The sequence below is a fragment of the Mauremys mutica genome, chromosome 15 (genome assembly GCF_020497125.1).
Source record: "Mauremys mutica isolate MM-2020 ecotype Southern chromosome 15, ASM2049712v1, whole genome shotgun sequence".
NCBI lineage: Eukaryota > Metazoa > Chordata > Testudines > Geoemydidae > Mauremys > Mauremys mutica.
This window is the reverse complement of record NC_059086.1, coordinates 11513194-11585282: the sequence shown is the minus strand read 5'-3', so window position 1 is coordinate 11585282 and position 72089 is coordinate 11513194. Positions and strand designations below refer to the sequence as shown.

Here is a 72089-nt window from a genome sequence, read left to right as displayed (position 1 = left end):
GGACCTGAGACAGGGTAGGAAGCAATTTCCCAGGATATAGAAGTTTATGCTCAGAACAGCATGTATACGTAAAGCTGAGTGAATAAATGATTCTTCTGTATGGGGGTTAACAATAATTTTATTTTGCTTAGTTTCAAACCAAACCTGAATATTCTCAGTATTTCTCAATTAAACAAAAATCAAAAAGAAGAACAAATCAATGCAGATTGAAAACCGCCCAGAACAAAATGAAACAAAATGAAAACCCTGAAATATTTTTCTTCTTTTTTTTCTCCTTTTTGTTTTGTTTATTTTGCAGGGATGCTTTATTTTTTGAATCTGAAAAAAACTGGTTTTGGCTTTTCATTTTGTCTTTGTTTTTTTTCCCCCAAAAATAAATGTCTAAATTGTGAAAGGTCATTTCAGAATGAAAACTCAGATGTTTTATTTTGAAATGATAGAACCATTTCAATTTTTTGAAAAAAATCCATTTTTATTCAACCCCAAACTAATCACCGTATTTGACTCAAATTCATGAATAGTTTTAGTGTTATGAAAATGTTTGTTGGATTTGAGGGCAAATTTACCATTTGCCAAATTTTTCTCCCAGCTCTACCTGTACCAGTAAAGTTTCCTCTATTCTCTCACTGCAAGAAAAGTCCCAGTCAAACACTGAGGGAGAAAAAACCCTTTCACAGCTGTGAGATCTCTGCTAATAACAATCATTTCCTTGTGATGCATTTGGTATTCTCTGTATGATGCTGGGAATTTATTCTGATGGTCACCATTAAAATCAGGGAGATTAAAGGAACCTCACAGGATTGAAATACGTTTAATGAAAATTGCTTTCCTCCGCTACTGATCACACTGCTTTACAGCCAAAATGCTTCTGAAATAAATGTAGTCAAACTTTACTAATTCTGGGTCACTGAGAACAAAAATGATGCTTACAATTGTTGATTGGCTCTAGTTTTCAAGATATGCTATTGGGTCAGTATATATGACCCTTGACTTGGGAATGGCAGAGGATAAGTGAGTTATAAAGGGAAGGGATCTCAATTTAAACCAGAAATGACTAAAATACACCTTTGACTGGATCTATGAATAAATCTATGACTGGGTTTGGACAGTACTTGCTTTTTAGGCAAAACAATGAATGATGCAATCTGAAGCTGGTATTGCATCAGACATGATATGAATTGCATCATGTTATTCCTAGAAGTCATGGATGATGCAATCATAATGAAGCTAACATCACTCTGCTGAACAAATTGCCCTATATCAGCTCTAGAAATCATACAGTGTCATGCTCTCTTATTTGTCAGTGTTTGATTTTGCAAAGGGACACATTTCTGTTTAGCCAAAGTGAGCAGAGATGCCTCGTACTTGTGTGAACAGTGCAGATAACTTCTGCTATGTTTGTGGTGAAGTGACTTTTGCATCACAAAAGCGCAGTATAACCACTATGGTTAAGAAAGCCTATCATCTTTATTTTGGCTGCAAAATTGGAGATCAGGACAAGAGGTGGGCCCCACACATATGCTGCAACACTTGTGCAACAAATCTTCGCCAGTGGTTGAACAGGAAAAGGAAATCTATGCCTTTTGCAGTGCCAATGATTTGGAGAGAGCCAACAGATCATACCAGCAATTGTTACTTCTGCATGGTGCCTCCAGTTGGGAAAGATGTGTCAAAGAAGAAAAAGTGGACTGTGCATTATCCAAACATTCCATCAGCTATATGCCCAGTACCCCACGGAGAAGGACTACCGGTTCCTGATGCACCAGAATCATTCTCACTTGAGTCAGACGAGGAAGAGGATGAAACTTCTGGTCCTGAACCATCAATGTCAGAGGACCCACATTTTCTCCCATCCTCCTCCTCTGAACCACACCTCATAACACAAGGTGAACTGAATGACCTTGTCAGGGATTTGGAACTACCCAAGAGTAAGGCAGAGCTGTTGGGCTCCAGACTACAGCAGTGGAATCTCCTGGCAGGTGATGTTAGGGTTTCCATGTTCCGTGACCGTCAAAAGGATCTTGTCCCATTCTTCTTCATGGAAGGTGATCTTGTAGCCTGCAACAACATCGATGGTGTGATGGCAGCCCTCAACATTGTTCACGATCCTGATGAGTCGAGACCGTTCATTGATTCATCGAAGACGAGTCTTAAAGCTGCTTTACTGCATAATGGCAATGTTTTGCCATCAATTCCAGTTGGTCATGCAGTCCATATGAAGGAAACCTATGACAACATGAAACAACGTTTGAGGTGCATAAACTATGACCAACATCAGTGGCAGCTTTGCGGCGATTTGAAGGTTGTTGCTCTCTTGCTTGGTCTCCAGACTGGATAAACAAAGTAATGCCATTTTCTCTGCGAATGGGATAGTCGTGCAAGAGATTCCCACTACATCAAGAAAGACTGGCCACTCCACAGCCTGGGAGGAAAAGTGTTCAGCATCCACCACTTGTTGAATCAAGGAAGATTTTGTTACCACCCTTACACATCAAGCTGGGTCTGATGAAGAACTTTGTTAAGGCCATTGACAAAACACAAGCAGCTTTCAAGTACCTCCGTGGAAAATTTCCAAGGTTAAGTGAAGCTAAGATAAAGGAAGGTGTCTTTGGTGGTCCTCAGATTCGTGAACTTCTTTGAGATGATGCATTTGACCATGCACAGCGTGGCAAGGAAAAGACGGCATGAAAAGCCTTCCAGTTAGTGGCAATAAATTTTCTCAGAAACAACAAGGCAGACAACTACAGGTTGTTGGTGGAAAACCTTCTCAAGGTATACAAAAGCCTTGACTGCAACATGTCACTAAAGATACATTTTTTGCACTCTCATCTAGATTTTTTTCCACCGAACTGCGGAGCAGTGAGCGACAAGCACGGCGAGTGATTTCACCAGGACATTGCAACAATGGAGAAACGCTATCAGGGCAAATGGAGCCCATCAATGCTTGCAGACTATTGCTGGACAGTGACAAGAGATGCTCCATTTAATGAATACAAGAGACAAGCCAAGAAGCGCCGAGTAGACACTGAATAGGACTAAACTATGTACATAATAGTTTTTTGCCTTTGTTTCATAATACATTTTAGTTATATAACCCTTGTGCTTATTTTTAAAGTGTTACATAAACAGGACAGGTGAAGTATTATCATGTAAAGCAACCATAAACACATGAAAAGACCTAGGTTTACAATTTATGATTAAAACTCTACTATCTACACAATATACGTAGCCATAAAATGTAAAATCTTAAATATCTTAGAAACAGTAGCCAATCAGTTGTTTTAATTGTCATATTTGTATTCAGCACATCAAAATACATAATAAATAGCACACTTTATCTCTGAAGCAGACGACTTCTCAAAAATTGTAGACCAGTGTTATTTTTCCTCTAAGAAGAATCCAAAGCTGCTTATTTAAATGCAACTGAAACAATTCAAAAATACCTGGTACTTTAAAATCAATTTGAACATCACCTGTCCAACAAATACAATCTGAAATAATCAGTTTGGATAATACAGCATCATGGTAGCTGTATATGGTTACTGTTTAGATTCCTCCACCCTGGCTTTTCAATTATACCAACTTCCTTCTGTTCTTTTGTGTATCCATATAAACTGTCCTGAGTAAATCCATCTTGAAGGATATTTGTTACTCTTGTATTCAAACTGGGTTGGTCAAGGGGCAGAGATATTTTGAGGAGGTAGATTTACAGAGGTGCAGTTGTGTCAGGAACAAATTGCGAATATAAGCATAGTTAGAGGGATAATTCCCTATCAGCATTTTATCGGGTGCAATCTCTCCTAAGGGACAGATTATGGAGTGTAATACATCTGGAGAGTAGATAATGGGGACATTTCAACCAGGAATAAATTATGAAGTGTAATTTCTGCTAGGGGAGAGATTATGGGGTACAAGTCCCCCAGGGTGAAATATTGGGGGAAGTTTCTTTTTAGGGTAGATAATGTTATTAGAACCCTCTTCTCTAGTACATCTTTTGGTGGCTCTGGCCAGGCCTATCGCCCCTGCTGCCAGCTGCTTGCTGGGCTGAGCCACTAGTGGGGTTATATGGGACCTTCATTATTCGGTGGCACACGCTGAGCAGGAGCTGCTCGCCCTCTGAGCCAGGCCCCTTCAGAGCCTGTAGCTGCCCTCAGGTGCAATGCACTGACAGAGCAAAAGCCTTGCCTGAACAGAGTGACATCTGAATGCCCTGGAGGATGCAGAGAGAGCAGGAAGGGGAGTGGGGCACAGTATCATTAAGATGGATTCCTGGGGCCTGCCCTTATTGAGGAGTCATCCTGTAAATTTGAGGGAAAATCACCTCAGAGTCCATATGAGGGGTCACCCCCTCCCACAGCCTCAGACCCATCAGCTGCAAGTGAGGGCTCTCATGAAATCACTAGCACCTCCATAGCTTGGCAGGAAACAGATGTCCCTTGCTGCAAAAATGTTGGCAATTTCAAAACAATGTCTTGTCCCACACTGGGATGAAATTGAGATCTGTCCATTTTTCCCCAAAAGCCAGAGACAAAGAGACATACCAGAGGGAGAAATTCAGCCACCATTAAATAATGCAGTTATCTGGGATGTAACAAAACCCAGGTTCAAGTCCTTTCTTCATCTTATTTGGAGGAGTGATTTGAACCTGCATCATTCACATCATCGAGTAGTTCCCCAGGTATGGGGGTGTGATGCTGGCAGATCAGGTCGCGTCAGAGTGTATTCAAGTCAATATACTTGTGTATTAGTATAGCTCAAAATGAGTGCAAAGGTAAGAGTGTATTCAAATGTTTAAACTTCATGAAAACTAGTGGAATGTTACCTGTATTGTTTTTACTTCTGTTGCTGTTATAATGTAATAGCAAACACTTACATTGTGTATACCCCTCTGACTAAATAAACCATCAAAGAAATCCTGTGAAATGCTAACGAAGGACTTGCATCCAGTTTTGGGCCCCCCACCACAGAGAGGATGTGGACAAACTGGAGAGAGTCCAGCGGAGGGCAACAAAAATGATTAGTGGGCTGGGGCCAATGACTTATGAGGAGAGGCTGAGGGAACTGGGCTTATTTGTCTGCAGAAGAGGAGTGAGGGGAGGATTTGATAGCAGCCCTCAACAACCTGAAGGGGGGTTCCAAAAAGGATACAGCTTGGCTGTTCTCAGTGGTGACAGATGACAGAACAAGGAGCAAGAGTCTGAAGTTGCAGTGAGGGAGGTCTAGGTTGGATATTTTGAAAAAACTATTTCACTAGGAGGTTGGTGAAGCACTGGAATGGGTTACCTACAAGGCCAGCTCCAGGCACCAGCGAAGTAAACAGGTGCCTGGGGTGGCGAATAGAAAGGGGTGGCACTCCATTTGTTATTGGGACAGCATGCTTCCTTTTCGGTGGCAATTCGGCAGCGGGTACTGCTCCGCTTCGGTCTTCGGCGGAAATTCAGCAGTGGGTCCTTCTGTCCTCTTCTATGTTCGGCGGCAGCTCTTTGGCAGGACGACGGGTTTTTTTTTCCTTTTCTTTTTTTTCCCATCGCTTGGGGCAGCAAAACCACTGGTAATTACTGAAAGATGTAGGTTCCACAAAAGAGACCAAAAAGAAGGTGAAACAGTTGTACAATCTGTAGCAACTTTAAAAAAGCTAGCAGAACACTGTGAATTTAAGGAGATGTTAAATGATGCCCTGCGTCACAGGTTAGTGTGTGGCCTCTACAGTGAAGCTATATGGAAGCGCCTATTGACTGAGGCTCAGCTTACTTTACAGAAGGCTGTTGATATTGCTGTCTCCATGGAACTGACTACAAAGGAGGCACAATCCATCAGTGCATCCGCTAGAGTGCATAAAGTGTTGCAAGAACCTACCCACAAAACTGTGGGGAGTCAGAAATGTTACCACTGTGGTAAGCCAGGTCACCAGGCATCAGAATGCTGGTGTAAGGACCTGGTGTGTCGACACTGTGGTAAAAAGGGACACATTGAGTGTGCCTGTAAACAAAAGAAAAAGAAGCCTGTGGTCTGGCCAACCAAAATGGGAACTCTGCATACCCTAGAGCAGACCCAGAATGACCAAGGTGACACCTCATCGCAAGAATAAATGCCACTACATGTATTGTCTTAGGCAGTGGGCTCACATGAATACTGGGTAACCCCGTTGTTGGATGTCAAACCTATATGCACGGAACTGGACACTGGTGCAGCCGTCTCACTGGTCTCCGAGACTGTGTATAAAGAAAAGCTACAGCATCTTCCGCTTAAGGCAACAAAAACTGTTCTGGGCACTATTGATGTTAAGGTAGAGCTCAATGGACAGGCTGCTAAATTGCCATTGTTTATGGTGAGAGGTAATTACCCAGTCTTAATGGGTAGGTCTTGGCTTGGGAATATTCAGCTGAACTGGGCAGAAGTGCACCAAATGACTAAAGAAGAAACTGGTCTGACCACTATACTAAGGATCTGAGAAGTATGAAGGGAATCACTGTGACATTACACATTAAACCTGACAGTCAACCAAAATATCTGAAAGCCTGAACTGTGCCATATGCCATCAGGCCAAAAGTTGAAGCAGACCTGGAGCGCCTGGTCACCAATGGAGACCTAATACCAGTTACCCATAGCCCATGGGCCACTCCTATCATTCCAATAGTGAAGAAAGATGGCTCCCTCTGGATTTGCAGTGATTTTAAAGTCACTGTCAACTCAGTGTTGTATGCAGAGCAATATCCGCTTCCCCGCATCAATGACCTCTTCGCAGGCATGGCTGCGGGACAAAAGTTCAGTAAGATTGATCTGAGTCAAGAGTATTTACAGATGCACATCAATGAAAAGTCCCAAGAGCTGTTGACTATTGTGACTCATAAGAGGCTTTATCGATACTGTCGCCTACCCTTCAGAATAAAGTCTGCTCCCGCCCTGTTCCAGAGGGCTAAGGACAAGATCTTGTGTGGCTTGCCAGGAGTTCAGTGCTATCTGGATGACATCCTGGTCACTGGAAAGAATAAAGAGGATCACTTAAAGAATTTAGAGGCTACCTGACTGAGACTGGAAGAGTCCTCAGACAAGTGTGATTTCTTCCAACCCTCTGTTTATTATTTGGGACACATCATTGATGCTGTAGGTCTTCATAAGGCCCTGCAAAAGTCAAGGCTATTGTGGAGGCTCCCCCACCTCGAAATGTTAGCCAGCTATGCTCATTTCTAGGACTACTAAACTATTATGGAAAGTTCATCTCACAGTTAGCCACACTGCTAAAACCACTTCATGAGCTCCTTGGGCAGAACAAGGCCTGGAAGTGGACTGAAGCCTGTGATGTTGCATTTAAAGTTGCTAAGGATGCATTGCTAAATTCTGAAGTTCTAACGCACTTTGATCCATCCTTATCCCTACAACTGGCCTGCAATGCCTCCCCTTATGGAGTGGGAGCAGTCGTGTCACACATTATGCCTTCGAGAGAAGAGAGACCTATTGCTTTTGCTTCACATACTCTAAGCAAAACAGAAACTAACTATGCCCAAATCGAACATGAGACATTGGGAATCGTTTTTGGAATTCGGAAGTTTCATCAGTACCTGTTTTGGAGGAAGTTTACTCTTCTCACAGACTATCGACCTCTGATGTCAATTTTTGGACCCTACACAGGCATTCCCCCATTAGCTGCTAGTAGTATGCAACATTGGGCATTGTTACTTTCAGCACACTCATATGAAATCAAATATCAGAAATCCACTCTGCACGGAAATGTGGATGGTCTCTCAAGGTTGCCTTTGCCAGTCAAACATCAAGTTACTGCCTAAAAGGAAATCTTCTACTTTGAACAGGTAGAGAATATACCCATCACTGCTACTCAGATAGAGAAGGCAACTCGCGTTGACCCAGTATTGTCCCAAGTTATGGACCTCTCCGGTCTCACCCAACCTTGTTACTTACATGTCCAGGAGGATGGAGTTATCAATCCAATCTGGTTGTTTGTTGTGGGGGAGACATGTCATTATCCCACCACTGAGATCACAGATGTTAGAACAGCTACATTTCAGTCACTGTGGAATAGTGCGCATGAAGGAAATTGCACAAAGCAATTTTTGGTGGCCTGGATTGGACAGTGATATTGAAGAGAAGGCAGGAGCTTGTATGTCATGTCAGGGTGTCAGGAATGCACCCCAGTGGGCGCCCCTACATCCATGGGACTGGCCTGAAAGCCCGCGGCAAGGTATTCACATTGACTTCGCTGGACCCCTTGAAGGAAGCATGTTCTTGGTGATGGTAGATGCCCATTCTAAATGGCCAGAAGTCTCTATAATGCAGTCCACTACCGCAGAGAGTACTATCCAAAAACTATGGGGACTCTTTAGTAATATCGGTGTGTCAGAACAACTTGTGAGCGACAACGGACCACAGTTCGTCTCTCAGGAGTTTCAAAATTTTATGAAGGCAAATGGGATACACCACATTACTTCGGCACCATATCATCCATCCACCAGTGGATTAGCTGAAAGATTTGTGCAGACAATGAAACAAGCTTTGAAATCGGCAAGGGGACAACACTCCATTCAAAAGTGTCTGGACACCTTCTTACTTTCCTATAGAAACACACCTCATGCTACGGCCAAGACATCCCCAGACTTTCTAATGATGGGACGATAGCTGCGCACTTGCTTTGATCTGCTGAAACCTTCTGAACCCTGACAAATTGTGCAATGTCAGCAGTAATATCAAATCATCAGATGGGCACCCAGAGCAAAAGACCGAACCTTTGGCTTGGGACAGCCAGTTTTGGCTTGGAATTATACTTCTGGAGCTAAATGGGTCCCTGCCATGAGCATCGCTCAAACAGGACCTGTTTCCTACACAGTCCAGACTGCAGAGAATCTCACCTGGTGGCGACATGTAGATCAGCTGTTGCCAGGTCGTGCCAGTCCTCAGGACACATCTTCAGTTGAGGTGTCTGACGTCACCTCTTCTGGCGACACACCAAATTAAGAATCACCTGTTCCTGACTGTTCTCTTCCATTACTGCTGGCAGTTGAGATACCCCCTTGCCCGAAACTAGCTGATACCACCTCCTCACCCGTTCATGCTACGAACCTCAAGCCCATTGTCAGGCCTGCGCCCAATGTACTTTCAGGTGCAACGACACCATAAGTTTGCCGTAACCAACCTAGAACACCTCCTCAATGGCTGGATCTTTAGCTAGTGCGAACCCACAGTTATGGGGCAAAATAATCCCTGGGGTTTAGTCGGGAATGGAGGCAGTCTACCTTCCTTCTCTAGTTTAGTGTTGGTTTTTATTTAGGGGATGTTCTTATTAAGGGGGGAGGAATATGTTGTGTATTTGCTAATCCTGATAATAGCAGCTTGATGTTGCTATGGCAACTGAGTTAGATTATTAGAGGATAGACCGGCCAGTTTTGGCTGGTTTAGTTAGTTCAGTGTGTGAAAATAAACAGTTGATTTTTAAGGCTTACAGCTCTCTGGTCTCCAGTGATTTCTTCCTAAACCTGCTGCCCCCAAGGATACAACATCTGGAGAGGCTAAGGAGACTGTGTCTCCATTGTAAGACTGGTATAGTGATCCAGGAATTCAGATTTGTTAATGGCTTGATGAAAACTAATTATAGAACCTACCATCAGTTTGGGGTATGTGCCTTTGTATTCTGACTGTCTGCCCTGAGATAGGCACTCATAATTCTGAGCCGCTCAAGAGAGCATGTGTCATAAACAGATAGTTAAGGGTTAATGCCTCTTTTACCTGTAAAGGGTTAAGAAGTTCACCTAGACTAGCTGACACCTGACCAGAGGAACCAATGGGGGGACAGGATGTTTCAAAAGGAAGGAGGGAAGTTCCCTTTGTTATAGTCAGTTTTCAGTTTCAGCCAGAGTGGAAAAGATCAAGGAATCAGCCTCTTATCAGAGTAGTAAGTTTTAGAAAAGAATAAATAGGTTTATATTTATTTTCTTTTGTGACTTTGTCTTTGTGCAATTAGAGGAATAATCAAATTGGGAATTATTTTGTGTACTAAGTTTTTGCCCAGGGGAACATCCTCTGTGTTTTGAATCTGTTGTCTGTGAGAGTAGCTCGGATGCTAATTTCTCCCAGAGGTTTGTCTTTCACCTTTCTTTTCTTTGATTAAAAGCCTTTTTTTAAAAGAACCTGATTGATTTTTCCTTGTGTTAAGATCCAAGGGGTTGGATTGGAATTCACCAGGAAATTGGTGAAAAAGTCTCTCAAGACTACCCAGGGAAGGGAGTCACTCCTTGGGAGTGGTGGCAGCAAAACCAGATCTAAGATGGTAATTCAGTTTAGGGGTTCACATGCAGGTCCTCATGTCTGTACTCTAAAGTCCAGAGTGGGGGTGAAACCTATGACAGCGTGTCATGGGGCTAATACCTAATTTGTGATGGGTATTTATCATTCATTCATTTTTAACAGAAATTCCATCCTGGACTGCAGCAAGCTACCCAACAAAAGTTTAATCACAATCTAGCTTTTCCTATACACAGTTTCATTGTTGAGAAAATGGCATTTCTTCAACAAGCACAAAAAAATTTTGTTCATAAATTCACAGCCAGCTCAAATCACAAACCCTTTTGCAGAGGGGTTTTTAAGATTCCTATGATGTATGAACAAACAGGAGGTTTTCTCTTTATACTCAGGGGAATGACTTTCTGTGTAGCTGAATTTCAGGAGGGAGGCATGTAGATGGAGGGCTGCTCCCTGAGCTGTGTTATCCTAAGGAAAAGTGAAGAAGCCTGGGGGAAAAGATGTCAGGAGGGGACTTCATAAGTGGAGTTTTACAAATCAGTCAGAGCAGTTGAAAAAGGGACTTATTGCTGCTAATAATGAACAGTCGCTAGCACTGAGAGCCACATTTTCACTTAGAAGTGGATCCCAGTTTCTGTATTTGCTTCTTAAACATCCCAGTGAGTGAGGCCTGAATGCACAAAAGGAGTTAGGTGATGTGATGTTCATCATCACAACACATAACTTCTAGGCACCTTGGAAAATCATTGTAAGACACAGACTTGGAGCTCAGCACCTAATCTCCTGTACACTGAATGAAGAGTGATAGGAGCTTGCACTGAGATTCACAAAAGCCAGCCTGATGAGCAAGGAGACACCTTGTTTAGATCCCTCTTTTTCTGAGAGGTAAAAATCAGGGGCGGCTCTAGGATTTGCGCTGCCCCAAGCACGGCGGCATGTGGCGGGGTGCGCTCTGGCTGTCGCCAATCCCGCGGCTCCGGTGGACCTCCTGCAGACATGCCTGCGGAGGGTCCGCTGGTCCCGCAGCTCCAGTAGACGTCCCGCAGGCATGCCTCTGGATGCTCCACCGGAGCTGCGGGACCAGCGGACCCTCCGCAGGCAAGCCTGTGGGAGGTTCACCGGAGCCGCGGGACCAGCAGACCCTCCGCAGGCACGCCTGCGGGAGGTCCACTGGAGCTGCCTGCCACCCTCCCGCGGGACGCCGCCCCAAGCGAGCATTTGGCACGCTGGGGTCTGGAGCTGGCCCTGGTAGAAATGATTTGAATAGTGCTCTGCTGCCTTTCAGAGAGTGCTCTAATCACTGTGCTACAGGATAGTCAAGCTCTCCCATTGAAGCTGTTCCACTGTAGATAAATAATGAGTCATTGGAGCAGGAGGGCTGGTTCCTGAGTCTCCCACATCCTGCCAGAGTGAGCTAACCAGTGAGCTAACCAGTGAGCTAACCAGCAGACTATGGAGTCATTATCAATCTTCCATGCTTTCTTTTTCTCACTCTCCATCATTCAAAGCTTAAAGAGCCTTTTGGGCCACAGAGAGAGACAAAGCACAAACATAAGAATGACTCTGTAGCTCAGTGATTAAACCACTCATGTGATATGTTGGAGATGCAGGATACAGTCTCCCTGACCACCAGTGGAACTGCTTCAAAAGGAGAGACTTAGGGAATCTCACACCAGATTCTCCGATTACACAATGGGTACAGCTCTTACTTGAAAGATGGCAGATCACAGCTCAAATCTCTTCTGCCCTGCAGGTGAAGGGGGGACCTCAAGCAGTGGTTTCTTATAACCCATGTGGGTACCCTAACCAGTGAGATAAAAGCTATGAGGGTTGTCCTCCTTCTACCCCAGTGGCTATTTTGTGTGAGTGGCCCAATCTATTAGGCAGCCTCTGAGCACACTGACTCAATTGGGCCCCGCACACAACATAGGTGGTCAGCTACCTATCTTCCCCGGGTTTGTGAATTGCTTTCAGGCTTATGCCAGAGATCAGCATCTGGCAGCCTAGAAAAAGCTGCAGTGCACATGCACAGAAGAAGGAACATAGATGCAGAGGGAACTTTTTCTGTAGAAACTTAAGAGCCGAATGAGTTTAGGCACCTGCATGGTTTCGTGATGGGGAGGGAAAGGGGCATAGTGCATCACAGCGGTGCTGAAACCAGGACTTATATGTCTAAAATAGGGACTTAGGCACCTAAATTTTTTTGTGCAGTGAGGGTTAACATACTCTGATCATATTCAAGGTTGGCTGCCTGCTTCTTTTTGAAGGAAAATTGCTTTCGTTTTTACTATTGTAATTGGTTAATAAATAACTACATAAATGTGTAAACTGAAAGTACAAACTTCAACTGCAAGAAAAAATATCCATGAAGACTGAACAATTCCTCAAAGCCACAATCCATGTACAGCACGTAGGACCCTGCTGTGCAGGTAAGAAATCAGTTTAGCAAAATATGATCATAGAGAGATAGTTCATTGCAAGTCTAGCTGCCTAATTTAATTGGAAAATTACCATCAGATTCTTGATCTGAAACAAGAAGGAGGATAATTGACTACCATTTTCAGGTATTTCTGAACATACATTGAATAGTTTTATGTTTACACACCACACAATTTAAGACATTCCTCTCTACTAGAGAGGTTTCAGCAGGGTGGTTAGAAGGAAGTTGTTTCAAGACAAGGGAATTTTTGTCAATCTGTTACACATAATGGAATGGGCTTATTAATTTGTCATTTTGTTGTTCAAAACATGTAAAAAGGTCTCCAGCCTCTCTATCCTTTTGGAGAAATGGATTTGAAGGATGACACAGAGCTATGTTCTACCTTCTTTACAATTTCAGGCCAGATCCTCAGCTGGTGTAAACTGATGGGGCCCCATTGATCCAAGTTAAGGATCTGACCCATGTAACATTGTTACATTTTCTTAACTATTTTTTACTTTGTTCAGCACCTGGGCAGAGATCTGAACCTCTGTAACAAACTTGATTTGGATGTGTTTTTTGAAACAAAAGGTCAATCAATAGGAATACAGCATTAAAATATCAGGGCTGGAAGGGACCTCAGGAGGTCATCTAGTCCAGCCCCCTGCTCAGGGCAGGACCAATGCCCAAACAGATTTTTGCCCCAGATCCCTAAATGACCCCCTCAAGGATTGAGCTCACAATCCTAGGTTTAGGCGGCCAGTGTTCAAACCACTGAGCTATTGCTTGCTAATGAATTGTTTTTTCTTGTACAGCAATAACACTGAAACATATTGTGCTTGCCTTTCAAGGGCCTGGAAGAACTTCATAATACCTGCCCCAGCATGCTGTCTTTTGAGGAGTTTGTTGTCGTATTGGTGTTTTGAATTTCTGCCCAGCAATGGATTCCTTATTTCCGTGGATGACAGCTATTCACATACTGACTTTTCTACAGACACCCTACTTGATACGAGGTAAACAAAGTTATTTGTTGAATTTATTGTAATGAAGTAATTAATCATTGCCAAGGTGAGGGAAAAAATCACAGGCATCAACAATCTAACGTTTCATTATTTTGTAATAGTGTCTAACATTTTCATTTTTCAGTGCAATGCAGCTCACTTCTTTGTTCACCCCAATGTTCATAGAGATGGCTCAACTCTATTGCCATATGCAATTCCAACACAGACTATTCACTGAACAATGTCATTCACGGGATGCTACCAATCCCCAATCACATTATGAAACTCCTAAGTCTATTCAGAGGCAAATAACTTTATTTGCCATCAGCCAAGCAACAGGCTGCCCAATATAAATGTAAGATTCATCTCTATCTATCATACACTGGTCCACATGGATTTTGCAGTGAAACATCTGTTCACTGATCAATGAGAAATCATAGACAGCTGCAGCAGCACAGCAGCCAGCAAACAGAGCTGTAAACAGGGGAGTTTCACTGGGAGTTTACAGGGGTAGTTTGCGGGGGAGACTTAGACCTAGGCAGAAGAACTGACAGGCTAGTGAAGGGAGGGGGTGGTGGTCTGCCAGTGTTCTGGTGCCTGTTGGGGGTTTGTTTTGGTTTTTGTTTCTTTGACTAACAGGTTTTAGGTGGGAAGGCTATGACCGATACAGAGGCAGCAGTGAAAGACACAGTGAAGATGACTGGATGTGGAAGCTGCGGCATGTACATGATCCTGGAGGGGGTACCTGAAAAGAGTTTCATCTGCATGAAGTGCCGCCTGATAGAGCTGATGGAAGAAAAGATCTGAGGACTGGAGATGCAGGTGGAAACTCAGGTTGAGTTTAGAAGGGGGTTCGAGCAGATGATGGAGCAAAGACATGAGGACGCTGAAGGGAAAAGCTCAGACTTGCAGATGGAAGCAGGACCAAAGAATTCTGAGGGGAGACTGCTGGGTGAGGAAAGTGGGTGGTGGAAGCATGTGACTAAGAGAACCAGGCAGAGGAAAAGACGGGCCAGTGAAGGAGAAATAGAGCTCAAGAACAGGTTTGCAGAGTTGGAAAATGAAGAAGAGACACAGCAGGTGGTCGCTGAAGGTGAGAGGGCAAGGAAAAAGAGAAGAGCAGCTAGCCCTACAGGAAGAGGGGAAGATTCAATGGAGACAACACCAAATATGAGCCCCAGGAGAATACAGGATGGATTGCAGAGGATTGCAAGGGTGAATAGGAATCAAGAGGACTTGCAGCCAGTGGGAGCAGGGGATAGACCGGAGAATCATACTGTCACCAGGAAAAGGCAGGTCTACATGATTGGGGACTCCTTACTGAGAAGAATAGACAGGCCTGTAACTAGAGCTGATCCGGAGAACAGAAGGGTGTGCTGTCTGCCAGGTGCTAATATACGGGATGTGGACCTGAGGCTGAAAAGGATCCTAACAGGAGCAGGAAAGAATCTGCTGATTGTCCTTCATGTGAGAACGAATGATATGGCTAGATTCTCACTGGAACGTATCAATGGAGACTATGCCAGGCTGGGGAAGACGCTTAAGGAAATAGAGGCTCAGGAGATCTTCAGTGGGATTCTGCCTATTCCTAGAGAAGGGCAACAAAGGTGTGACAAGATTATGGTGATCAACAGATGGCTCAGGAGTGGTGCTATAAGGAGGGCTTTGGGATGTATGGCCACTGGGAAGCATTCATGGACAGAGGACTGTTCTCTCGGGATGGATTTCCCCTGAGTAAGGAGGGAAATAGACTTCTAGGATGGAGGCTCGCCCAACTGATTAAGAGAGCTTTAAACTAGGAATTTGGGGGAGATGGTTGGGAGATGTCCAGGTAATCTCCATGCCGGAATTTAACACCGAGAGGGAAGAAAACAAAGTAAGAAAGGATACAGCCATGGGCAGAAGAATGGACATAAGGAGGAAGGGTAGTGTAGATACCAGTCTAATAGGTGATACTGAGGACAGAATGTCTGGGCCTAATCAGGTAAAGAATGTGAGTGAAGCGAAACTGCAAGAATAAAGATGTTTGTACACCAATGCGAGGAGCATAGGTAACAAAATAGAGGAACTAGCACTACTGGTGCAGGAAGTGAAACTGGATATTATAGGGATAACAGAAACATGGTGGAATAGTAGTCATGACTGAAGTACAGGTATTGAAGGCTATGTGCTGTTTAGAATGACAGAAATAAAGGCAAAGGTGGTGAAGTAGCATTGTATATCAATGATGAGGTTAACTGTAAAGAAATAAGAAGTGATGGAATAGATAAGACAGAGTCTGTCTGGGCAAAAATCACATTGGGAAAGAAAGCTACTATAGCCTCCCCTGAGATAGTGCTTGGGGTGTGCTACAGACTGCCGGGAACTGATTTGGAGATGGATAGAGACCTTTTTAATGCTTTTAATGAAGTAAACACTAATGGGAATTGTGTGATCATGGGAGACTTTAACTTTCCAGATATAGACTTGAGGACAAGTGCTAGTAATAATAATAGGGCTCAGATTTTTCTGGATGTGATAGCTGATGGATTTCTTCACCAAGTAGTTGAAGAGCCAACAAGGGGGGATGCCATTTTAGATTTGGTTTTGGTGAGTAGTGAGGACCTCATAGAAGAAATGGTTGTAAGGGACAACCTTGGTTCAAGTGATCATGAGTTAATTCAGTTCAAACTAGATGGAAGGAGAAACAAAAAAAACATCTGGGACTAGGGTTTTTGATTTCAAAAGGGATAACTTTAAAGAATTAAGGAAATTAGTTAGGCAAGTGGATTGGATTGAAGAATTTGTGGATCTAAAGGCAGAGGAGGCCTGGAATTACTTCAGGTCAAAGTTGCAGAAACTATCAGAAGCCTGCATCCCAAGAAAGGGGGAAAAATCATAGGCAGGAGTTGTAGACCAAGCTGGATGAGCAAACATCTCAGTGAGGTGATTAAGAAAAAAGCAGAAAGCCTACAAGGAGTGGAAGATGGGCAGGATTAGCAAGGAAAGCTACCTTATTGAGGTCAGAACATTTAGGGATGAAGTGAGAGAGGCTAAAAGCCATGTAGAGTTGGACCTTGCAAAGGGAATTAAAAGCAATTGTAAAAGGTTCTATAGCCATATAAATAAGAAGAAAACAAAGAAAGAAGAATTGGGACCGCTAAACACTGAGGATGGAGTGGAGGTTAAAGATAATCTAGGCATGGCCCAATATCTAAATAAATACTTTGCCTCAGTCTTTAATAAGGCTAATGAGGAGCTCAGGGATAATGGAAGGTTGACAGTTGGGAATGAGGATATGAAGGTAGATATTACCACATCCGAGGTAGAAGCCAAACTCGAACAGCTTAATGGGACTAAATCGGAGGGCCCAGATAATCTTCATCCAAGAATATTAAAGGAACTGGCACATGAAATTGCAAGCCCATTAGCAAGAATTTTTAGTGAATCGGTAAACTCAGGGGTTGTACCGTACGACTGGAGAATTGCTAACATAGTTCCTATTTTTAAGAAAGGGAAAAAAAGTGATCCGAGTAACTATAGGCCTGTTAGTTTGACATCTGTAGTATGTAAGGTCTTGGAAAAAATTTTGAAGGAGAAAGTAATTAAGGACATTGAGGTCAATGGTAATTGGGACAAAATACAACATGGTTTCACAAAAGGTAGATCATGCCAAAGCAACCTGATCTCCTTCTTTGAGAAGGTAACAGACTTTTTAGACAAAGGAAATGCAGTGGATCTAATTTACCTCGATTTCAGTAAGGCATTTGACACGGTTCCACATGGGGAATTATTAGTTAAATTGGAAAAGATGGGGATCGATATGAAAATTGAAAGGTGGATAAGGAACTGGTTAAAGGGGAAACTACAACGGGTCATACTGAAAGGTGAACTGTCAGGCTGGAAGGAGGTTACTAGTGGAGTTCCTCAGGGATCGGTTTTGGGACCAATCTTATTAAACCTTTTTATTACTGACCGTGGCCCAAAAAGCGGGAATGTGCTAATAAAGTTTGCAGATGACACAAAGCTGGGAGGTATTGCTAACACAGAGAAGGACCGGAATATCATACAGGAAGATCTGGATGACCTTGTAAACTGGAGTAATAGTAATAGGATGAAATGTAATAGTGAAAAGTGCAAGGTTATGCATTTAGGGATTAATAACAAGAATTTTAGTTATAAATTGGGGACGCATCAGTTGGAAGTAATAGAGGAGGAGAAGGACCTCGGAGTATTGGTTGATCAGAGGATGACTATGAGCCGCCAATGTGATATGGCCATTAAAAAAGCTAATGCAGTTTTAGGATGCATCAGACTAGTATTTCCAGCAAAGATAAGTACCGTTAGTACCGTTATATAAGGCACTGGTGAGACCTCATCTGGAATACTGTGTGCAGTTCTGGTATCCCATGTTTAAGAAGGATGAATTCAAACTGGAACAGGTTCAGAGACGGGCTACTAGGATGATTTGAGGAATGGAAAACCTATCTTATGAAAGGATACTGAAAGAGCTTGGCTTGTTTAGCCTAATCAAAAGAAGGTTGAGGCGGGATATGATTGCTCTTTATAAATATATCAGAGGGATTAATATTAACATAACATAACATAAGAACATAAGAAATGCCGTACCGGGTCAGACCAAAGGTCCATCTAGCCCAGTATCTGTCTACCGACAGTGGCCAATGCCAGGTGCTCCTGAGGGAGTGAACCTAACAGGCAATGATCAAGTGATCTCTCTCCTGCCATCCATCTCCATCCTCTGACGAACAGAGGCTAGGGACACCATTCTTACCCATCCTGGCTAATAGCCATTCATGGACTTAGCCACCATGAATTTATCCAGTCCCCTTTTAAACATTGTTATAGTCCTAGCCTTCACAACCTCCTCAGGTAAGGAGTTCCACAAGTTGAATGTGCGCTGCGTGAAGAAGAACTTCCTTTTATTTGTTTTAAACCTGCTGCCTATTAATTTCATTTGGTGACCCCTAGTTCTTGTATTATGGGAATAAGTAAATAACTTTTCCTTATCCACTTTCTCAACATCACTCATGATTTTATATACCTCTATCATGTCCCCCCTTAGTCTTCTATTTTCCAAACTGAAGAGTCCTAGCCTCTTTAATCTTTCCTCATATGGGACCCTCTCTAAACCCCTAATCATTTTAGTTGCTCTTTTCTGAACCTTTTCTAGTGCTAGAATATCTTTTTTGAGGTGAGGAGACCACATCTGTACACAGTATTCGAGATGTGGGCGTACCATGGACTTATATAAGGGCAATAATATATTCTCAGTCTTATTCTCTATCCCCTTTTTAATGATTCCTAACATCCTGTTTGCTTTTTTGACCACCTCTGCACACTGCGTGGACATCTTTAGAGAACTATCCACGATAACTCCAAGATCTTTTTCCTGACTCGTTGTAGCTAAATTAGCCCCCATCATGTTGTATGTATAGTTGGGGTTATTTTTTCCAATGTGCATTACTTTACATTTATCCACATTAAATTTCATTTGCCATTTTTTTGCCCAATCACTTAGTTTTGTGAGATCTTTTTGAAGTTCTTCATAATCTGCTTTGGTCTTAACTATCTTGAGTAGTTTAGTATCATCTGCAAACTTTGCCACATCACTGTTTACCCCTTTCTCCAGATCATTTATGAATAAATTGAATAGGATTGGTCCCAGGACTGACCCTTGGGGAACACCACTAGTCACCCCTCTCCATTCTGAGAATTTACCATTAATTCCTACCCTTTGTTCCCTGTCCTTTAACCAGTTCTCAATCCATGAAGGAGGGAGAGGAATTATTTAAGCTTAGTAACAATGTGGACACAAGAACAAATGGATATAAACTGGACACTAGGAAGTTTAGACTTGAAATTAGACGAAGGTTTCTAACCATTAGAGGAGTGAAGTTCTGGAACAGCCTTCCAAGGGGAGTAGTGGGGGCAAAAGACATATCTGGCTTTAAGACTAAGCTTGATAAATTTATGGAGGGGATGGTATGATGGGTTACCCTAATTTTGGCAATTAATTTGGCAATTGATCTTTGATTATCAGCAGGTAAGTGTGCCCAGTGGTCTGTGATGGGATGTTAGATGGGTTGGGATCTGAGTTACTACAGAGAATTCTTTCCTGGGTGCTGGCTGGTGAGTCTTGCCCACGTGCTCAGGGTTTAACCGATCACCATAATTGGGGTCGGGAAGGAATTTTCCTCCAGGGCAGATTGGCAGAGGCCCTGGAGGTTTTTCGCCTTCCTCTGCAGCATGGGGCACGGGTCACTTGCTGGAAGATTCTCTGCAGCTTGAGGTCTTCAAACCACAATTTGAGGACTTCAATAACTCAGACATAGGTTGGGGGTTTGTTATAGAAGTGGATGGGTGAGATTCTGTGGCCTGCATTGTGCAGGAGGTCAGACTAGATGATCATGATGGTCCCTTCTGACCTTAAAGTCTATGAGTCTATTTCAGAGGTTATTTCAGAAGTTGTAAGTCCCATTTCTGTTTAATCTGGTTTATTAGTTAGGGCACAATATTGAGTGTTAGAAGACCTGGGTTCTATTCTTGTATTGCCTACTGACTCCCTTAGTGACTTTGGGCAGTTCACTTCATCTTTCTCTGCCTTGGATTCCTAAACCGTGCCGTAGCCCAAGCCCTGCAAGCACGTGTCAGCTGGTGCGGACCAGCCACGGGTGCCTAACTGCAGCATAGATGTGCCCATTAGAGGGCTTTCCCTTCATCCTCTCCCCTGGTTCTGGTCACGCAGACAGAAAGCAGAAGACCAGAAGTCTGAAGTACAGGCAATGTGATGTTTATTAGTGTTAGTTTCCAACAAGCATGTGTACCATAACTCTGACACCACAAAGCCTTGTTTCCCAGTGTCCCAACTCCCCCTCCTAAGCAGGCATTTTTATACCTGAAATGCACGTCCACAGTCCAACCCCTGACAATGTATGGTCATGTTCTGTTTTGGGGGGTCGTGAGCCTGGGTCTTCGTCCCACCTTTTTGTACCCTATGGAAGTGGTAAGGAGTGGTGTCGTGCTACGGTCAGGGGCAGGCATTTCTCTGGCCTTTTAGTGTTTACCTTCCCCTCAGTCTTCCCTTGCCCCTCCCAACTGGTTGCTTGACCTTGCCTTGAGATAGGAGTTGAGGCAGTCTTCAAGTGTGTGCTCATATATCATACTCCCACCACATCCAGTATCACTTTAACTTCTCTGATCTGTTCCCATTATACTAACAAACCCATCTGGCTAGCAACATACATAGTGTCTTTGTCCTTTGTTCACATATACTAGTAAGAATGTATGTATATCAAAAATTCAAACAGGCAAGCAAAACTCAAATTACTATCTCAAGTGAAAATACAAGCCCGGATCCCACATTGGCAGTAGCACTCCTAAGAGTGCCCTTAGGATGCTCTCAGCCACAGGAGTGCTTTAGAGGCCTTGTCAGCAACTTGTGTGGCTAGAAACGTGCATCACTCCAGGAGTGCCTGAAGAGGCTGTTTCACCTCTGGGGCACTTTGTAAGGATTCCTGGCTCCTGCACAGCAGGAGGGAGGCCCATTCGTGCATATGACAATGTGGGATCATGGGTGCTTGGCAGAACTGTAGCTGATCCAGCTGAACTGGGTAAACTTCAGAACTCGAGTGAACTTCACAGGGATAATAAGAGCCCACATGGTGCCTAAAATCACAGCCTGAAGCACCAATTTCATTATCCCAGTCAACATTTAAAAACTGAAAATACAACTATAAAATTCAGGGCAGGAACCTTATCACCCTCTCATTTCACCTCAGGCTGCTTCTACATCATAAAGTTCATTCATTGATTAATTATCTGAAACAGAGAAAATGTATATCTGTATATCCCTACAGGGGACTATAAAATCATTCACCCTGAATCGCCTGTTATTGGATTACTTGGAGAAGACGTTACCCTCCCTTGCCAAGTGATAGCCACAAGTATCCCTGGGGATATCACTCTCCATTGGCGTCTGGTTCAACCCCAGGAAAATATAGATGTGAGTTCTTATAACAGAGGAAACAAAGAAGAAAAACAGGATGAGAGATACTGGGGGCGAACAGAGTTCTTTCACCATGAAATGAACACAGGAAACATGTCTCTAAAGCTGAAGAATGTCCAGGTCTCTGATGCAGGGAATTACATGTGTCGAGTGGTTTCTGAGAACTGGTATGATGAGGTGGTGATTGAACTGCATGTGACAGGTCAGTGAAGGTAATATTGAATCATTTATTACCAGATATTTTTGTTATTGAGAGAAAGAGAGAAGGAGCTCAATTAAGACTTTCTGTAGCTCTTTTTTAGTCCACAGAATTACACGAGTAAGAGCTGTGAGAACAATTTGTGGTTTCTGTGAACAGACACAAAAATATTGAAGTCCTAGAAAGTCTGCCTCACAGTGAAAGACTAAAAAAGCTCAGTCTATTTAGTTTAACAAAGAGAAGTTTAAGAGGAAGTTTGATCACAGTTCATAATTACCTGCATGGGGAAGGGATTTCAGATATTGGAAGGATTTTTAGTTGCACAGAAAAATGCAAAACAAGAGCCAGTGCCTTAAATTTAAGGTCAGCAAAGTTCAAATTGGAAATATGATTTAAATTTTTAAAAACGAGGCTAATTAACCTTTGGAACAGATTGCCAAGCTATTTGGTCAATTCTTGATCCTTTTTATATCAAGATTGGATATCTTTCCAAAAGATACTACCACAAGCTACTGGTCTTAACCCAGAAACAATCAGGTGAAATCTATGCCTTGCATTGTAAAAGAAGTCTGACATAATGGTCCCTTCTGGCCTTAAAAACTATAGACTTGGCCTTATTATCAAGATTGTCTAGTGAACCAACTCACTTAGCAACTTGGTTCTTTTAGCCTCTTTGCCGCAAGTGAGTAAGAGAGGGTGTGTCCACACAGGATTTCACTCCTCTTATAGATTCTGAAATAATATCAAGGAAAATAAGTTTTCTTGAGGTATTACTGACTGAAGTGCACTTTGAGGCACAACATCTTTGTTTGAACTTGATGATGAAAGCGCCTCAGATGTAGATGAGGGGAGAAACTGTACAAAAGTTCAGTGGGAAAGACAGGCTGGAAATTTCCCTCTAATGAAAAATTCAGTTCCCAAATTTTGATGGACCTCAAAGGCTGTTTTTGTACACAAGGTGCTGTCTTTGGGGCAATTCCCCCAGGCACTGGTCTGTTTGTGAAAAGCATGAAAAGTTTAAATATTGTTTTTACTCCGTTTTTGTAGCTAGGGGTGGTGAGTCTTCCATTTACCTGGACAATTATGCAGGCCAGGGGATTGGCCTCACCTGCAAGTCAGAAGGATGGTTCCCTGAGCCCCAAGTGCTCTGGCTAGACAGTAAAGGACATAACCGAACAGAAAAGCCGATCACCATCAACACAAAGACACCTGCTGGAACCTACATTATTGAAAGTTGCATTAACATAGAACCAGGATCAGACAATGAAGTCTCCTGCAAAATAATCAACAACATGTTAAAGACAGCGAGCGAGTCCAGAGTCCTGATTTCAGGTGAGTGCACATTGGGATCAGTGACTTTAAGGAGCAATAAAGAGGTTGCTTGGTTAATGAGATGGGTCCCGTTTTTCTCTCTCCTTTGTGGTAAAAAATAAATGCCCATTTTGTCTGACCTAGTAGATGGAGCACTGGGCTAGGATTTAGGGTGACTAAGTTCTATTCCTCAATGTGCTTCTCACCCTTTCAGTGACACTGAACATATAAATTACCTGTTCTGTGCCTCAGTTTCCCCATAAAAGGGCACAATGATACTGACCTCCTTTGTACAATGTTTTGAGATCTACCATTGAAATGCCTGATAAACCCTATCTCTTCTATCTCCTTTTAAATACTTGCCTGTCATTTTCCAACAAAAACCCATTTTGATAATGCTGTGCTAAAACTTTAAAAAATCATAATTTGCACAAGTACATTAAGTGTTTTCTTTCTACATAACAATCCAGTGTTCTAATAGCTTTCATTGCACGTGAATATGTAACAAAGTTGCATGACATTTTCAACATTACTTGAAGATCCGGAAAGCTGTTTCATTCAATGTACTGGTGCATCATTGAAAAAGAGGGTAAAGTTAAGGTAGTGTGTATGATCTTCATTTTGGCCTCTCTTCTGTGCTTAATTTTTCAACATTAACATTACTTTAAGTTTTCATTATTATTTAATGGTTATGGGCAGATTCCATTGCCCTTACTCATACTTTGAAGTACTCACCCAGGTGAGTTGTCCCGTTTATATCTGTTGACTACAGGGATTCTGTATGGAGTTCAGGCCTTGCCACTGACTTGCTTTATGGCCTCAGAAGTTGCTTAACTTCTCTCACTTTCCCCACCTCAATAGGGAGTTAATGATATTTATCCCACCTACTTCACATGGCTGTTGACAGGGTTAATTCATTTTAGTGCATACAGAGAAATGGTTTATAACATTTTCCTGAGTAACTCCACCAAGGATACTACTTTTAGGTTCTCTACCTCCCTTCCTCAGTAGAGGATCTTTCTGCCTCTCTTATTATTTTTTACTATTTCTGGTGGGAATGCAATGGCAAAGAGATGCATTGTGCAGTTTCCCCAGTAATCAGCTGGGGCTGTGCCCAGGAGGTAGCTTGGGTATGACTTTCACCATTTCATGGACCGATGGAGAACGAGTTATAATTTAAATATGTGCACATTAAAACCTGTTATTAAATATGCATACAATTTCTTTATGAATACTAGCGCTGAAAAGGTATTTGAGGTAAATCCTGCGAACCTTACTTGTGATAAATGGTTCCATGTCTAGTTGGCAGCCGGTATCAAGTGGAGTACCCCAAGGGTCGGTGCTGGGGCCGGTTTTGTTCAATATCTTCATTAACGACCTGGAGGATGGTGTGGACTGCACCCTCAGCAAGTTTGCAGATGACACTAAACTGGGAGGAGTGGTTACGGTGGACGAAAAGCTGAATATGAGTCAACAGTGTGCCCTTGTTGCCAAGAAGGCTAATGGTATTTTGAGTTGTATAAATAGGGGCATTTCCAGCAGATCGAGGGATTTGATCATTCCCCTCTATTCAGCACTGGTGAGGCCGCATTTGGAGTACTGTGTCCAGTTTTGGGCCCCACACTACAAGAAGGATGTGGATAAATTGGAGAGAGTCCAACGGAGGGCAACAAAAATGATTAGGGGGCTGGAGCACATGATTTATGAGGAGAGGCTGAGGGAACTGGGATTGTTTAGCCTGCAGAAGAGAAGAATGAGGGGGGATTTGATTGCTGCTTTCAACTACCTGAAAGGGGGTTCCAAGGAGGATGGATCTAGACTGTTCTCAGTGGTAGAAGATTACAAGGAGTAATGGTCTCAAGTTGCAGAGGGGGAGGTTTAGGTTGGACATTAGGAAAAACTTTTTCACTAGTAGGGTAGTGAGGAACTGGAATGCGTTACCTAGGGAGGTGGTGGAATCTCCTTCCTTAGAGGTCTTTAAGGTCAGGCTTGACAAAGCCCTGGCTGGGATGATTACGTTGGGTTTGGTCCTGCTTTGAGCAGGAGATTGGACTAGATGACCACTTGAGGTCCCTTCCAACCCTGAGATTCTATGCATCTATGATTCTATGTGTGACATGCCAGTGTCTGAAGTATTTCTATCTGCGTGAGTAAGATGAGCTGGGTGTGGCTGAAGGCTTTAACTATACTGAACACATTGGAGGAGACCACAGCTCTGTTCTCCATGATATCCTTCCTTGAAGATGTGTAGAATCTTTTGATCTAAATTCATCTAGACTGTGTTCTGCCAGAAAAAAACAGCAGTCTTCAAATTCAACTGAAATCTGATTTCACCAGCTCCTCAGACAGACTCCGTTTGGTTGGCCTTATAGTTTTCATGATGTTTCTTAAGAATTATTGTAATGTAACTGACATTTTCACATATTTTTCAGATGTTTTCTTCCCAACCACCTCCCCTTGGATGGCTGCTTTCCTGGTCATTTTATTTCTTAGCATGCCCCTTATTGCTGTTGTAGGGTATAAACTGAAAAGTAAGTATTTCTTTGTATGTTTTTTTTCAATAAATATGTGAACATGTTTAAACAGATGATATGGAATTCTTTAACTATACTTAAACCAAACAAAACCTGAAATGAGTTTTCTAGGAGCAGATTCAGAAAATGAAGACCCTTGTTCTGACAAGAGAATTTTTAAATTCCTCAAATATAATATATTCAAGGCCAGAATAGACACCAATGGATGGTTTGGGATTACAGACTTAGCATTCATGCCAGTAACTGATTCCAGGACGCTATGAAAAGTGTCTCATTTTTAAAAGAGGTTTTAATTTTTTAATTTTTTTCAGAGAATAATGACACAACATCTCACTCAGGTAAGTAACTAGGCAGGTGAATGCAAATTAATATGAACATATTTTATATCTTGATTTTGACACAGTTCGAGGGAGCCTGTGGAATCCCCATCACTGGAGAGTTTTTAGAACAGCTTCGACAAACACTTGCCGGAGATGGTCTAGGTTTACTTGGTCCTGCCTCAGCACAGAGGGTGGGACTGGATGACTTCTCAAGGTCCCTTTCAGCTCCTACATTTCTCTGATTTTAGAACAAAAGTTTAATGTAGCAGTTGCTGTTCTGATCTGAGAAGCTGTTTATAAATTACAGGAGATGGGTGAGTTTGTTCTGCTGTGATCAACAGCTGTGTGCTTTTAATGTTTGTCGTATGCATCCAGTAATTTCATAGGAGTTGGGGTCTATATTGAGCATTGAGCAATAGCAACTATTGCCATTGTTGGTTTATCAGGAAAGTTTGTTTCCTTCAGTTATAAACAAATCTTGTCATTAAAATAGATCACATTCAGGATAGCCTTCTGCCATTCGTTCCTATGTGGGTATCCCTTGACATTGTTCCAGAATCATTAACAGTTGTAGAAAAGGGTTGCTCCTGTACATGTACACTTATATCCTCCAATATAGACAAGGTAAAGGATAAAATGTGAGGTCTTTTATAACATAGGCACTAGAAACAGGAGTGATTGCCTCCTGTTGGTTATCTGCCTGGGAATTATGTTTGGCATTGGTAGATTTCTTCTTGGTCCACAACATTCATTCAGGACTAGGACAAGACCTGGACTTTTTTTAACAAGCTGGGTGAGAATCTAACTTCTCTAATCACTGATTTCCCTTGTGGGTATTTATGGGGTCTCCTAGAAATTTCAGCATCCCATAACATTTTTCGGGTAAAAAAACCTTCTTCCGCAATTAAAGTTTCACTTTAGTCTTCTTCAGCAGATTGTAGGTCTCATGATCATTTCTTCTATTGCACTTCACATACACTTAATTGTTTTGGACTTCTTTTATTTATTTTTCAACTCTCCCTGAACTTCAGTCTTATGCCCCTTTATTCACACCCCAATCATTGTACCAGTTGGTATCGGATCCTGTTCACTGATGGTTTTGTCTGGTTCCCTCAGAAGCTGTCCTATAAAGTCAGAGGATGTGGGTTGGAGGGATGTGCTGAAGCAAGGGGTCTCTATAAGCATCCTGACATTTTCACAGATGACGAGCCAACCACTGCTTTATGTGGTCAGGCTCTATGCATACTCAGTGAACTGGCAGAAACCATCTTCCAATACAGTGAACAAGGAGATAATCTTCAAGTGAACCAATCTGTTCCTGTCTCCTAAAGCAGGTTTTTCCGAAATGGAGAGAATCTGGTCCTGTATTTTAAAGCTGTTTTTTTGGGTTGAAATAAGGCTTTGGGAAACATATAAGAGTAATTAACGTTGCAATGTGATTCCATGTATTTGCAGTAACTGAGAAGAAAACAATGGAAGAAGGTAAATATTGTAGACCGAAGGATTAATCTGCTGGTCTGTATAAATATATCTTTCTTATAAATTTGAGTATTTGATGTAATAGGTTTATAGATTTATATTAAGAATAAGTTTGGCTGTAATGCAACAGACCTACAGGCCAAAACCCTGTATGTGAAGCTAAGGCAAAGTTAGCACATTTTGGGACCCTTTCCAGAAAAGTAAAATTAGACAAAACACCCACGCAGCTGTCTAGAGACCTTTGCCTGAACCAATAACAATGGAGGGTGGAAAAAGGGGATTTCTGCCCACAAATCTAACAAGTACACCACAAATGCGTACATACCTGTCATCCATACGCACATGTATACTAGCCTATGGGGTAAGTGTACCCTAACATTTCCGTGGGGGAAGGATGAAATTTGGGCATAAGAGGAAGGATTTCTGATCAATGCCCTATAAAAAGGCAAGGCAGCTCACCATTAGGCAGGCAACTTACCCACCTATCTACTCCTGTCTACTCTTCATTGCCTCCACCTTCAACAACGTATCGATGCTATCCATCTATGATGGCTATTAACTATGAATAAGTCATACTCTATTTCTTTTCAAACTGTAAGTTTAAGGTAACTAGGCTAAGCTTGCATTTATTTCAGTTCAAGCTTAATAGGTTAAGTTAGAGAGTAAACAGCTGCATTTAGCTTCCGCTGCCAGAGGTGTGAAAATGGAAGCGCCCAAGGCATTGTCGTTTATCTTCCAACACCAGGTTATTAAAACAGAGTGTGAGTATTAACTATGTTTGCAGCTTATAATATTGTATTATCATATGTATCTCTTAAATAACAGTAATACAAGTGTAACTGTAATTCTAACTGTTTTACCATTTGCTTACTATTTCATTGATTTTAATAAAAGGTCTTTATCATAGAATCTCAGGGTTGGAAGGGACCTCAGGAGGTCATCTAGTCCAACCCCCTGCTCAAAGCAGGACCAAACCCAACTAAATCATCCCAGCCAGGGCTTTGTCAAGCCTGACCTTAGAAACCTCTAAGGAAGGAGATTCCACCACCTCCCTAGGTAACCCATTCCAGCTCTTCACCACCCTACTAGTGAAAAAGTTTTTCCTAATATCCAACCTAAACCTCCCCCTCTGCAACTTGAGACCATTACTCCTTGTTCTGTCATCTTCTACCACTGAGAACAGTCTAGATCCATCCTCTTTGGAACCCCCTTTCAGGTAGTTGAAAGCAGCTATCAAATCCCCCCTCATTCTTCTCTTCTGCAGGCTAAACAATCCCAGTTCCCTCAGCCTCTCCTCATAAGTCATGTGTTCCAGCCCCCTAATCATTTTTGTTGCCCTCTGCTGGACTCTCTCCAATTTATCCACATCCTTCCTGTAGTGTGGGGCCCAAAACTGGACACAGTACTCCAGATGAGGCCTCACCAGTGCTGAGTAGAGGGGAATGATCACATCCCTCGATCTGGTGGAAATGCCCCTACTTATACAACCCAAAATGCCATTAGCCTTCTTGGCAACAAGGGCACACTGTTGACTCATATTCAGCTTTTCGTCCACCGTAACCCCTAGGTCCTTTTCTGCAGAACTGCTGCCCAGCCATTTGGTCCCTAGTCTGTAGCAGTGCATGGGATTCTTCCATCCTAAGTGCAGGACTCTGCACTTGTCCTTGTTGAACCTCATCATATTTCTTTTGGCCCAATACTCTAATTTGTCTAGGTCCCTCTGTATCCTATCCCTACCCTCCAGCGTATCAACCACTCCTCCCAGTTTAGTGTCATCTGCAAACTTGCTGAGGGTGCAGTCCACACCATCCTCCAGATCGTTAATGAAAATATTGAATAAAACCGGCCCCAGCACTGACCCTTGGGGCACCCCACTTGATACCGGCTGCCAACTAGACATGGAACCATTGATCACTACCCGTTGAGCCCGACCATCTAGCCAGTTTTCTATCCACCTTACCGTCCATTAATCCAGCCCAGACTTCTTTAACTTGCTGGCAAGAATACTGTGGGAGACTGTATCAAAAGCTTTGCTAAAGTCCAGAAATAGCACATCCAGTGCTTTCCCCTCATCCACAGAGCCGGTTATCTCATCATAGAAGGCAATTAGGTTAGTCAGGCATGACTTGCCCTTGGTGAATCCATGCTGACTGTTCCTGATCACTTTCCCCTCCTTTAAGTGGTTCAGAATGATTCCTTGAGGACCTGTTCCATAATTTTTCCAGGGACTGAGGTGACTATATCTGTCTCAGTGTAAGCTTCCTGTCATACCTCCGAAGTTCCTTTTATAAACTCTGTGAAGCCTGATTCAGGATGAACTTTATCTTCTCATCAAACAAATTGGCGAGACAAAACCCATACTAATTAATATCCATAATAGTAATTATTAAAATTATTAATTAATTTAAAATTAATTAAATAAAATTAAATTAAGTGGTGTGACAAAGTCACTCTTCTACCTTGGTGGGTCCTGCGCTTATTGGCGGATTTGCTCACCTCAGTGATCTTCTTCTCTGGTGGAACCCACAGTCTGGGTCAACTCCTCCTGTGTCTGATCAGGAGTTGGGAGGTTTGGGGGGAACCCGGGCCCACCTTCTACTCCGGGTTCCAGCCCAGGGCCCTGTGGATTGCAGCTGACTATAGTGCCTCTTATAACAGTTGCATGACAGCTACAACTCCCTGGGCTACTTCCCCATGGCCTCCTCCAAACACCTTCTTTATCCTCACCACAGGTTCTTCCTCCTGGTGTCTGATAATGTTTGATGGTATGATAATTCCTCAATTCTCCAGCAGCACACCCTCTCAGTCTCAGCTCCTTGTGCCTCTTGCTCCCAGCTCCTCACACGCACTTCTCTCCTCTGGCTCCTTCCCCCTAGACTGGAGTGAGCTCCCCTTTTTATACCAGGTGCCTTGATTAGCCTGTCCTGATTGGCTGCAGGTGCTCCAATCAATGTAGCTCTCTCCGGTGCCTTCTAGAAAGTTCTTAATTGGCCCCAGGTGCCTTGATTAGCCTGGAGCAACTGCCATTTTGGTTCCCATGGTACTAGGGATTTACTTAGCCTGGAGCTAACATACCTGCTCCTCAGTACTTTCCTGTAGCCATCCGGCCTTGCTCCATCACATATCCCCCTCCTCTGCTCAACACCATAGGGTTGGGCAACTTGGGACGCCAGGCAGTGTGCTCGTGAAAGACCATCAGCGTTGCCGTGGTGGCATCCAGCCCTATGCCGTATACGGAACTGGAATGGTTGGAGGGATAAGAACCACCTGGTGACCCTTGCATTCTTCTCCCTATTTCTCTGCATCCATTGAAGGGGTGCATGGTCCGTCACAAGAGTAAACCGTCGGCCTAAGAGGTAATAACGCAGTGTCTCCATGGCCCATTTGACAGCAAGGCATTCTCTCTCAACTACTGCATACTTCCGTTCTCGTGGGAGCAGCTTTCTGCTTAGGTAGAGAATCGGGTGTTCTTCATCTCCAATCATTTGGGACAGAACTGCCCCCAACCCCACCTCAGAGGCATCTGTCTGTAAAATAAATTCCTTGGTAAAGTCCGGGGCTATGAGTATGGGGTCATTACAGAGGGCTGTCCGAAGGTCTACAAATGCCCCTTCTGCAGCGTCGGTCCACTTCACCATGTCTGGACCTCGAGCCTTCACCAGATCCGTTAGAGGACTTGCCCTACTGGCGAAGTGGGGAATAAACCGTCGGTAGTAGCCTACCACGCCTAGGAACGCACGGACCTGCTTCTTCCGGGTCGGCCGGGGCCAGTTTTGAATCGCTTCTAGTTTATTAGTTTGGGGCTTCACTATACCTCTTCCTACAATATATCCCAGGTACCTAGCCTCTGCTAGTCCTATGGCACACTTAGCAGGATTATCGGTGAGGCCAGCCCGCCTTAAGGTGCATAGCACTGCCTCAACTTTCTCCAAGTGGGTTCCCCAGTCTGGCGTATGGATGATGACATCATCTAGGTATGCAGCTGCATAACAAGTATGGGGGCGCAGCAGCTTATCCATGAGGCGCTGGAATGTGGCTGGGGCCCCATGTAACCCAAAAGGGAGAACAGTGTACTGGAACAGCCCGTCTGGGGTGGAGAACGCTGTATTTTCTTTAGCTTCTTTGGTCAGGGGAATCTGCCAATACCCTTTTGTCAGATCCAGTGTAGTCAAGAATCGGGCACTACCCAGTCGCTCAACCAGTTCGTCGATGCGTGGTATGGGGTATGCATCAAATTGGGATACTTCATTCAGTCGGCGAAAGTCATTACAGAATATCGTGGTACCATCAGGTTTGGGCACTAGAACGATTGGACTGCACCACTGACTGTAGGATTCTTCAATAACGCCTAATTCTAACATTTTCTTTACTTCGGCCTTGATTTCCTCTCTTTTGGCTGCTGGGATTCGGTAGGGTCTCAGTGTTACCTTGGCTCCAGGGATCGTGCGGATATGGTGATAGGTCTCAGTCGTCCGCCCCGGTTTTGTAGAGAACACATCTCGATTGTGATTAATCATGTCGGCTGCCTCGATCTTTTGGATTGGCGTCAAGTCGGGTGATATCTTCACTTGCTCGTGTAAGTTATCCTCCTGGGGAAGGGTCTCCTGGGTGACTAAGCATGCCTCTCGATCATGCCAAGGTTTTAGAAGATTGATGTGGTAAATTTGCTCCGGTTTCCTGCGGCCTGGCTGCCGCACCTTATAGTTTACCTCTCCCATGGCTTCAATCACTTCATAGGGTCCCTGACACTGGGCCAACAGCTTGCTTTCTGCTGTGGGCACCAGGACCATTACTCGATCCCCTGGTTGGAACCGTCGAAGCTTTGCTTGGTGGTTATAATGGGTCTGTTGGGTCTCCTGTGCTTTCTCCAAATGTTCTCGTACAATGGGTGTAACTCGGGCTATCCGATCCCTCATCTGTATTACATGCTCGACTATGTTCCTTCCGGGATTTGGCTCCTCTTCCCAGGCTTCTCTGGCTATATCCAATATGCCTCGGGGGTGGCGCCCATATAGTAGTTCGAATGGAGAGAAGCCTGTGGAGGCTTATGGAACTTCCCGGATGGCGAACATGAGGTAAGGCAATAGGGTATCCCAGTCTTTCCCATCCCGGCTCACCACTTTCCGGATCATGGCCTTGAGGGTCCTATTGAACCTTTCCACAAGGCCGTCTGTTTGCGGGTGGTATACAGAGGTCCGTAGGGCTTGTACATGGAGCAATGAACAGAGATCTTTCATCAACTTAGACACAAAAGGTGTCCCTTGATCAGTCAGTATCTCCTTGGGTAGCCCAACCCGGGAAAAGATCTGTACTAGCTCCTTAGCTATTGTCTTGGAAGCTGTGTTGCGTAGGGGGACGGCTTCCAGGTATCGGGTAGCATAGTCTAGTACAACCAGCACATGTTGGTGGCCCCGAGCTGTCTTCTCTAGGGGCCCAATCAGATCCATGGCTATGCGTTCAAATGGTACCTCTATTATTGGAAGAGGTATCAAAGGGGCCCGTAAGTGTGGGCGAGGGCTATGTAGCTGACACTCTGGACAAGAGGTGCAGTATCGCCTGACATCTTCATGTACTCCTGGCCAGAAGAACCTCCGCAGGATCCTGGCCTGGGTTTTCTCTACCCCTAAGTGTCCTCCAAACAGGTGACTGTGGGCGAGGCTCAATATGGCTTTTTGATGTTTTCGTGGCACCAGAAGTTGATGTATCTCCTGCTCCTGCATTTGCACCACACGGTACAGGAGATCTTTCTTCACTATAAAGTAGGGTCCTGGACCTCGGACCTTCCCCTCCACTGCTATCCCATATATCTCAGCCACCTCTTTCCTGACGTTATCATATCTGGGGTCCTCTGCCTGGTCCCGTCCGAATGTCTCTCTCCCAGGACTACCCTGCCTGAGCTCCCAGGGGCCGGCTTCTGCTTCTTCCAATGGCCTGTTGCCATCATGGCTGGGGCCAGCCTCTGGCTCACCTTCCATGTTGGTAGTTTCTCTGTTGGCTGCTCGTGCCCATCTGCCTACTAGTGCAGTCTTCTGGCCCTGGGTCAGGATCTGGGTTCCCAAAGCCTTCGCGGCCCTCCTTTCTTTTTTTGTCTTCCGGGCCTTTTGGGGGGGCTGAGAAAAGATCCTGAGAAAACTCAGAAAACATGGGGGTTTGACATTCCCCCAATGATGAGTCACTGCCAACAGGGTCTCCACTTCCCTGCAGCCTCTCAGGGGGAAGTAAATTATCAAACCCTGGATAGTCTCTCCCAATAACTACAGGATATGGGAGTTTAGGAACAACGCCCACTGTCACCTCAATGGGGTTCCCCTGAACCTCTATCTCCACTGGGATGGTGGGGTATTGGCTCATGGCCCCATGCACACATGTCATTGCTACACGTTTGGCTTGTAGCAGCTGGCTACTTTTTACTAGCTTACCCGATATAAGGGTGATAGCACTTCCTGAGTCCACCAGTGCTGTAGTCTCTGTTCCATTTATCTTCACTGGCCTGGTGTAGTTATGTGGGGCTAATGCAACGCCCGCAAGGTGGATAAGGGAGCATGGGACCTCCCAATCCCCCAAGTTGCATTGCATAGGTTCTTCGGTGCTGGGACACTGTGCTGCTATGTGTCCCCACTCCCCACATGCATAACATCTATAACTGATTCTAGTCAGTCTCCCATTATGTGGGCTAGGGGGTTTAGTCCCAGGGTTTCCTCCACTAAGGCCGATCCCTTCCTTCTAGAGTTTCTGTGGGTTTTCAGACCCCCTCTTCCTCCACCTAGGACTCCCCAGGGGTTTGGCTGTCCCTCCTTCCCGGGTTGGGGTTGGGTGTTTGCTACGGAAGGGGCTTTCCTTGCGTAGTTGGGTCAATTCTCTGGCTGTCATGCGTCTTTCTACCAGCGTGATCATCTCGTCATAGGTGTATGGATCATTCTGGCCTACCCATTTGCGGAGATCTGGTGGCAGGGCCCTCATGTACCGGTCGATGACCAGAGCCTCTAGTATCTCTTCCGGACTCCAGGATTCTGTTTGCAACCACTTTCATGCGAGATGGATGAGGTCATACAATTGGGACCGCGGGGATTTGTCTTCCTGGTACCTCCACTCATGATACCGCTGGGCCCGCACTGCGGTCGTTACCCCAGATCTGGCCAGGATCTCTGCCTTCAACTGGGAGTAGTCTGCTGCAGCCTCTTCAGGCAGATCATGGTAGGCCTTCTGGGCCTCCCCATACAGGAATGGGGCAAGGATGCTAGACCACTGATCTCGAGGCCAGGCCTCCCGTAGGGCTGTCCTCTCAAAGGCCAGAAGGTATGCCTCTACATCATCCTCCCGCGTCATTTTCTGCAGCCAATGGCTAGCCCTTATGAGCCGCGTCACATCATGGCCACGGTTCAGCTCTGTAAGGGTCTTTACCTGGCTTACCAGTTCCTGCAACATAGCTCGGTCTTGAGCAGCTTGGTCCATCAGCAGGTGATTAGTCTCTTGCTGCAGCCGCACTGCTTCTTGCTGGGTGGCTGCCTGGACACGGGTAGCCTCCTGCTGGGCCGCCGTGGCTTGTATCAGTGCCCGCACTACGTCATCCATTGTGGTGAGACACAAAAAAATTAACCCTTTTTTTGTGTGTGTTTTTAAATCACCCTCCTTCTTCCGCCGCGCTGTGCACACCAAATATCCCACTCCTGACACCAGTTGTGACAAAGTCCCTCTTCTACCTTGGTGGGTCCTGTGCTTCTTGGCGGATTTTCTCACCTCAGTGATCTTCTCCTCTGGTGGAACCCACAGTCTGAGTCAACTCCTCCTGTGTCTGATCAGGAGTTGGGAGGTTTGGGGGGAACCCGGGCCCACCCTCTACTCCGGGTTCCAGCCCAGGGCCCTGTGGATTGCAGCTGACTATAGTGCCTCTTATAACAGCTGCATGACAGCTACAACTCCCTGGGCTACTTCCCCATGGCCTCCTCCAAACACCTTCTTTATCCTCACCACAGGTTCTTCCTCCTGGTGTCTGATAATGTTTGATGGTATGATAATGTTGCATCGCAGGCGTACATGAACAAAGCTCAGCAGTCAATATGATTGGAAGCAAAGTCATTTATTTCTCTCCAGCATGCTCTTATATACAATTAAGGTCAAGCAATCAAGCAGTTGCTAATTGGTTAATAAGGTACACACAGGCACAACTGTAACTTCATTGGGTAATTGCCATTCTGTCTAACCTTCTAATTTATTATCCTGTTACTGCCTACCAGCAGATAAGAACTAGCCTCATCCTAGAAACTTGCATGTCAGTTTCTCACACTCTCATGCAAAACAATCCCACATGATAATTCCTCAATTCTCCAGCAGCACACCCTCTCAGTCTCAGCTCCTTGTGCCTCTTGCTCCCAGCTCCTCACACGCACTTCTCTCCTCTGGCTCCTTCCCCCTAGACTGGAGTGAGCTCCCCTTTTTATACCAGGTGCCTTGATTAGCCTGTCCTGATTGGCTGCAGGTGCTCCAATCAATGTAGCTCTCTCCGGTGCCTTCTAGAAAGTTCTTAATTGGCCCCAGGTGCCTTGATTAGCCTGGAGCAACTGCCATTTTGGTTCCCATGGTACTAGGGATTTACTTAGCCTGGAGCTAACATACCTGGTTAAAATTACAGAGATTTGTAACCCCTTTTTTTTCTCTTAAGAAAAGCAGTAAGCTTAACTTCCTGTGACTGCAGCTTGGCTGCTGCCCCAGTATTTCTGGTTCTGTATTGTGGTTTTGACTTAGAAGTATAAGTTTAATTTTAATGTTTTTGAATATAATACTGCAAAATAAATTAACAGAGTTTTAATTAAAGTGATATTATTTTAAGTGATATGCTCATTTAAGGTGTTTTGTAAAAGTTGAAGTTATAATGAATGGTACTGATAAGATATTAGCAGTAGCATTGGATCTGATGACCCACACTAGTGGTGGCAGGGGAGTTGACAAAGCAAGATATTAATCACCACCAGAAAGGCCTCAATAAGTCAGAACTTGAACAGTTCAAAGATACCTTACCTCAGTCCCCTTGACTCTCTCGGACTGCACCTCTGATCCATCTGCCTCAGTATTCCCCCAGTATTTGGCAGGTCCTGAGAGAGGAGAAAGACCTCTCGATTTGCTATCGAGGGAAGAAAGGGAATGTACCCCCATCCGTCTATTTTATTTACTTGAGACTTATTGAATGAATCATAAAAACCAGTTAAGGGGTGTTATTTCCTGTTGTTTCTGTGAAGGGATGCCTTCCGTTTCAGAGTAAAGCAACAGAGTATTTATTCTAGTTTATTGAATAAGCTAGTAAAATTGTAGAATTTAAAATGAATTTTCTATTTCGTATTAAGAGTGTTAAAAGTGAAGAAAGCGCAAGAGTAGAGTCTGTTGGAGCTGCCTGCAGTCTGGCTTTAGAAAACTTTGCCAGGAAATATATTCAGGAACATGGAGGAGGTTTAGAACAGCTGAGGAATAGCGAGATGATTTCTGAGCAGAATAACCCATGGGGTTTTGTGAGTAATGTATTTGATGAAGAAACATAGCAGAAAAAGAAAAGAGCTAAATTGGTAAAGGAAGTAGCTTTTGAATGCCTGCTCATGGCTTGTAGTTCACTGGGAAAGAAATTGAATAAGAAAATGGAGTTACTCAGGGAAACTCAGCAAATGCTGGTAGCCTATAGAGCAGATCGTGGTCGGATGCTGGAAAAGATTAAAGAATTAGAAAGGGGAGAAAATATGGTAAAGGACAATAAAGACTCAATTCCCATCCCTATTGGTGTGGCAGAACCGACAGAGGTAGAAAAACCTACGGGGACAACAACTAGAAGTAAGACAAGAGAATTAGCTCAGGCTGATGCAGCACCTTTAGAAGCGAAGTTGGAGATTGAGTCTGAAGAGTCATGAGGAGACTCAAAAATGGAAGTTGGCAGTGCAGAAGCTACTGGCAGTCTGCAGATAGAAAAAGGAAATCCTGAGGTGGCACCACAGGAGGTGGAGATGAGTGTCATAGAAAAGGCAGCTAGTGACATAAAAGAGGAGATGAGCAAAGCAAAGAAGCAGGGAGAATCCTCTCCTTTGTTAGTGCCAGCCCCTGATAGTGAAGAGGCAGTGCCTTTAGATACTGTCATTGTTCAGGGATTAGAAGATGCAGTGTCACAGGTGACTCGAGTAGCTAGTGCATGTGATGTAGTAATCTCTAAATTACAACAGAGAGAGCTACAACAACCAGGGAATAGAATTCCTGCTCCTCCAGCCAATATTAGATTAGCACCATATAGAGTAGAAGATTCAGTCCCTTTGGGTGGACATTTATTGGCATTTGCCTAGACCCCAAGAATTTTGTAGACCTCATACACCCCCTTGATATATGTTGGTATCACCTGGTGTACTGGTAGAACAACCTACTACCCTAGACCTTAGTGGACTAAGAGATGTCCTGTGTCAATGTGGAGATGCTCTGAGTGTAAGACATAGAGGTTTTATGGAAAATTATCCTACATATCCAGGATTATCTCTAGTGGAAAGTTCTGATGATTCAGATGAGGAAAATGTGAATTTGGGTTGAAGGAGTCGAGAAATAGAAATTATAGATTCAAGCTCAGATGAAAACCCAGATCCTGATACAGAAGGAGGAGCTTCAGGTTCTAATTCTGATTGTTCCATAGCAGTTGTTACAGATATAAAGACCTTAGACCTAGTAGCTAAGCAAGTAGAAATGATGGAGGATTCTTCAGTTGCAATGCATGCACAATGTGTACAAGAGACAGCAACAGTGTTTGGCTTACCAAGGGAGGATTGGGTTAAAATCTTACAACTCACAGTGAATCAAGCATTGTGGAGTACTTTGCCACCGGAGTTTAGGATAGGAGAAAAAACTTTCAAAGAAACAGTAGCCCTATTGGAACATAATCAGCACCTGGGGCAAGCTGGTGTGGCAATTCTGTCTAACCTAAAGCAGAAAACTAATGAGACTCCACATCAGTTTCATCTGTGGTTAAGTGCAGCCTGGCAGAGTCATATGAAGGAGGAAACAGTTTGCTGGTTAATAACTCTCTGCCCCAGTTACGGGAAATGGTTAACATGCATATAACTGATGAGCATTAGCCTTACTGGCTAAGGGATATGCACAGGGAGGCTATAAATTAGGTTCCCCTGTTGCAGTACTTCAGGAACCACAAACTAATCCCACTCTGAGGATTGAGGGACCTCGACCTCAACCAGGGTTATGACGAGGGGCTCCTAAATTCCCTAGGTATCAAAGTTTGCAAAATGACCCTAACCCACATAATAACCCTGGACCTTCGAGTGGCCAGGCACCTCAAGAGGGTTATGCATTTGGATCCTATGTAGGGGCTTGGGACCGTGTTCCTTTTTTTCCAGATGCTGCACAGAACAATTCACGTCTGCAGAGATCTAAATCACCGCCTCTGCACAGAACTGAGGATTCAGTTATAAGGATGTTTAGGACAGTGCATGTGTGATATAACATAAGGTGTTAGGAGTATTTCCATGAGTCAGATTCATGGAGACAGTATTACATAGCATGCTGAAATTTTGCAAGACATTAACCACAGAGGTATCAGTCCTTACCCAGGTAAAGGAATCACTGAGGACTGAGACATTTGTTAATATAAGAATCTCTGAATCTATCTGTCACTAAGGGATTACACCCGGACTTTTCACCACTAAAGACCTACATTTCCCCTCAGAATAAGGCTTAAGTGAGATTTAGGTTATGTACACACTACAGTTTAGGTCGGTAAGTTATCACAGAATCATTAAATCATAGAAGATTAGGGTTGGAAGTGACCTCAGGAGGTCATCTAGTCCAACCCCCTGCTCAGAACAGAGCCAACCCCAACTAAATCAACAAATTATGTCACTCAGGGGGTTGAATAAACCACCCTGCCCAAGTAACATAAGTTACACCGACCTAAGTACAATGTATGTAATGACTGAATAACTGTATATGATAGATTAAATGAGATTAAACTTTAGATTGTCATCTAACACCAGAAAACCTTCATATGTAAGTACAATATAAGCATGAAAATTTATTATGTAATTTATTTCAAAAAAGTATTAATAGATTTTATTAATGAATGTGTGTTTGATACTGGTTGGTTATATAGTTTCATTGAGATAGAGATAGGCAGATAGGGCCTTTTATCATAGACTCTTTCTGTTCTTGGAAACTGTCTGGATTGACTTAAAATATATTGCGTTCATATATTATGTTGGCCGAGATAAACCTTTTGTACAAGGCAGTACTCCTCTGTTCAGGGCTGGCTCTAGGCACCAGCAAAACAAGCAGGTGCTTGGGGCGGGACATTTCTAGGGGCGGCACTCTGGCACCGGCCATCATAGGCGCCGACCCCGCAGCATGGGGAAAAAGTGCCCCTGCCGGCCCAGCTCACCTCTGCTCCACCTCCGCCTGCTCCCCTGAGCACACTGCCACCACTCTGCTTCTCCCCCCTCCCTCCCAGGCTTGCCACGTGCAAAACAGCTGTTTTGCACAGCAAGGCTGGGAGGCAGGAAGGAGAAGCTGAGTGGCAGGACATTCGGGGGAGACGGCGGAGGTGGAGTGGTGGTGAGCTGGAGCAGTGAATGGTTCCTCTACCTCCCCCATTACTTCCTGCACCCCCTCCGTTACTTCCTGCATCCCCCGCACCCTACCTCAGCTCCGCTCCGCCTGCTCCTCTGAATGCGCCGCTGCTCTGCTTCTCCGCTCTCCCTTGCCTGAGAGGGAGGGGGGAGAAGCGGAGTGGCGGCACGCCCAGGGGAGCAGGTGGAGCAGAGGTGAACTAGGGCGGGAGGTCGTGGGGAAGCCCACAGGAAGCAATGGGATGGGGGAATGCGGCACGCCCGGGGGAGGAGGTGGGGCTGAGGATTTGGGGAAGAGGTGGAGTTGGAGTAGGGTTGGGGGTAGGGGGCATGAAAAAAAGGGGGGGCAGCCTGTAGCAGGGTGGACCCCTGCTCCTGCCCTGAGGGGTTTAAAAGCGGCCTGGCAGGGCTTGAGAGCGGCTGGACTGCAGAAAAGCAGACTTTGACTCCCTCAGGGAACTGATGGGCAAGGTCCCCTGGGAGAATAACATGACGGGGAAAGGAGTCGAGGAAAGCTGGCTGTATTTCAAAGAAACCTTATTGAGGTTGCAGGAACAAACCATCCCGATGTGTAGGAAGAAAAGTAAATATGGCAGGCGACCAGCTTGGCTTAACAGTGAAATCCTTGCTCGTCTTAAACACAAAAGAACAGCTTACAAGAAGTGGAAGATTGGACAAATAACCAGGGAGGAGTATAAAAGTATTGTTCAGGCATGCAGGTGTGAAATCAGGAAGGCCAAATCACACTTGGAGTTGCAGCTAGCCGGAGATGTTAGGAGTAACAAGAAGGGTTTCTTTAGGTATGTTAGCAACAGGAAGAAAGTCAAGGAAAGTGTGGGCCCCTTGCTGAATGAGGGAGGGAACCTAGTGACAGAGGATGTGGAGAAAGCTAGTGCACTCAATGCTTTTTTTGCCTCTGTCTTCACAGACAAGGTCAGCTCCCAAACAGCTGCACTCTGCAGCACGGTATGGGGAGGAGGTGACCAGCTCTCTGTGGAGAAAGAAGTAGTTTGCGGCTATTTAGGAAAGCTGGACGAGCACAAGTCCATGGGGCCGGATGCGCTGCATCCGAGGGTGCTAAAGGAGTTGGCCGATGAGATTGCAGAGTCATTGGCCATTATCTTTGAAAAATCATGGCGATCGGGGGAGGTCCCGGATGACTGGAAAAAAGCTAATGTAATGCCCATCTTTAAAAAAGGGAAGAAGGAAGATCCTGGGAACTACAGGCCAGTCAGTCTCACCTCAGTCCCTGGAAAAATCATGGAACAGGTCCTCAAGGAATCAATCCTGAACAACTTAAAGGAAGGGAAAGTGATCAGGAACAGTCAGCATGGATTCACCAAGGGCAAGTCATGCCTGACTAACCTAATTGCCTTCTATGACGAGATAACCGGCTCTGTGGATGAGGGGAAAGCAGTGGATGTGCTATTTCTGGACTTTAGCAAAGCTTTTGATACAGTCTCCCACAGTATTCTTGCCAGCAAGTTAAAGAAATATGGGCTGGATGAATGGACAGTAAGGTGGATAGAAAACTGGCTAGATGGTCGGGCTCAACGGGTAGTGATCAATGGTTCCATGTCTAGTTGGCAGCCGGTATCAAGTGGAGTGCCCCAAGGGTCGGTGCTGGGGCCGGTTTTATTCAATATCTTCATTAACGATCTGGAGGATGGTGTGGACTGCACCCTTAGCAAGTTTGCAGATGACACTAAACTGGGAGGAGTGGTTGATACGCTGGAGGGTAGGGATAGGATACAGAGGGACCTAGACAAATTAGAGGATTGGGTCAAAAGAAATATGATGAGGTTCAACAAGGACAAGTGCCGAGTCCTGCACTTAGGACGGAAGAATCCCATGCACTGCTACAGACTAGGGACCGAATGGCTGGGCAGCAGTTCTGCAGAAAAGGACCTAGGAGTTACGGTGGACGAAAAGCTGAATATGAGTCAACAGTGTGCCCTTGTTGCCAAGAAGGCTAATGGCATTTTGGGTTGTATAAGTAGGGGCATTTCCAGCAGATCGAGGGATGTGATCATTCCCCTCTACTCAGCACTGGTGAGGCCTCATTTGGAGTACTGTGTCCAGTTTTGGGCCCCACACTACAAGAAGGATGTGGATAAATTGGAGAGAGTCCAGCGGAGGACAACAAAAATGATTAGGGGGCTGGAGCACATGACTTATGAGGAGAGGCTGAGGGAACTGGGAATGTTTAGTCTGCAGAAGAGAAGAATGAGGGGGGATTTTATAGCTGCTTTCAACTACCTGAAAGGGGGTTCCAAAGAGGATGGATCTAGACTGTTCTCAGTGGTAGAAGATGACAGAACAAGGAGTAATGGTCTCAAGTTGCAGAGGGGGAGGTTTAGGCTGGATATTAGGAAAAACTTTTTCACTAGTAGGGTGGTGAAGAACTGGAATGGGTTACCTAGGGAGGTAGTGGAATCTCCTTCCTTAGAGGTTTTTAAGGTCAGGCTTGACAAAGCCCTGGCTGGGATGATTTAGTTCGGTTTGGTCCTGCTTTGAGCAGGGGGTTGGACTAGATGACCTCCTGAGGTCCCTTCCAACCTTGAGATTCTATGATTCTATGATTCTATGATTGGGGAAGTGGCTGCGGCTGGGGCCACGCCCCAACCTGAGCCACAGGCCTTATAAGAAGGCCAGGGAAGCCAGAAGTACAGACAGTCTCTCTCTGCCTTCAGAGACAGAAGGGCCTGGCTTTAAGGAGCTAGAGACTGGATACCTGAGTGAAGCATGGCTGGGGAAAGGCTGAGGAGCTGGGGAGCTTCAGCCTGAAAGCCCCAGGCTGCGGCCTAGCAGAGGGCTAACAGGTACTGGGGGTTGCAGAGGGCAGCCCAGGGGTAGGCCAAGGCAGCAGGTCCAAACCCAACCTTGCCAGTAATGAGTGGCTGATACTGCAGTCTGCCCCAGGGCATGGGGCTAGACAATGATTGGCAGTAGCCATATACTGAGGCAAGGTGGGGATAGAGGGTGGGGGTTCCCTGGGGAGGGGAGACCCAGAGAGAAAGGGGTTACTGCTAGGGGGCAGCACCCCATGTAAGAGGGCACCGGGTCCAGGGTGGGACATGGGGGGGCCTGAAGACAGGCAGATCACCGGCCTGCAGAGGGCGCTCCAGTGCTGGACAGAGCTAATTTCTGGAGTCACTAGCAGGAGGCTCCACAGGGGTGAGTCTGACCCTGTTACACGGCCAAAATATTTTTTGCTTGGAGCTGCAAAAATCCTAGAACCGCCTCTGTCAATGAAATATATTCTAATGTCTAAGGCTGTATGTGAGAGATATATCAAAAGCACGGGGATACTGCATTTTTCAACAAGGTCGAAAATTTGGCCTGGTCAAAATTTGCGGGGGGGGGGGGGGGTCACTTTTTTTTTTACAGAAATTTTGTTCTGTTGAGAACCTACTATATTCATATAAACACTGAGGATTTCTAAAACAAAAACTTTTGGTTGTTGCATACAGATTTTAAAATTTTGTGGTTTTGACAAAAAAGTCCCATTTTCAGTTACACCTTAAAATGTAGTGAACTATACAAATATTCAAATAAAGTAAAAAACATTGTGATATGCTCATGGATTAAATCAGTGAGTTTACACTGGATTTGCACCAATGTAATTGAGAGCAGAATACCGTATGAATGATTGTATTTTAAAATAAATTATAGATATAGGTGTAAAGTGTAATGCATATTTCATAAATGCCATAAAATAGACTAAATAACATTTGCCTTCTATCTTGTAATGATATTTATATATCATTTCTTTCAGAAAAAGAACGTCTGCTCTCCTTATTAGGTGAGACTGCAAATGCTCTTATGGTTCATCATTTCTCTTGTGTGTTCATGTGCACGTATAGAAGAAAGGCCATCATCCCCCCCAAGTATTTTTGTCTGGTTAACAGGCCATATGAGTTTGGATTTTCAATATTAAATATGGATAATTGAATGCAGATAATTTCCAAGTGAAATACTCTTTCCTGGATGTGTGTGTAGATATTTAGATTTTTTTAAAATTTCATGGGTTATTTATTATTTTAGAAATTGTTTTCATATCCATTTGCAAAGACTTGAATCTGGTTTAACAATGGAATAATATGGAATAAAGTGTCACAGCCCACTTCACAGCTTTTCACCCAGGACCCCATGAATTATTTGGGGGCAGTTTTCTGGCCTATGTTATAAAGGAGGTCAGGCTAGGTGATCACAATGACCCCTCTACCCTTGGAATCCATGAATTCTCTCAATTAAGGCCAATCACTACCCCAGTAACATGCATTTGTTCTTGTTTTTCATTAATTTACTCTTTTAGAGACAAACAAAAGGACAGACCAAATAGGTAAGTCTCATTTTATTAAAATGTTCAGTGTAGACAGACAGAGCTTTGCCAAAAATGAAAATAAGCTGCTTTATAAAAATGAAAAGCAGCATATTTTTATTTGAATGACTATTACATGTATTTTATTTTCAATCACTGTCAGAGATTATTAATAAATGGGGCTGAACGCTAGAAAAGGTGATCATACATAGCTGCCTACTTACCGACATCATAATCATTGCTCCCATACTAGGGATTGGATAGAGATCTCCACTGGTGTCTCTATGCCTTTGACCCTCTCCTATGCTCTCTCTCCCTGTGGGACATCATTTGAACACACAGCTTATACTGGCTCTTCTAAAACAAAGACTCATAGATCATCTTCTTCACCTCTTATCTCTTCTCTCCATTCAGTCACACATCTCTGATTGCCTTTCAGATGCCACTCCCAGGCTGTCTTGCCACTAGCAACTGCAAAATGATTTTTTTCCCCTCAAAATCCCTACTCTCTTCCTTCCTTCTCTATCACCCTTGGAATGCAGCTTTGCCATCATTTCCTTCTCCTCTCTCTCCATTTTCCCATAGGTTGATGGAGTGGGCAGGATTTGACTATTTTGTGTTCTTCCACAATGACATTGGCTCATTCTACTCAATTTCCATTACCAAAAGTCTTCTCCAGCTTTCAGCTTGACCACCACAACGTCCACCTTTACAACATGATAGACCCTCACCGCATCTCCTCCCACTTTCCATTGACTCAAATTCTGCTTGACTAGTCACCTAATTTCTCCCCTGATCTAAGTCCACCCTTCTCGTAATATTCTTTCACTGGCTTTCCCTTGCAATCTACAACAAAGATGAGATTGTTGTCCTAAAATTCATCTCCTGTCTGATTTCTCCAAAATAGTTTCTCTTCTCTCCTCCAGCACCTTCTTTGCTTCACCTGCAACTGCAACTTTCATTCCATTTTTCATCCATGATTTCTTCCCATGTGTCCCCTGTGCTTTAAACCTCACAGACCAATGATGATCCAAAGTGCCTCCACACTGTATAACTGCAAATCTCTTATTAAAACACATTTCACTTCTAATGCCTGTAAACCAGAGCTTCACAAAGTAGAGCTGCTTGAAAAAATGGAAACAATTTTCACAAACTTTTTTTTCCAATTTTCCCCTTTTTCCATTTATAGTTTCTTCACAGTTCTGAAATAAACAAAAAAAACCTGATCTGCTCCATCATATAATGAGATAAAAGAAATATTAAACAAACGTACACACATTTAAAGATTAATTGTGGAACTAACTAACAGGACTCTGCTAAAGATATCTGTCAATCACTCTTTTTGCATAGCATCCTTCATCTCAACAGGAAATTGTCAGTGTACATTACACGCTCTTAGTGGCAGGAGCCTCATTGAGTTAAATGTCTGAAAGCGTGCAGCAGGCTGTTGGCAAGCTACAAATAAGAAAAATAATGGCAGAGATCACTCAAAGCCTCTTCAAATGTTTTGCACTCTATTGTTTGAAATAAATGGCACAGAGACTGAGTCGTAAAAACAGATGGCTATTAAATATTGAGTGAGAATTTAGCAGGATCCCTGCTACGCATGGGTAATAGTAGAATTCTCTATGAATAGTTTTACACAATGTTCTCCATGGATCACTAACTCTTTGCTCACTCTCTCAGTTCTTATTCTCTCTCTCTCTGCTGTTCGTTGCACTAATTTTAATTACTATTTTGCAGCAATTCACGACATACTAGAAAATATGGGTAAGAAAACTTATTTATTTTGTTACTTGTCTTAGAATAAAAGAGGTGAATGTTCTGGTGAGTCTGTCTAGGGCATCTGGAAGGTGAAGCCCAATAAATGTGGTCAAATACCAGCCTGTGAGACTCTGCTTCTACTTCAGGAACATAAGATCTGCCATATTGGGTCATAGCAAAGGTCTGTCTAGCCCGCTATCCTGTCTCCTACAGTGGCCAGTACCAGAGCTTCAGGGGGAGCGTACAGAGCAGCCAATTCTGAGGAGATCCATCCTAAGCTTCCCCTCCTGTGTTCTGGCTATCAGAGATTTTGGGTCACCTCCAGCAAGAGGTTGCATCCCCGACCATCTTGGCTAATACCCGTTGACAGACCTGTCCTCCATAAATATATCTAGTCCTTTTTTGAACCCATTTATTAAATTGGCCATCACAACATACCAGGTTGACTGGATGTTGGGTGAAAACAGTACTTCCTCTTATTGAATTGAACCTGCCTATTAATTTCATGGTGTGACCCCTTCTTTTTGTATTTTTAAAGCAAACCATGTGGCCCATTATCCCCACTCTTTTGGGATTCAGAAACATTCTCCTTTGATCATGAGTCTGTCTTGCTTAATACATTGTAGCAAAACTGTGGGAACAAATCAATTTTTATTTATTTATTTATTTGTTTATTTGGTTGTTTGTTTGTTTATTACCATATCACCTAGCCAAACTCCACTGTGCTAGGAGCTGTACAACATGTATTTGATGAATTACAGTAGCATCTAGGATCCCAGTCATGGCACTTGCTAGGTGGTGTGTATTATTTATTAGGTGAGTTACAGTAGCACCTAGTATCCTCAGGCATAACCCAAGAGCCCATAGTGTTTGGTGCTGTATGTTATTTAGTAGGTGTATTATGGTAGTGCCTATGAACCCCAGTCATGGAGCAGGACCCTATTGTTCTCAGTGCTGAACAATCACAGAACAAAAAGACAGCCCTTGCCTCAAGGGGATTACAATCTCAGTAAGACTACAGATGTTACTATTCTACACGTCATGGCCACTTGGACGTCTATGACAATAGCACAGATGGAACCCAGGTCTCTCCTCTTTCTATAACACAGGCACCTACTGCATCAGCTAAACAAATGTCTTCAATAACTGTAAGATGTATAGGGCTTGTGAAATGCAGGTGAACAGTTCTGATTCCATCCAGCACAAGGCACTGGTGATACACACACACTTGCAAAATCATTAAAATGTTGTGGCCCTGTCTACCTTAGGATTATAGCCTAGATGCAAAGGGTGATGACATCTTTATACTTACACAGATTCAGGTATATAATGATGATGTACACTAACCATAGTGCTGAGATTATCAATATTAATGGTTGTGAGTTTTTGTTTTGTTTTGTTTTAGAAATTATCTTCATTTTAAAACCACTGTAGTCATTGGAACTGCAACAGGGATGAATTTGGCTCATTTCGTTTTTGCAACTCTGCTATTAGGGAGACAACAGTCATATAAGCTAACACATTCTACACTGTTCTTCAGTATCACACAAAAATTGTGAGGCAGAACTCAACAGTGCTAGACTGGTAAATGATGATGTTTTAGATAAGAACTGAAAACGTTTATTTCTGGTGCCTGATTGTATGATACAGGTACAATAATTTACGTAAGCTTTATGAGGCTACAACTACAAAAACAGACCCTGGTAGTCACTTTTGGCTAGAAACACTTCGAATGGCTGAGTTAATTGGGGACTGCACTGCAGACAATTGAATATAAAGATGTTGGGGAAGTATTTATATACTGGAATGAACCAACATTGCTCTTTGCTTTGTCTCTTTGATAGTCACAGCACAGAGCTTGTACCATATCATTGTCAATTACAAGTATTCCTAGGATTTTCAAGGGAGCTTAAGGAAAATAGGTGCCCAGCTCTCATAAATCTCAGCCTCAGTCACCATGCTATTGCCACTCTTCCAGTAAAGAAGCTCTAAAACTAAAAGCTCAGTTCTTACTTAGGTGAGTAGTCTCATCAACTGTTACCATGGTTAAAGAACTACTAGCACACAAAAACACTGGTCTACAATTTTGGAGAAGTCGTCTGCTTCAGAGATAAAATGTGCTATTTATTATGTATTTTGATATGCTGAATTAAAATATGACAATTAAAACAACTGATTGGCTACTGTTTCTAAGTTATTTAGGTTTTTACATTTTATGTCTATGTATATTGTGTAGATAGTAGAGTTTTAAACATAAATTGTAAACCTAGGTCTTTTCATGTGTTTATGGATGCTTTACATGATAATATTTCACCTGTCCTGTTTATGTAACACTTTAAAAATCAACAAAAGGGTTATCTAACTAAAATTTATTATGAAACAAAAGGCAAAAAGCTATTATGTACATAATTTAGTCCTATTCATTGTCTACTCGGCGCTTCTTGGCTTGTCTCTTGTATTCATTAAATGGAGTATCTCTTGTCACTGTCCAGCAATAGTCTGCAAGCATTGATGGGCTCCATTTGCCCTGATAGCATTTCTCTATTGTTGCAATGTCCTGGTGAAATCGCTCGCCGTGCTCGTCGCTCACTGCTCCGCAGTTCAGTGGAAAAAAATCTAGATAAGAGTGCAAAACATGTATCTTTAGTGACATGTTGCAACCAAGGCTTTTGTATGCCTTGAGGAGGTTTTCCACCAACTACCTGTAGTTGTCTGCCTTGTTGTTTCAGAAAAAATTTATTGCCACTAACTGGAAGGCTTTCCATGCCGTCTTTTCCTTGCCACGCAGTGCATGGTCAAATGCATCATCTCAAAGAAGTTCACGAATCTGACGACCAACAAAGACACCTTCCTTTATCTTAGCTTCACTTAACCTTGGACATTTTCTACGGAGGTACTTGAAAGCTGCTTGTGTTTTGTCAATAGCCTTGACAAAGTTCTTCATCAGACCCAGTTTGATGTGTAAGGGTGGTAACAAAATCTTCCTTGATTCAACAAGTGGTGGATGCTGAACACTTTTCCTCCCAGGCACCAATGACTGTTGGAGTGACCAATCTTTCTTGATGTAGTGGGAATCTCTTGCACGACTATCCCATTCGCAGAGAAAACAGCAGTACTTTGTGTATCCAGTCTGCAGACCAAGCAAGAGAGCAACCACCTTCAAATTGCCACAAAGCTGCCACTGATGTTGGTCATAGTTTATGCACCTCAAAAGTTGTTTCATGTTGTCATAGGTTTCCTTCATATGGACTGCATGACCACCTGGAATTGATGGCAAAACATTGCCATTATGCAGTAAAACAGCTTTAAGACTCGTCTTCGATGAATCAATGAACAGTCTTCACTCATCTGGATCGTGAACGATGTTGAGGGCTGCCATCACACCATCGATGTTGTTGCAGGCTACAAGATCACCTTCCATGAAGAAGAATGGGACAAGATTCTTTTGACGGTCACGGAACATGGAAACCTGCCAGGAGATTCCACTGCTGTAGTCTGGAGCCCAACAGCTCTGCCTTACTCTTGGGTAGTTCCAAATCCCTGACAAGGTCATTCAGTTCATCTTGTGTTATGAGGTGTGGTTCAGAGGAGGAGGATGGGAGAAATGTGGGTCCTGTGACATTGATGGTTCAGGCCCAGAAGTTTCATCCTCTTCCTCTTCCTCGTCTGACTCAAGTGAGAATGATTCTGGTGCATCAGGAACCGGCAGTCCTTCTCCGTGGGGTACTGGGCGTATAGCTGATGGAATGTTTGGATAATGCACAGTCCACTTGTTCTTCTTTGACACACCTTTCCCAACTGGAGGCACCATGCAGAAGTAACAATTGCTGGTATGATCTGTTGGCTCTCTCCACATCTTTGGTACTGCAAAAGGCATAGATTTCCTTTTCCTGTTCAACCACTGGCAAAGATTTGTTGCACAAGTGTTGCAGCATATGTGTGGGGCCCACCTCTTGTTCTGATCTCCAATTTTGCAGCCAAAATAAAGGTGATAGGCTTTCTTAACCATAGTGGTTATACTGCGCTTTTGTGATGCAAAAGTCACTTCACCACCAACATAGCAGAAGTTATCTGCACTGTTCACACAAGTACGAGGCATCTCTGCTCACTTTGGCTAAACAGAAATGTGTCCCTTTGCAAAATCAAACACTGACAAATAAGAGAGCATGACACTGTATGATTTCTAGAGCTGATATAGGGCAATTTGTTCAGCAGAGTGATGTAAGCTTTGTTATGATTGCATCATGCATGATTTCTAGGAATAACATGATGCAATTCATATCATGTATGACGCAATACCAGCTTCAGATTGCATCATTCATTGTTTTGCCTAAAAAGCAAGTACTGTCCAAACCCAGGCATAGATTTATTCATAGATCCAGTCAAAGATGTATTTTAGTCATTTCTGGTTTAAATTGAGATCCCTTCCCTTTATAACTCACTTATCCTCCGCTATTCCCAAGTCAAGGGTCGTATATACTGACCCAATAGCATACCTTGAAAACTAGAGCCAATCAACAATTTTAAGCATAATTTTCATTCTCAGTGACCCAGAATTAGTAAAGTTTGACTACATTTATTTCAGAAGCATTTTGCCTGTAGAGCAGTGAAATTGCATGACTGAGCCCCACTGTCTAAGCATTGTTTGTACAGAGTTCTCAGAATTTTAAAAACAGTATCAGAAAAGAACTAGTTAGGGTCAGTCACTGAAGTTTCCTTTCATTTCAGATCGACTCTCAGGAGAGCTGGGTAAGTTGATTGCTTTTAAATTATCTGCTTATTCTTTATATGAAAATTATAATTATTGCTCGTGTATTAATGAGATTAAAACAGCATGAAGATGAGTGTGCTATAAACACATGGGTAGGCAGACAGAAGATATTTTAAACTCCATTGTATTTCACTATGCTATAGATTGTCAATGCAGTAATTGCTTTTTCCCTTTGTAGAATTCAGAAGAGCTCAGAGCTATGCAGGTAAGCTCCACTGCATACAGTAAACCTGTTATCTATAAATTATGATATTTTCTTTGACAAATTAATATTTGAATTGAAAATCATTCCTTGTATATTGACTAGATATATTTACAGATGATTTAAACATATATTATATCTCTCAGTCCATCGGTACCTTAAATTCTATTGTATTGACCTGTTTCCCAACAGCAGCAATTATCTGTTAAGCACTAACGATGAGCTCAGTGCTATAGAAGCATGTGGAAGGTCTGGTCCCTGTCAAGAACAGTTTACAGCTGAAGGCCCCAGTCCAGCACAGTGTTTAAACACTGGCATGACTCTAAACATGAATAGCCCTGTTGTCAGTTGTTGGCTATGTGTGTGTTCTCTCTGTGTGGGCTATGTCTGTGTTCTCCCTGTGTGCTATGTCATCTCTACGCAGATCACTGACACGGCAGACCTCGATTGAACTGCTCAGTAAAACCACAGACTTGGGTCAGTAGTGAAGACACTTGGCCAGGTTGATTGTCAATGAAGTACTGTAATAGCACCTGGCAGACTCTATGGGGATATTAAGACATGTATGCCCGTTACAATGGACTTGGCTCAGTGAGCGGCAGGACTCTCTGCTCCCCCCTAGTCTGGACAGACATCCCCTCTGTGACCCCTCTTTTATACACTATACAAACACATTACGTATGGCATGGTTAGTTACCACCCCTTACCTCATACCTATTGGTTCGCTCAAAACATCTCTATCCATCTCACTGTCATCCTGACCTTATCTTTAAGAGGGGTCAGTGTGTCCCAGTACTACCTTTGGGGAGTGTATTTACACTGTAACCTAGTACCGGGGTGTTCCGATACTACCCATCTGGAATGTGTTTACATGGATACTTTGTGTCTAGGAGTGCTTGTGTTTTTGTGTTCTCCTTGCCAAGTTCATGTATTGGATAGTGAACTTGCAAGCAGGCATCTGCTTTGTAACAGGGCCTGACTTTTGCTCATAACCTGACTTTTGCTAACTTTCCTTTATAGCAGCAGGGCCTGACTTTAGTTCAGGCCTTAGGCCTCATACCAGGCCCTTTATTCCGGGCCTTATGTCTCAGGTTCTCTCTTTCTACTACAAGCCCCATCATTGGTGCCTAATAAATAGAGAAAAATATTCACACACTGCATGTTATGGATAAAACCTAAACAGTACTTATGTCTTATAACATGATTTTGTGTGTATGTGTGTTTCTGCAACAGCATTTTGCTGTTGTGGATTAATATTAGTGGTGTTTTACCTAAGAAAAAACATCAGTGTAGAGAGGATGTGTGCCTTGCATACTAAGAGAAGAGGGGTCACCAGGAATAAGAGGAAGCATGGGAAAAGGCATAAAGCTGAGGGGGAGAAGAATAAACAGGGAAAGTTGGGGTGAGAATCTGGTGGAGTGAAAGAGGGAATAGTGAGAGATGAAGGTGGAGAGGCAGGTTCCCTATGCAGAGCCTTGAAGATGTGGATGAAAAGCATGATCCTGATGTGCAGGGTCAGAGGAAGACAATGGAGGGATTAAAGAAGGTGACTGACAGGTGAGGCAGTGAGACACAGACCAGGTGAGGAGCCTGAATTAAACTCTTCTGGTTTAAATGAAAGTTGGGACATGAGGTACAAGCTGGGGAGGTGAGAGAGGAGGAGGCTGTGGGAAATGTGGATACATGAGATGACCAAGAAATGGAGAAGCATTTTAGTCATAGGGATAGGCAGGGAGAGGTGGATTGTTGAGATGTGGTGAAGAAAAAACAGACAAGGTTTGTCAGCAGAGAGACAAGGTGAAGATAACACCAACGTTGTGAGTCTGTGCACCACAGTTAAGACAGAGCTGTCCCCAGCAGTGGAAAAAGGCAGGAGAGTGAAGGCTTTGGGAAGAAGAACGAGTTCAGTGTTAGCGATATGGTGTTTAAGCTGGCAGCGGAAGAGTGTGTCTACTGTGAGCATTCCCAGAGCTCTTCAGGCAGAGCAGGGGACCCGACTGCACCATCTTCCAGTTTACAGCTGAAGGCCCTGGTCCAGCACAGTGTTTAAACACAAGCATGACAAGATAAGAAGGATGTGGAAAAATTGGAAAGAGTCCAGTGGAAGTCAACAAAAATGATTAGGGGGCTGGAGCACATGACTTATGAGGAGAGGCTGAGGGAACTGGGATTGTTTAGTCTGCAGAAGAGAAGAATGAGGGGGGATTTGATAGCTGCTTTCAACTACCTGAAAGGGGGTTCCAAAGAGGATGGATCTAGACTGTTCTCAGTGGTAGCAGATGACAGAACAAGGAGTAATGGTCTCAAGTTGCAGTGAGGGAGTTTTAGGTTGGCTATTAGGAAAAACTTTTTCACTCAGAGAGTGGTGAAACACTGGAATGGGTTACCTAGGGTGGTAGTGGAATCTCCTTCCTTAGACGTTTTTAAGGTCAGGCTTGACAAAACCCTGGTTGGGATGATTTAGTTGGGAATTGGTCCTGCTTTGAGCAGGGGGTTGGACTAGATGACCTCCTGAGGTCCCTTCCATCCCTGATATTCTATGATTCTGTGATTCTATGATCTTAAGTGTGCTGCTTGATGCTCCCCGTCATGCTGGGAGCTCTGGGATGGACCATGTGTCTGGAAGATCAAGCCTGAAATAAGTCTCCTATTTAAAGACAAATAAAGCAATTCCAGAACAGAGCTTCACTCCAGGAGTAATTCACCCTTTAAGTCCAGTTTTTAAAGCACTTGTGGTTTGTAACATAACACTAGAATTTCACATCCTTCTGATCAGTTGTGGTGGCCTTACGACGTGGCAGAGCATTGTGTGATTCTTGCCTTTAGGTGTTTGTGTGTGTGCGCGCACGCATATTATACTGCACATAGTATTTGGTACTAAAAGGTGCTAAAAGGTGCTGAGCACTCTGACCTGATCCAAGGAAGCACTTGCCATCAATTGAGATACTCATATTCTGATGCGCTTTGCTTGGCTACTGAACTCAGCACATTTCAGGATCAGACCTCTAGTACTTTTCCTAATGATTTTTCCATAGCAACACATAGGAAGTATCCTGCTTCTCTTCACTAAAAGGGTGGGAGTATCTGAATAGCACATCCAGCAGCCATCCAGCCACAGCAGGGCAGGATGGGTCAGAGCGATGTGTTTGCACTATGCTCCTTATTGCTCCTTACTGCTGCTCACAAAGGAGCAGTTTGTATCTCACCTCCAGAAATTGCTTCCTTCTGGCCCAAAGCCAGCAGATGTCGCTTTCTTGGAGCAAAGACACAACAGTAAGGACCTAAGAGATTTTTAAGGTCAGCCTTGACAAAGCCCTGGCTGGGATGATTTAGTTGGGTTTGGTCCTGCTTTGAGCAGGGGGTTGGACTAGATGATCTCCTGAGGTCCCTTCCAACCCTGAGATTCTATGATTCTAAGCCAGCTTCCCTGCTGCCTTACTCCAGTACTGGAGTGTAAGAGCAGGAAGAGCTCCCCATGCCCTCTCCCTGCCCCAGGGCTGGACTTTGCCTGCAGAGTGTGTAAATTACTGTCATACAGTACCTGTTATGCTGATGTTTATATGAATTTGTCATTTTAAAATTCATTTCTCCCCTGTTTTTTCCCTGTCTCTTCTCTTTACTCTGAGTGTCCCTGATTCACTCCTTACTAACCAGGGGACCATTCCGGTTTCTCTCCCCAGTTCCCATCACTCTGGATCCGGATTGCAAACACCCAGAACTCAAACTGTCAGAGGATCAGAAAAGAGTCTGGCAAGAACCTGCATCTTCTGACCTGGATGCAGCCTCCGGGGCCCTGCTCGTGGTGGGGAAGGAGGGGTTTATGGCAGGGAGGCAGTACTGGGAGGTGGAGGTGGGGAAGAAACTGGACTGGGAGCTGGGGGTGCTTAGTCAGTTGGCAAGGGACAGAGTGAAAAGAGAGAAGGCAGAGAAACTCCCTGAGGAGGGATATTGGTCTCTGAAGAGATCCCAGGGAGACTTTTTTTCAAGCATAAAACATGATAAGATTGAAAAGAAGTATATGCCATATAGAGTGATTGGTGTATTTCTGGATCAGGAAGAGGGAAGAATCTCATTTTATGATGCAGGGATGATGCGCCTCATCACCACTATCCCTGCAGAGTTTACTAATAACATTTTGTATTACCCATTCCTCAGTCCCGGGAACAACACAGGCGAGCAGAAACCACTAGCAATCCACCCCATCAGAGTCCCTATTCCTTTAAAGCCTCTAAGAAAGGAAAAATGAGCTCTAGTTACTTTAGAGAAGTAAAATTCAAAACAGAGGGGAGAAGGGAATGTAAACATGTGAAACACCAGAAACAGTAAAATAAGTAAAGTAGAAACTGATGATAAAATAAAACACATAAAACTGAAGAAAAAGGACAAAAATGCTTGTCATAGGCTTGTTGACTCAGAAGTCGAAATCAATAAATTCTGAAAGGAATGAGACTTGTCTTCATAGAAATATTTTAATTTAACTTTCTATTGCATTTTTTTTAAATAGGAAAATACTTTAGTGACAAAATCTTGTGGGTGGGAGGTGTTGAGATGGAGGAGAAATGGAAGTGTGATATTGCCAAGCAATGTAGCAATAGTTTGAAAAGACACCATTATGGGTGGCTACTCAAAAGAAGTGGATAAAATCTTGCAATTATTCAGTTGCTGGTTAGGAGTTATACAGGAATGGTTATGAAGAAAAGTTAAATAAAATACAAACCCTGTATCTCAAAAAGCATATTAGCTCTCCCCTGTGACATCTAAAGCAATATTATGAAGAGAGAGTTTGATTATGCAATACAGAAAATTAAAGAAATAAGGTTATGAATAAAGTGTAACTTTATGCCCTCTTGGAAGTCCTCAGATGTTTTCTGCTGCCTTTTTAAGTGGTTAGACCTCAAAGAGTGGTGGTGTCATTATGATGTATTTTTTATTAAACTGTCCATATTTCAGCAAACATGGAACCTGCCTCTGAGTGTATTTAACTGATGGGGATAATTCCCTAACTTTGGCTCTATTGATCCCAGTACATATAGTAGCTTTGTTAATACATTATATGAATCTGTAGGTACTACTGAGTCACTAATGTAGCTTAAGCAGCACAAAATTCATTATATTCCTCAGAAACCTTGAGTAGTTACTTTATACATGAATCCTGGGCTTCATATTCTACTTTTCCCACACTAGCTCAGGCAGCTTAGGAATTAAAATGAGTCACAAAGTGTTAGGAACTTTCTCAAGAAGTAAAGCCTCCTTGTGTCTCCAAATCACCTGCCCAGTTCGTCTCAAATAAACAAAAACAAAACTATTCTACAGATGGAGGAAAAAAGAGAGTAGATTTTAATACTTCTCCTTATAATTGGACTCTCTCTCTTTCTCTCTGTCTCTCTCTCTCTCTTTCTTTCTCTCTCTAATGATAAAATATATATTTAATATAAGCCAGATACCAAGAGGGAGGAAGTATGACCTAGTTAATCAATCTCTGGAGTGGGGTTCAGGAGACCTGGTTTCTGTTCACAGTTCTGCTGCTCTTCTGGGTGACATTGGCCCAGTCACAGTCTCTCTGTGCCTCAGTTTCCCCAACTGTACAATGATAAGGAAACTGACGTCCTTTGTAGAACACCTTGAGATCTACTGACGAAAAGTGCTGTATAAAAGCCAGGTGTTATTATTACTCTAAACACCAAATACATGTTCTTTTCCTCTTTTATTTTACTTATTTTGTGTGGTTTTATTTTTATGCATTACTTTTCCTCTAAAAGGAATCCAAAGCTGCTTATTTCAACACAACTGAAACAATTCAAAAATACCTGGTGCTTTAAAATCATTTTGAACATCACCTGTCCAACAAATACAACCTGATATAATTGATTTGGATAATACAGCATCATGGTAGCCGCTGTATGCTCTTATCATTTAGATTCCTGCACCCTGGCTTTTTAGTTATACCAGCTTCCTTCCATTCTTTGGTGTATCCAAATAAACTGTCCTGAGTAAAATCCATCTTTAAGGATATATGTTCATGGGCGCCAACTTATATGGGCTCCTGGGGCTTTAGCCCCAGGAATATTCACAGTGAGGGGCTCTGCTCCAGCAATATTTGGAGCTAGGCTTCTCCGCTGCTCTGGGCTGCCGGCAGCCTCCGGCAGCCCAGAACCTTTTAAATCCCAGCCGCGGCTGGGAATCAGAAGGCTCTGTGCTGCCCGCTGCGGCGGGGAGCCCAGAGCCCTTTAAATCTCAGCCGCCGCCGGGAGTCAGAGGGCTCTGGGCTGCCTGCAACTGTGGGGAGCCCAGAGCCCTTTAAATCTCAGCCACGGCCGGGAATCAGAGAGCTCTGGGCTGCCCGCAGGGGCAGGGAGCCCAGAGCCCTTTGAATCCCAGCCCCTGGCCGCTGATTGCCCCCTCCCCAGACCCCTGCCCCAACTGCCCCCCAGGACTCCCACCCCCTATCTAAGCACCACTGGTCCTTGTCCCCCGATTACCCCCTCCCGAGACCCCTGCCCCTAACTGCCCCTTGGGACCTCAGCCCCTATCTAAGCCTCCCTTCTCCTTGTCCCCAACTGCCCCCTCCTGAGACCCCACCCAACTTCCCCCCAGGACCCTCCTACCTGTCCCCTGATAAACCTCCTGGACTCCCATGCCTATCCAATTGCTGCCTGTCCCCTGACTGCCCCTCCGAACCTCTGCCCCATCCAACCCCCCCTGCTCCTTGTCCCTTGACTACCCCCCGGAACTCCCTACCCCTTCTCCAACCCCCAAACCGCTTACTGTGCCACTCAGACCAGCGTGTCTGGCTCCGTGCAGCTCCAGACAGTTGCTGCCATGCTCCCCCATGGAGCCCACAGCCCTCTCCCACCCCCAGCACCTGCCTTCCAGATTCGAACACCTCAAAATTCAGGAGTGCTCAAGCTCAGTTTGGGCAGCTTTTACTTCATTTCTCCCAAATCAGTTTTGCCTGCAAGGTGCCAACTGAAGGTGTTGAAGAACAGAGAGATCGGGTGGCCTCCTAATGCCTGGAAAAGAGACAAAGGCCGGAAGAGGGAGTGTCAGTGCCTGTGTGGACTTCTGGGAATTGCACGGTGTGGAAGGGGATGCTGTGATGCTTTGGAACAACTCCATACAAAGCCAGTCAGGACTCTGGGGGAGCCTCCTCTCTCGGAGCATACTGTCTCCAGGGCAAGAAGCTTACACCTTCCTGGATCTGACCTCGGAGCATTCAGCATGCCCTTCCACATCATGCACTTTCCACAGCAAGTCTGCCCAGGCTGGTCCTGGAGCAACCAGAGGTCCCTGCTCCCCAACTCCACAGTCAGATGTGACTCTCAGCCAGACAGTACAACAGAAGGTTTATTAGATGATGGGAACACAGTTTAAACAGAGCTTGTTGGTACAGAAAACAGAACCCCTCTGTCAGGTCCTTCTTGGAGGGTGGGGAGCCCAGAACCAAGTTCTGGGTCTCTCCCCATTTCCCCAGCCAGCTCCAAACTGACACTCCCTCCTCTGGCCTCTGTGTCTCTTCCGGACAGGGAGGCCACCTGATCTCTTTGTCCCCAACACCTTCAGTTGGCATCTTGCAGGGGAAACTGAGGCACCCACACAGTATTCAAAGAAAATATTAAGAACATTCCCACTTCATCACAGTAGATGCAACAAAATATAATACTGTATATTGAAGTAGGCAAGTGCTGCTTCTGAGTTTCCACTTTTAATTGACCCTTGTAATCTTGTGACACTGACGCATTGTAGCTTCATTTTATATCGGCTTACAGGGCAGGAGCGGGGGGGCACCACCATTTTGGGCCCCACCAAAAATTATACATACATGCCGCCTATGTATATGTTGCTCTTGTATTCAAACTGGGTGGGTCAAGGGGCAGAGGTATTTTGAGGAGGCAGATTTACTGAGGTGCAGGTGTCTCAGGAAGAAATTATGCAGTGTAAGTGCCCTAGAAGGGCAATTTTGGAGGGCTAATTCCATATCAGCATATTATGGGGTGCAGTCTCTCCTAGGGGACAGATTATGGAGTGTAATTCCTCTGCAGAGTAGATTAGGGGAACATTTCAACCAAAAACACATTATGAAGTGTAATTCCCCCTGGCACAGAGTTTATAGGATACAAGTCTGCCAGGGTGGAAGATTGGGGGTGGGGGGCAGTTCATCTTGGAAGCAGATAATGTTATTCAGCCCCTCTTCTCTGGTGCATCTTTTGGGGTTTCTGGCCAGACCTAGACACAGTGCTATCAGTGGCTGGCTGGGTTGGGCCACCAGTGGGGCGATATGGGGTCATCATTATTGGGATGCCCAGTTGGGCAGGATCTGCACCCCTGCTGAGCCAGGCCCCTGCAGAGCCTGGAGCTGCCTCAGGACCCAGTTGCCAGAGCAACACACTGACAGTGCAAAAGCCCTTCCTGAGCAGAGTGACATCTGAATGCCTTGGGGGATGCAGAGAGAGCAGGAAGGGGCATGGGGCACAGTATCATTAAAATGGGTTCCTGGGACCTGCCCTTATTAAGGAGTCATCCCCTAAAAGTGAGGGTCACTCTCCTCGGAGTCCATATGAGAGGTCAACTCCTCCCGCAACCTGAGCCCCATCACTTGCAAGTCAGGGCTCTCATGAAATCACTGGCACCAACATAGCTTGGCAGGAAACAGATTTCCCTTCCTGCAAAAATGCTGGAGATTTCAACAGTGTCCCGATCCACATTGGAGTGAAATTGAGAGCTCTCTTTTCTTTTGCCCAAAAGCCAGAGCCAAAGAGACTTACCAAAGGAAGAAACCCAGCAGTCCCTAAACAGTGCACTCACCTGGCATGTAGAAAGCCCAGGTTTAAGTCCCTTCTTCCTCTCATTCACAGGGGCCACTTGAATCTGCATCGTTCACATCACCCAGTATTTCCCTAGGTATGCGAGGGTGATGCTGGCAGACTAGGTCATATCAGACTGTATTCAGGTCAATTCACTTGTTAATATAGATCAAAATGAGTGCAAATGTAAGAGCGTATTCTGATGTTTAAACTTCATGAAAACCAGTGGAATGTTACCTCTATTGTTTTTACTTGTCTGCTTGTGTTATAATGTAATAGCAAACACTTCCACTATGTATACTCCTCTGACAAAATAACCCATCAAAGAAAGCTTGTGAAATGCCCCTGAAACACTTAAGGGCTTTAACAGAAAAATGCTAATTTCAAAGAGAGTGGCCATTATGCTTGGTGGTTGGAGGACAAAAGGCTTCATGAATTCCTAACTCAACCTCCTCAAAGGAAAAACCCATTTGGGTAGACAGACTGTCAGCTTGTCTTCTGTGAGAATAAGATATAAATATGGATTCAGAGAGAAATATTGATATCTCCAGCCTGTTTAGACTCTTACAGGGAAGTATATCAGATGCAAAACAGAAATCCCCAGAAACAATCAGGGTACTCTCAAAAACTTTTGGGAAAGTGGCAGTTTCATAGAATCATGAAATATCAGGGTTGGAAGCAGGGCAGTCCTTAGGCATAGGCAGAATAGGCAGCCGCCTAGGGCACCACTAGGTCTGGGGGCACCGCTCTGCCGGGAGCCCAGGCCAGACAGATGGGAAGCAGTGGAGCATGTAAAAACAGGCTGCTGGGTCCTAGAGAGAGACGAATGCAGCACAGTCTCAGGGAGGGGATTGGCTGCTGGGGTCTCTGGGAAGGGGAGGGGGTTGGGGTTGGGGAAGGAGCTCACCTGTGAGTGTGACTCTTTCCTTCTGGCTGAGGTGAGGTGAGGCAGGCTCAGAGGCTCTGGAACCAGGCAGTATCCTTTGTTGTCCCCCATAACATCCATTCTTCTCCCCCCCTGCCCCATGGAGCACCCCCTCCTTTCTCCCTCCTTCCCAGGAGCATTCCTCTCTCTCTCTCCTCCCTCCCCTCCGTCAGGGCTGGGTTGGGTGAGGTGCGGGGGGGGGGGGGGGGGGGGTGGGGGAAGGAGGCTGGCTGCGTGCCTGCTGAGGAATGAAAGTGAAAGTAACTCACTTCCTCCGCAGTGAGCCAGAATTAGAATGTCACACAGGGCTGGGCTGGGGATAGCCATATAGCCAGATGTGTGAAAAATCAGGACAGGGGGTTGGGGTAGGGTGAGCATATATCCCTATTTTATAGGGACAGTCCCAATTTTGGGGTCTTTTTCTTATATAGGGTCCTTTTACTTCCCACCCCTTGTCCTGATTTTTCACACTTGCTGTCTGGTCACTCTAGGTGGGGGCAATTGGTGCCTATATAAGACAAAGCCCCAAATATCAGGACTGGCTGTTTAAAATGAGGACATCTGGATCTGGTCACCCTAGCTGGGGAGCGCGTCTCCCCCGGGCTGGCAGCGATTCATCTCATCCGGGGGGAGCTGCACAGGGCAGGATGAGCTGCTGTGGCTCCATGGGTGCCCCGTCCCTGAGATCAGATGCTGTGCTAACTTCACCATGGTCTGTTGGGCTGGCGGTGGTGCCCATTGGCATGTGATCGGACCTGAGGGTTTGCTGCTGCTGTTGCCACTCTGCACCCCAAGAGGTGGATTTTGGGGTCTACTGAAGCTGTTGGACCAGCAGGCTGGGGGGTGAGCCAAGCATGAAAGCAGTGCTGTGTTGCCATTTAGATTGTCATTTAACAACTTTGTTTGCCAAAAATGCTTGCTAACAATCTTGAATCCAATTTCAATATATTTTTTTAAATCAATATCTTAGCCAAAAACAGAAAATTAAGTTGTTGACAATTATTAGTGACAGGTTTGGTTTGAGGCAGGGAGTGGACCAGTTTTCATCAGAGAAACAAAAAATGTTGACTGACTTTCCTATAGCCTGTTACTCCTGATAAGAGCCCTCCAACAACTGTAATATGCTCATCTCCTTATTAGTGTTTAGAGAAGGGGTCGGCAACCTACGGCACACGTGCCAAAGGTGGTAGGTGAGCTGATTTTTGATGGTACGCAGCGGCAGGCTGAGCGGCTCAGCCCATCACTGCTCTGGGGTTCCGACTGCTGCACTATTGCCAGCTGGGATACTGGCCACCGGCCCCACTCAGCACCCGCTGCTGGCCTGGGGACCCCCAAGGAACCCCAGGCTGGCAGCGGGCTGAGCAGGCCGGCTGAACCACTCAACCTGCTGTCAGCCTGGGGTTCCATTCATTCAGCCGGCAGCGGGCTGAGTGGGCTGGTGGCGGGCTGAGCAGGGCCGGTGGGGAGCTGAGTGGCTCAGTCTGCTGCCAGTCTGGGGTGCCGGCAGCACTCAGCCTGCTGCTACTCCGGGGTTCCAGCTGTCAGCCCCTTGCCAGTCAGGAGCCCAGCCGCCGGCCCCACTCTGCCTCCTGCCAGCCTGGGTGAGCAGAATCCCAGGCTGGTAGCAGGCTGAGGGGGCTTGGTGGCCGGGATCCTGGCTGGCAGGAGTTGGTGGTCAGAACTCCAGACCACCAGTGGGCTGAGCAGGGCCTGGGATCCTTGTCTCAGGTTCCAGCTACCAGCCCCGCTCAGCCCGCTGCCGGTCTGGGGTTCCATCTACTCAGCTGGCAGCGGGCTGAGCAGGACCAGTGGCCGGGACCCCAGATAATAACAATAGTTTATTTATATAATATAGACATAGAGAGAAACCTTCTACAAACGTTAAAATATATTACTGGCACAAGAAACCTTAAATTACAGTGAACTTGGCACACCACTTCTGAAAGGTTGCCGACTCCTGGTATAGACTGACCATATGTTGTACTAAGATTCTCCTGCTTTTTTTTTTCCTGTGAGTCGGTATAGCTTTTGCCAGCCCAGAAGTTGGGCAGCCAATGTTTTACGTTTTCACAATGTTTTGTCCAACTTTCATAAAGTAAATACATAGTTAATATGAGTTAAAAAGGCCAGGGACACTTCCTTGTGAAGAATCTGTACAGCAGATCATGCTAGAGCTGTGAAAATGTCAGTTTTTGATGGAACTTTAGAGGCAGTGATTTATCATGTATTTTATCATGTGAATGTGCTGCTATTGCCAATGTCTTTCCAAACAAAAATAAGGCACAATAGGACTTCTGTAACATTTCTGTGCTACCTTAATCTAGATGAGATGATTCTGTGCTGACTTCATTTTGGTCACTTTGTGCTTTACCTAGCAGTAAAACTAGGGTTATATTTTCCCACTGTTTGGAAACCCAGCTTATTAAACTGATTTTGCTGCCAAAAAAGCAAGAAAGATTGCTTTTAATTAAAAACAAATCTTTGTTTCAATAACTCTTCATATAAATTTCCAATAAAATTTTGACAAATTAAAAAAATTATATTATTTGCATCATTCTGTCAAATCAGAATTTTTTCTATAGAGCTACTTCTTTAGTGCTAGTGCATCAGCATTACAGTATGCTTAATTAAGTTAAACTGGTTTTAATAACGTGAATGTGGCAAGTTTTCCAATACTGTATGCTTATATTTGTGTTGCTAAGAGCAGATCAGGCACAGGGGCACCAGTTTAATAATCTCGCCTAGGGCACCATAAATCCTAAAGACGGCCCTGGTTGGAAGGGACCTCAGGAGGTCATCTAGTCCAACCCCCTGCTCAAAGCAGGAACAATCCGCAAATAAATCATCCCAGCCAGGGCTTTGTCAAGCCTGACCTTAAAAACCTCTAAAGAAGGAGAGTCCACCACCTCCCTAAGTAACCCATTCCAGTGCTTCACCACCCTCCTAGTGAAAAAGGTTTTCCTAATATGCAACCTAAACCTCCCCCACTGCAACTTGAGATCATTACTCCTTGTTCTGTTGTCTAGATCCATGCTCTTTGGAACCCCCTTTCAGGTAGTTGAAAGTAGCTATCAACCCCTCACCCCCATTCTTCTTTTCTGCAGATTAAATAATCCCAGTTCCCTCAGCCTCGCCTCATAAATCATGTGTTTCAGCCCCCTAATCATTTTTGTTGCCCTCCACTGGACTCTTTCCAATTTTTCCACATCCTTCTTGTAGTGTAGGGACCAAAACTGGACACAGTACTCCAGATGAGGCCTCACCAATGCCGAATAGAGGGGAATGATCATGTCCCTTGATCTGCTGGCAATGCTCCTACTTCTACAGCTCAAAATGCCATTAGTCTTCTAGGCAACAAGGGCACACTGTTAACTCATATCTATCTTCTTGTCCACTGTAACCCATAGGTCCTTTTCTGCAGAGCTGCTGCCTAGCCACTCAGTCCCTAATCTGTAGCAGTGCATGGGATTCTTCCATTTAAGTGCAGGACTTTGCACTTGTCCTTGTTGAACCTCATTAGATTTCTTTTGGCCCAATCTTCTAATTTGTCTAGGTCCCTCTGTATCCTATCCCTACCCTCCGGTGTATCTACCACTCCTCCCAGTTTAGCGTCATCAGCAAACTTGCTGAGGGTGCAATCCACGCCATCCTCCAGATCATTAATGAAGATATTGAACAAAACCGGACCCAGGACCAACCCTTGGGGTACTCCACTTAATACCAGCTGCCAACTAGACATGGAGCCGTTGATCACTACCCGTTGAGCCCGATGATCTAGCCAGCTTTCTATCCATCTTATAGTCCATTCATCCTGCCCATACTTCTTAACTTGCTGTCAGGATACTGTGGCAGACTGTAACAAAAGCATTGCTAAAGTCAAGGAATAGCACATCCACTGCTTTCCCCTCATCCACAGAGCCAGTTATCTCATCACAGAAGGCAGATATACTGGCCACTGGATTAACAGTTTTCTGTTCCCTGACTGACCAGAGCAGGGGCTGCTCCAGGCTAATGAGAACACCTGACTCTAATTAAGCTGTAAAGAGTCAGGTGAGGCCATTCAGTTAATGTGACCACCTGACTCTAATTAAGGCCCTGCTGATACTATACAAAGGGCTCACTCCAGTCAGGCAGGGGAGTCAGGGAGCCAGAGGAGAGGAAGTATGACTGAATGACTGGTTACTGAAGACACCCTAAAACATCTTTAAAGGAGCCCTAAGATAAGGGTGAAGAAGGGAGAAGCAGGAGAGCTGTGGGGAAGTGGCCCAAGGAAATGTAGCAACTCTGGCAGTGAAAGGTTGGCTGCCAACCGCTGCTACCATTAGGGTCCCTGGGCTGGAACCCAGAGTAGAGGGTGGGCCCGGGTTCCCCCCAACCCACCACTACAGGAACATCTCCTGGAAGGGGAAGTCAGGTCCCTGTCAGGACAGGAGGCTGAACAGAGACTGTGGGAGTTCTCTCACCTACATCCTTGCAGGCCTATGATGAAAAGGGCTCAGTAGACTGTAACCCTGGCCCTAGAGAGAGAAGGGATATGTGGAGGGTCACAGTGAGCCACTGAGGCAGCATAAACCACCTAGAAGCACAGGACCCACAGGAGCAAGGTCAGAGCTCTGCCACAGTAACCTTTTATCACAAAGTTCAGTTTGTCTGGGTGACAAGATAGACTGGATCCTCGGGGCTTGTGTGTCTCCTAGTTCCCAACCGGAAATATTTTTTGGTGGGAGGAAATTGAAACTATAAAAAGAAGGGGCAAATATCCTGAAGATACCTCCCTCTCTCTCCCTATCTGTATCTGGCATTGCACCTAAGAAGGCAAAGGAAAACAGCCATTGGACTTTGAGGGAATGAATCCTGACCTGAAGACTTTGGCCAGTAACCTTGCAGGAAGCATGTGATGAGTAATTTTGCTTGAATCTAAAGTAGTTTACTAAGTTAGCCACTAGTAAGCATTTTATCTTTATTTTTCTTGTAACCATTTCTGATTTTTATGCCTCATTACTTGTACTCACTTAAATCTTTTGCTTTATAGTTAATACACTTGTTTTATAGTTTGAGCTAATCCAGTGTGTTTAAGTTTAGGAATCTTTATAACTCCATTTATGAAGATAAGCCAGTGGGTATTATTCTCTTAAAGAAGATAAGAATATAAGAATGGCTGTACTGAGTCAGACCAAAGGTCCATCCAGCCCAGTATCTGTCCACCGACAGTGGCCAGGTGCCCCAGAGGAGTGAACCTAACAGGTGTCTGTTACAGCTATCCCCCTATTCCATTTTGTTTCTTACAGCTGTCCCCTTACTCCATTTTGTTTTTGTTCTCCTCCTGTGGCCGCCCCTCCCTGGCTGTTAAGTTGTTTACCAAGAGCCATTGCCCTTCTCAAAGGGATGGCCACTTGTGCTCCGTGCTAAGTGGGACCACTGCCCTGTTCAAAGGGTTGGTCCTGTTATCACCTTGTTAAACCTGGGCTTTGTGTAGGGTAGGCAATGTCCAGAGCTGCAAGACCTAATGTGTTTTTGAGATCCTGGCCACGAGTCATAGGCCTCATGTGTTTTTGAGTCCTGAGGTATGAACTCACATCTATTTTCCAGGACTCTGCCCAGGCACGTCTCTGTGCTCACCTGCGGTTTTTCCCTGTGTCTCCTCCCCTGTGACAGAGGGAGCCTATCAGGATTACTGGCGGGAAACTGCCTGAGTTTGTCTTTAAAAACAGGCATTTTGAAACAAACATCAGAAAGGTTCCTGCATTGCTCTCGTTTTATTTTTGAGCGTACCCCCATTTTTAAACTCCCCTCCCACGAACAACAAATTTTGCCTGGAGATCTCCTGATTATTGCAAGTGAATTGAGTCCTCTCTGTGTCCTCTGATGCTGAAACTGCTGTGCCTGTCTCTGTGCTTGCTGCTGTCCTGGGGATTGGTAAGAACTCCCTCTTGCAAACTCCCCCTGCCCTAGATGCTGGCCTTGTTTCCCCAGGAGACAGACCCAAGCTAACTCCTTGGTCTGTATCTGTAATCTGCTTCTAGCTCTGCAGTGCCTTTGCTGCTAGAAATAAGCCTGTGCCACTGCTAAGCTGTAACTCCCTGAACTCTATTCTGGGCACACACCATTCTGCCCTCTGGAACTACCCCTAGTATAAGGTGCACCCATTAGGTTAGGTTTAGCCTTTAGTCTAGATAAATTGTAATTTCATTTTGCATAGCTGTGGTTAAGTTAGGTTTAGCATTGTACTCTGTAAGTTAGGCTAAGGGAATTGTTGCATTGTGTTTTGTTACTTGCTAATTTGTGTAGTCTTGGTTAAGTTAGATCACAGATAAGATTTTGCTGTGTTCTGTATAATTGTGATTAAGTCTGTCTTCCCACTGTCAACCCCCACCCCCCGGGCTTCCCCAGTCACTTACAGTCTGTTTGTTCTCTGTGTATCCCTAGCCTGCTTGTTCTCTGTGTCTCCCTGAGTTTAAATCTCCCTCCGCAGCTCTCTTTTAATTCCTTCCCTCACGTGTTCACCCTGCTCCTACTGCTGCCAAACCTAAATTGTATTGCTAAAGTCTAGCATAAAAACCCATTGGTTACCCTTTTCCCTCTGATACACCTCACATTCTACATTTACACCACTGTGACACATTTTTACCTGGAATTGCTTGCTGTTTAACATATTTTATCCATAATTGTTAGTTGGTTATATGCTGCTGTGACACACCCTTTACATAGAAATTGTTAGCTACCTTTTACATTTATATTTCTGTGTTAATTGGTTACCCACTGTATTGAATCCTACTGTATTGTACCCCAATATTGAAACCCCCTATACTGTTCACCAAAAGAAACCCCTCCCCAATTGTCTACCTTAACAAACCCCATACCCCTCACTATTGAATTTTCCCTGTTTTTGCATTTTCTTAATAAAGTTTATTTTGCACCCCACCAGTGCAGTAATTGTCCCCCAAGATCCCCTACCTGATGGCAGGGACAACAGGCAATGATCAAGTGATCTCTTTCCTGCCATCCATCTCCACCCTCTAATAAACAGAGGCTAGGGACACCATTCCTTACCAATCCTGGCTAATAGCCATTTATGGACCTAACCACCATGAATTTATCCAGTTCTCTTTTAAACGCTGTTATAGTCCTAGCCTTCACAACCTCCTCAGGTAAGGAGTTCCACAAGTTGAGGTAAGAAGTTCCACAAGTTGATAATGAACATAATAATGAACATAATAAAACTGGACTATCTGGAAGAAGGCTGGACAGGACATATATATCTGAAGGCAAGTTGGTGACTGGAAGTCTATTGGGGTCACCCTTCAGCACAACCCAGGCTGGTGAGACCCAGGGTGTGACTTGCAGGTTTCAGTTACACAAACACATGAGGGTAGCTTGGATGCTGGTGGCTGGTTGTGAGCAGTCCAAGTTGTAGGTTACAACAGCAAGGCATTGCAAGGCATCCCTGTTTACAGGGCAGGGCAGGACACAGCCCCCTCTCCCTCCCAGTCTGGATTGTACTGCTGTATGCCACAGCCCCCTGATTTCCAAATAAGCTGACCCTGAAATATCTCACCTGCAATCTGTAGCTCAGTGTTGGCTTCGTGACTCCATGTAGGAGACTTCACAAAACATATATATGTCCTGGCATCTGTAACATGGAGCCTCTTGTGCTTCAGTGATACATTCCCGGAACATCTCTGTCTATTTCTGGTAGTTGTCTCTCGAGATATCCAGGTTAGGCTGATTTTTGTACTGATGGATGTCTACATATCCAACTTCATTGTGAGCTCACCTTAACTGATCACTCTCATTATAGTGTGTATGGTAACACCCATTGTTTTATGTTCTCTGTGTGTGTGTGTGTGTGTATATATATATATATATATATATATATATATATAATCTTCCTACTGTATTTTCCACTGCATGCATCTGATGAAGTGGGTTTTAGCCCATGAAAGCTTATGCTCAATAAATTTGTTAGTCTCTAAGGTGCTACAAGTATTCCTGTTCTTTTTTGCGGATACAGACTAACACGGATACTATGGTGAAACCTGTCATTTTGTTTTGTTTTTCAGTGGTATTTACACTTTTGGGGAGGTTTTCTCTTTTTTTAAAAAAAATAAATGTAGTTGAATTTTTTTTAAAAAAATCTTTGAAATAAAAAGTTGAAAACTTTAATTTGAAAATATTGAAATAAAACATTTCAACTTTAATTTTTTTTTTTTTAATTTTGTCCCAAACAGAATTCTGGAATAATTTCGGTCAACCCAAAACTGCCTTCTTAGTGACTAAACTTTTAGACAAAAGATATTGGCCTGCATTGATTCATAACCCTTTTTTACCCCTTTGGTCTCACACTGTACTGCAGGGGTGAATCTTCAGTGATTATTTTTGCCTATTTCCAGGCACACATAACCATGTCAGTGGCATAGCCAGGTGGAGGGAACAGGGGGACCAATCAGAAAAAAAAGGTGCCACCCACTGCGGTGTTTTTACTCACCCAGCAGCACTCCAGGTCTTCGGCGGCACTTTGGCAGCGGGTCTTTCACTCGGTCTGTGTGTGTGCACCACTGAAATGCTGTGAGTGAAGGACCCTCTGACGAAGTGCTGCCAAAGACCTGGACCGCCACTGGAAGAGTAAAAATTCAAAGGCGCCAAGAAATTCAAAAGGTGCCACTTGTGCACACTGGGAGAGTGGCCGCTACTGAACTACCTGCTTTCACTTGCTGTCCTTTATGAAAATCTCTGCTGTTGATCTGATCTGATCCAGGACATCTCCCTCTCTAAAATCTATGATTAATTTTCCTCTGTCTATCACATTGGTATCAGTGACCTGTCTCTGCCCAGCTTATTAGATCTGAAAGAACTAGTTAATACAACTGGTGGATGAAGACTGACCCTGCAGCCTCATCCATAACTGATTTTTTGACCCAAACACCATCATTTCCCTCTATAGCCATTGCAGTTGGCAGTGGAAGAATTTGTGAAGCGAAAGCCAACCTGTACCAAGGCTTGTGCATTCTCACTGAATCCAAGGGGCAGAGGCTCTATGCTGAAGGAGAGAGCTCTCCCATTGGCATAATTACTACACCTCCCTGAGTGGCAGTAGCTATGTCAGCAGGCGAGCTTCTCCTGCCTACAGAGCAATGTCCACAGTAGTGCTTAGGTTGGTGTAACTTACTTTGCTTAGGGAGGTGGCTTTTCCACACTCCTGAGTGAGTTAAATTATACTGATGTAAACACTCATGTGTGCAAGATGTAAGTGTAAATCCCATTCAGTCCCCTTCTAGTGGTGCCGGGGTCACATGCAGAAAGTGGATGAGACTACTGCAGTCTCAGGTATCAGAAGAGTGTCATTTAGCTCAGACAATAGTGGCTTGTGGTTTTAGAACCCAAAGTCCCAGTTAAATCCCTACAGCCAATGACAGAGCCCAGGGTGCGGTGTTACCTAAGGAATCAAATTCTCTTTGCAAATGGCAGTGTGACCTTATGAGTATAATATCTCATTGAAAGGTGACAGGGCCACCGCACCGACTGACCTGACCCATGGGTGAACCTTAAGAACTGGTTAGCAAGATATGTAAATGAATAAACTTTGAAATGCAAGTCTGCATTGTTAGAGATAGAAGGGGGGATGTTTGCTCCGGTCCTGTGATGTAAGCAAACAAGTCTTGTCTATTGCTATAGTTTTAATTCAAAGATCAAAAAAGAAATATTAACTAATACTTGAGTGAAATAGTATTATTGTCTATGTGTCTCTTTGAAGGTTGTGGTAACCTGTATCTGAACTGTTTAATGAATAAATTACTCTGTGCTAATTGCCAGGAGATTTGGGAGAAGGAGTTAAGCCTATTGTTTTCTCAGGCGAAAGGCTGCTGGAAATATATAAGAAGCCTGGAACATGATCCTGCTTCATCTCAGATCTGCTTTGGGTTTCAAGAGGGGGAAACCTTAAGCCATAAGAATTGAGATCCCCAGTCATTGACTGGAGCCACCCTGAATATGGAAATTGAACTATAACCTATGGACTGTTTCTAAAAGTACTTTTGGCAACTACAAGCTCATCTCTGCTGTGTATCTGAACCTCAAGAATTGAATTCAAGTCTGTATGTATATTGATCTTTTAACCAACACACTCTCTCTTTTCTTTTTTAATAAATTTTAGCTTAGTCAATAAGAATTGGCTATAGCATGTATTTTGGGTAAGATCTAAGTTATAATTGGACCTGGGTATGTGGCTGATCCTTTGGGATTGGAAGAACCTTTTCTTTTATATGATGAAGTAAGATTCTCAGGAATCATCATCATATCTGAGAGGTGTGTCTGGACGGAGGCCTGAGGCTGGGCACTTTAAGGGAACTGCGGGGTTTGGACTTCTAAGTGATCAGTGGGGTACTATAGAAGCTGTTTTATGCTGGTTGGTAAATCTAAGTATTGGAATAACCACCAGCATTTGGGGTTTGTTTGCCCCATTTGGTTCCAGTTCACCCTGATTGAGTGACCTCAGCTGGCTCCCACAGGCAGCACCATCACAGGTAGCTCGGTGGAGTCACCCTCCCTGAAAGGCAGCTCAGAGTGTAAAAGCTACAGGATCTAAACTCACATTGGCAGCTATATGAATCTGCTGCTCAGCCATGAGTGTCTTGTCCCAAGATGTTTTCATGACTGCTTCTGCCTTGGTACTAAATTGCCTGACTTGGCAGATGAAGAGGAAAAATTTGATAACGGCCTCTTCAATCAGTGTCCTATGCTATACTAAGGATCAAACTAGATGATCACAATGGTCCCTTCTGGCCTTGGGATCTATGAATCTATTTGTTCAACATCTTTATTAATGATCTGGATGATGGGATAGATTGCACCCATAGCCAAGTTTGCAGATAACACTAAGCTGTGGGGAGAGGTAGATACACTGTAGGATAGGGTCCAGAGTGACCTAGACAGATTGGAGGTTGGGCCAAAATAAATCTGATAAGGTTCAACAAGGACATGTGCAGAGTCCTGCACTTAGGATGGAAGAATCCCAAGCACTGCTACAGGCTGGGGACTGACTGGCTAAGTAGAAGTTCTGCAGAAAAAGGACCTGAGGATTACAGTGGATGAGAAGCTGGATATGAGTCTGCAGTGTGCCCTAGTTGCCAAGAAGGCTAACGGCATATCGGGCTGCATTAGTAGGAGCATTGCCAGCAGATCGAGGGAAGTGATTATTCC

General features: G+C 44.3%; 1 protein-coding gene across 1 annotated transcript; it reads left to right on the top strand.

Annotated features, from left to right (window-relative positions):
* The first annotated feature begins 13518 nt into the window (after positions 1 to 13518).
* LOC123350395 (butyrophilin subfamily 3 member A3-like) lies at positions 13519 to 55662 on the top strand. The gene is made up of 12 exons (XM_044988964.1): positions 13519 to 13680; positions 21525 to 21875; positions 22920 to 23204; positions 25616 to 25714; positions 26029 to 26055; positions 27493 to 27519; positions 43885 to 43911; positions 44425 to 44451; positions 46174 to 46200; positions 50923 to 50943; positions 51144 to 51170; positions 54848 to 55662. Exons 1-12 carry the CDS (start codon positions 13608 to 13610, stop codon positions 55411 to 55413), a joined length of 1557 nt encoding a protein of 518 aa, XP_044844899.1. The 5' UTR covers positions 13519 to 13607; the 3' UTR covers positions 55414 to 55662.
* Positions 55663 to 72089: the final 16427 nt, after the last annotated feature.

Coding starts and splice junctions, on each gene's coding strand:
- LOC123350395 (XM_044988964.1), top strand. CDS start 13,608: ATGGATTCCTTATTTCCGTGGATGACAGCTATTCACATACTGACTTTT. Junction 13,681..21,524: donor GACACCCTACTTGATACGAG/GTAAACAAAGTT, acceptor ATATCCCTACAG/GGGACTATAAAATCATTCAC. Junction 23,205..25,615: donor GTCCAGAGTCCTGATTTCAG/GTGAGTGCACAT, acceptor CATATTTTTCAG/ATGTTTTCTTCCCAACCACC.